Source organism: Palaemon carinicauda, chromosome 11, assembly GCF_036898095.1.
Source record: "Palaemon carinicauda isolate YSFRI2023 chromosome 11, ASM3689809v2, whole genome shotgun sequence".
NCBI classification, from domain to species: Eukaryota; Metazoa; Arthropoda; class Malacostraca; order Decapoda; family Palaemonidae; genus Palaemon; species Palaemon carinicauda.
In genome coordinates this window covers 33734942-33804941 of record NC_090735.1, presented here as the reverse complement: position 1 = coordinate 33804941, position 70000 = coordinate 33734942, and the positions used below count along the sequence as shown (strand labels likewise).

The 70000-nt window shown below is 41.4% G+C and overlaps 3 protein-coding genes across 4 annotated transcripts; 2 read left to right on the top strand and 1 right to left on the bottom strand.

Moving 5' to 3' along the window:
* Positions 1-34982: 34982 nt before the first annotated feature.
* LOC137650000 (uncharacterized) lies at positions 34983-50205 on the top strand. 2 transcript variants are annotated; one of them, XM_068383012.1, is made up of 3 exons: positions 34983-35064; positions 45545-45801; positions 46495-50205. In XM_068383012.1, the coding sequence occupies exons 2-3, from the start codon at positions 45799-45801 to the stop codon at positions 47740-47742; spliced, it is 1251 nt and encodes a 416-aa protein (XP_068239113.1). In that variant the 5' UTR covers positions 34983-35064; positions 45545-45798; the 3' UTR covers positions 47743-50205. The 2 variants fall into 2 exon arrangements, with proteins under 2 accessions (XP_068239113.1, XP_068239112.1); XM_068383011.1 differs by lacking the exon at positions 34983-35064 and adding an exon at positions 35071-35231.
* Positions 50206-53791: 3586 nt separating this feature from the next.
* Positions 53792-57613, bottom strand: LOC137649242 (PE-PGRS family protein PE_PGRS30-like). Its single transcript, XM_068382228.1, has 5 exons — positions 57487-57613; positions 57106-57438; positions 55946-56245; positions 54712-54876; positions 53792-54399 (listed from the first exon to the last, which is right to left on the bottom strand). The coding sequence occupies exons 1-5, from the start codon at positions 57611-57613 to the stop codon at positions 53792-53794; spliced, it is 1533 nt and encodes a 510-aa protein (XP_068238329.1).
* A 3918-nt stretch (positions 57614-61531) lies between these two features.
* On the top strand, positions 61532-64336 carry LOC137649667 (uncharacterized). The gene is made up of 2 exons (XM_068382640.1): positions 61532-63581; positions 63718-64336. Exon 1 carries the CDS (start codon positions 61559-61561, stop codon positions 62516-62518), a length of 960 nt encoding a protein of 319 aa, XP_068238741.1. The 5' UTR covers positions 61532-61558; the 3' UTR covers positions 62519-63581; positions 63718-64336.
* The last annotated feature ends 5664 nt before the right edge of the window (positions 64337-70000 follow it).

Below are 70000 nucleotides of genomic sequence, written 5' to 3'. Positions count from 1 at the left end.
CTGTAGCCACTGAGAGTAGATTGTCCCATACCGGTCATTCTTTATGGGTACTGGCCGTAGCCACCAAGAGTAGACTGGCCAATATCGGTCCTTCTTTATGAGGACTGGCCGTGCCCACCGAAAGTAAACTGGCCCAACCGTCATTCTTGAATGTATAATGGTAGATGGGGACAGAGTAATGATGCCAATTCTTTGAGACTGGTGTGAATAGCATAAAATATGGGATTTTGGGTTGCCGTTATGCATTAGAATCAAAGAGGTCGTTCAGCGTTTCAGGTAATTTCAATTGATTTTGAAGAAGACTGGACTGAAATATTAGAAAAAAAAAATACTTTATGATTTAGTGAAAATTAATTGATTAAAATTTCTTAATATCCCGTTCTTCGTTTAGCATGTTTAAATAGCCTGCATGTCGCACCACAATTGTTCCGAATACAGTGCTAAGTTGATTTGTATTTGAGTAGGACTGGTTTGTTACTCACATATATATATATATATATATATATATATATATATATATATATATATATATATATATATATATATATATATATATATATATATATGATAACGCAAAACAACGATCAGACTGCGTATTTTCTTGGTTAATAGAGATAACGTTATGCCTATGGAAGAATGTAACAATTAGTCAAATATTTACATTACAATTTCACTCGCAAGCTTTGGAACACAGCAGTTTTCCTTTTTTCCTTTCTTCACTGGGCTATTTTCTCTATTGGAGCCCTTTGGCTTATAGTGTCCTACTTTTCCAAATAGGGTTATAGCTTAACAAGTAATAGTAATAATGAAAATAATAATGAGGGGAATACGAAGCTATGATTACTCCATCAAAGAAGAAAGTTGTACGGTTTGTGAACAGGTACTGGAAATATTTAAGTAAAAGTTTAGAAAATATTTAGAGATACACCAGAATCTGGTTAGGCTACCTCATAATGCTTATGTTCTTCTGTTTTACAGTATATTATTTCGATATGTTTCATGATTATGATTTCTTTTAAGGAAATATGACCACGTTTAAATAACGTCAAGGAATTAAAAGAAAAAAAAGGGAATAAAAGAAATGTGGGACAAAACACTAAAAATGTATAATCTTCCAGGTTATTTTCATTTACTTATCTTAATAAAGTATTGTGGGAAATCTTCCTCTCTCAACTATGGCTTTTACTCACACTTGACGCCCTTGCTCTCATAAACTTACATTATCCTCTTGCAAGAGTGATAACTGTATTGCACTTAACTTTCATTTTTTACCGGTCCATTAATAAAGCAATGGTATAACAGCTCAACGTGAAAGATGTGTGCATTGTAAAGGTTTGATGAGACGGTTAAAGCTTGTCGCACACTGAGCCGGAACGGAACCGCCCCCAAGGCCACCGAAGCCTCACAACAGAGCAGAAACGACGTCCAGCGCGCACACTGAGCCAGAAGCCACAGAACGGAACCAACGCAGAATTTTATATAAACGAAGGGAGTTTTCCTTAATCATAACTGAGTTTTTATTTAATTGATGTTACAATAATTAGATATTCTGTATATCAATTTTTTATCGAATCCATATGCCAGATGTTTATATGTTTTCAAAAAAGAAATAATAATAATGATAATAATAATAATAATAATAATAATAATAATAATGATAATAATAATAATAATAATGATAATGATAATAATAATAATTAATAATCACTCCAAAATTCTTTGTATTAAATCATAAGTTCACATCATTGTTATTAAAGTACATTCGTCAAATTTCTGACGTCAGCAAAATAATAATAATAATAATAATAATAATAATAATAATAATAATAATAATAATAATAATCACTCCTAAAATCTTTGTATTGAATCATATGTTTACATCATTGTTATTAAAATATTTTCGTCAAATTTCTGACATTAGAAAAATATTGGTTGCTATTACACTAACCTCCGAATTCCTCAGCAACCCTCTCCAAAACCACCGCTGTAGTCGCTCTGCGCATGCGTAGCCTGTCAGACGCCACCGACGCTTCAGAAAAAATATCTTTCGAAGAATACTGTCTCGGTTCCGTTATGTTCTGGTGCGTCAGTTCCGTTCTGTTCTGGCCCAATGTGCGCAGCCAGGTAAGAATGCATGCTTTCGATTTCTATCGGACGTTTCGGTTCTGATCGGGCGGTTCCGTTCGGGCTCAGTGTGCGACAAGCTTTACACTTACACATACTGTATATGCAACTTGTTATGTAGTCTTCATGGATGATTCTTAACAGACCTGAATCAAGCGTCTTTTTCACATGCCGGTTTCGTAAGTTAATTGCCAGCCCGATGTATGTGATACTACGGTACTACGGACTATTGATTCTATTTACCAATAAGAATATATATATGGACACACACACACACACACACACACACACACACATATATATATATATATATATATATATATATATATACATATATATATATATATATATATATATATATATATATATATATATATATATTTATATACATATATATACCTCTATGTATACATACATACATATATATATATATATATATATATATATATATATATATATATATATATATATATATATATATATATATAAATATATATGTATGTATATATATACATGTATGTATATACAGTATATATAATTACACACACACACACACACACACACATATATATATATATATATATATATATATATATATATATATATATATATATATTTATATATATACATATTTATATGTATGTATATATATAAATATATACACGTATATATATATATATATATATATATATATATATATATATATATATATATATATATGAAAATATATACACGTGTATATATATATATATATATATATATATATATATATATATATATATATATATATATATATATATATAATATTCACGTTTAAAATAACAGTTTCCTTTATCATCTTTTAATTAATTTTTTTTGAAATATTTATGCCATTCGCTCTTGTGTGATGTAAACAAAATAACTAATATGTTTTCCCAATACGTCTGTCTCTTTCAATTAACTTTATTATTGGCCGATCATTCATATCTAAATTAACCACCATATCTTCCTGAAGTAAACTAAGAAAACAGTGTTTTGACGCATACACAAACACACACAAACACACATATGTACACATACACACACACAAAACAAAGATGTACGTCACAGTAACTCGATGTTTTTGTATTCGGCTAACAAAGGCAAAATCAGTTCCGAAATATATCCCATCAAATTAGATTTCCCGAATTGAATTGTGTCCACCTTATCCTTCGGGTTTCCCTCAAATCCACTCCTTCTTCTGTGAAGGTTTTACCTAAGTCTTTTCTGTTCCTTGCCGAAAACTCACAAAAATCGCAGAATATCTCCTTATTTTTCATTTTGTTTCTATCCTCAATAAATATATTTGTATTATTATTATGATTTATATTTTCTGTAGGGAATATGAAGGAATTTCACCCTAGTTTTTTTTTTTCAGAATGTGCGTATGGTAGAGCAAATAATCTGGGGCTATGTTTGAGATTTTATTGTACAAAAGAGTTAACTGATTCTCCTGATAGCAATTATCAACTATAGGGGCACATAATAGAGTGCAGACCTCCACCGCAGCAGCTTATTTCTCACCCTGTAGCTTGACCTTGACCTTTGACCTTGACATGTATTATTTGACGTGGATTATCCTACACGCAAATGTGAACCAAGTTTGAAGTCTCAGTGACAACGATGTCCAAACTTAAATCTGATTACGTGACGTGAATTCCACATTTTGCTTGGCCATGACCATGACCTTTGACCAGGACATTAGAAAATTCAATAGTTTCCAGCTTTTATACAACAGTTAATCCCTGCAACTTTCATTGCACTACGTTTAAAATTGTGACCAGGAAGCTGTTCACAAACAAACAGACACACACAAACAGGGGATAAAACATAACCTCCTCCAACTTCATTTGCGGAGGTAATAAGCTAAGGTACAGTTGAGCAAATTAATTCCTGCCACCCCTTGCCCTGAGAGAGTGTATCCTGCCACACCCTCACTGCACGGTGAGTTACAGTGTGTAGCCCTGTAGTAAGGGTGTGACAGGGTGCATTCCCTTAGAGCGAGATGGGCAAGGAATTCTTGTGTCCAACTGTACATTCATAGAGCATTCTTTAATGTGAGAAAATATGTATTTAAAAGCTAAAGAGTCATAAGGAAGCCAAATAGTCTAAGTAAGAGGAGCTAGCTAGTATATGAGAGCATTTCCTCCGATATTAATACAATATTAAACTCAAATTTATTAGAATAGGATCTATATCGTATACATCATGATCAAAATTCTATTCCCAAATATGAAACCACTTCCATATAGGCTACATATTTGAATCCTTTTATAATTAGCAACTGTATGAAAATATTCGTTATTTCTAAAACCTATGAAAAATATTTTTTGCTTAAATATGAATATTTGGATTGATCAGCTTTGAAACAAAATCCCTATCACCGCATAAGTTTTGGATTATTAATTTTTTTAGAAAAAGAAATAAATTCAAATTATTACATTTTTTTTAGAAAAAGAAATTAGTTGAAATTGTTATAACAAACCCTTAGAACAGTGGTTCCCAACCTGGGGGAAATTTCCCCCAGGGGGGAAATTTGAAGCTTCCAGGGGGGAAATAATTTTACTACCTACTAACTAAAACAAGCGGAAAATGTCCACATAGTACGTGCGGTAATTTGTTGTTAGCCATTCAATTGTGATATGATCATATCATTTCTCACTGACATGATATTTAAGGTGTGAATTGGAATATCATGCCCATTTCTGAGGCAGGCAAGTGGGCATGATGGCTGGGCGGGGCATGAAGGGGAAATCTGGATGGGTGAACTGGGTGCAGGGGGGAAATGACAGAAAAAAGTTTGGGAACCACTGCCTTAGAAACATCATTATATTTCATATGTCAATAGTAGGCAATAAAATTGACAAATGTCCTTAGTGTTGACCTGTGTACGTCAACCGATTTGGACTTGAAATCTTAGCCCTAATTCCTTCATAACATCAATTTCTAATATATTCTTTCCTGTACACTGTCCTTTCATGAAAGGTTAGCCATTTGTTATTTAAATGTTATTTATTGCCTTTATGAGCATTTGTCATTACGAATTAGTGCTTATTTCAATAGCAACGTCTAACAAAAATGTAGAGCACTATAATCTCATTGTCAAAGAACTGTCAGAAAATAAGGTTCCCCTTTACTTGGGTGGAGAACAAGTCACTATCATTGCCTTGTATTCTGCTGTCCCTTTTCACGTGGGTACTTTACCTGTGGGAGTGGGAAGGTTCACATTAACCTATCAACTTACCTTATAATGCAATTTTGCAGAATATACTAAATGTTCTGCATTATTCAAAATAACATTGGCTACTTATATTTGCGATAATTAGCAGTTTTTCTAGTTTTTCCTTTTAATAAGTTTTTTTTTTTATGATAATGACTATTTATTTCAAATTATCTAAAGAGATGAAGGACTTAATGGAATTTATTCACGAGTATTTATTGCATTAATACTTCATCACATAGATATGTCAATGACGACTCTTTTGGTCTCCTCTCATGGTAATCGATGTCTGATAAGAAATTATCACGCTAGTTTTTGTTTTTTCTTCAATTCATACAAAAGCTTAAATATTACGCCTATTGTCCATCTGTCACTTTATATACCATATATTTCAAGTCCATTAGGAGGGAAAGTGTGTTATCATGCCATAATTCGAGGATAAAAAGCGGTCTATATATTCTACCTTATCACGATGTACCCAACGAACAGAAACAACAATAGACCAGATATCATGTGATTTTGTCTCAGTAAAATTGCCATAAATTTCCACTGAATGGGACCATCAATTTCCTCCGCAGGATATGACCGAGATATCAGCGTCCACATTTTTCACATCATAATGAAATCAAAACGCCCAAAGATTTTCTTCGTGTCTCAAAGTCCCTCATAAAGGTATACATTTTGTCTCATTTTCTTGAAAAGCGTGTCTTCGCGGTCGGTTTCCTCATCACCGGGAGATAGAATTAAAAACTAAGATTAATATCTGTTTTATTCACCAGACTGGTTGAATGGAAATACACAAACATGGTTCATTTTGAAAATACAATTAAAATGAATTTTAAAAATTCCAAATTCCATTTATCAGTCTATTATCAATTATGCCTTATATAATAATTTTTTAAATCATCTTCTGCAAAAGATAAGATAAGGTAAGGTGATTTTATTTTTCCAAATAATCAATGAATTTGAATAAAGAATATGCTATTATTTGGACTCGGCAATAATTACTGAGAGGCCAATGCTCTCCATATATTCGTACAAGAATGAATAGGGTGGTTAGGAAGGAATAATGAAACTAGGCTACATAATCAAGCGTTGGGGTCTGTGAGGCTATTCATCAGCCGCGGTACTTAGGAATACTGAGTACTGTGCAGTTGCACAATGAAGTAAGAGTTAAGAACTTAGATAGGAATATGGAAGAAAAGAAGCAAGAACTGAGGTAAAATAGAAGGATATATAGGGCATCTATGGGCTGAATGCCTACAGTGAGCTGCCTGAGGTGCACCGATGACACTCCCTCGATATGGAGGTGGTTATGGATAGTATGTTATCTGTGTAACTGTTGCAAATGGTACTGGGAATATAGTATGCATCAAATTATCTAGATTAGATTTGGCACATAAGCTATTATTGGCATAAAAGCCAGACGAATTTGATATCCGAGTAACAGTATATGAATAAAATTTTTGAGAGGCATAAAATATAGATTTCTTATTGCTTTTTTTCAGGTTTTATTCGTGTCTTATTGTCTTTAGAAAAAAAAAAATACTCTTTCGCCATTATTATCATGCTTATTATGAGTCCATACCAAATTAGGCCTTCGCTTTGAAATTTAACAGAATTATATAAAATGGATAAATAGAATGATAATTTATTCAGCCTTCATAATGGACTCATCCTTCATAATGAAAAAAGAAAAAAGAGAAAATTATGATAATCTTATAATCATAAATCATATGATAATGAGGAATACCACCATCAATAAAACAGCCCATTAAAGCTCGCTCATCATCACTTCCATTCATATTCACGAAAAATTACTCATTACATTTTCTCATGAATACGAAAATGACCGACCTTTTGGAGAGATAAATGGCATGCAAATATCAGAGGGTTGAGCAAAACAATGATCCTTGAGGACCTAGCGCCATTACCAAAAATGAGTTCTCAACGAAACGATGATTTATACGCGTCTCTTGGACATTAGCGTAGTTAGCAAATCGTTTAATTACCCCATAGATGTAACTAACGTTTAATTATTTTTCCACCTTTGGTTCCTTGATTTTACAATATTTTAGTATTATCCTAATATACTCTATTACATATTTCAAGTTTCTATTATAATTTCGTTACTCTAATTTCACATCCACAATGCTATGCAGAGATTTGTTGAACACAGACACACCCATACAGATATTAATATGCTAGTGATGATCGCTTATTTCAGGTTAATTAACTCGATATAGTGATAGCTGTACAATATGCTGTAATACACATCCATGCTCCTTACCATAGTTTTTATTAGTAACATCATTAAGTTACAATAACAATCTAAATATGAGAAAGTATGAGCTATTGCAGTTTGATATCAGGCATGGCTTCGCCACACGAAAGCGTTGTCAAAAAGGAAAATGAAAAGTATTTTCAGTATTGACACATCCAAATGAGAAATTAGTTCATTTCCATATGTATTTAAGAATGGTGGTCCTAATGATTGGCATGGTAATAATGGTTCCTCCAAAATAAAACTTTTCTTTTTCTATATTTGGTCATATTTGTCCAAATCTGTTTCATTTTGGACCCCTAAAATCGCTGGTTAGAATATCCACTGTTTGTATTAATTAAGCATGAAATGTGAATAAAATGTGTTATAACTGTTAATGAAAATGAAGTGAAAAATCTAAATTAATTTCTACAATAATATTACATAGCACTTGTACAGATTTGCATTAATATATCAGACATTGTTGGTATTTTTACCACAACAAACAATATTGGTAGCTGGGATATTGCGTTATAAGTAGAGAATATATATCTGGACCTGTTATCTCAATGATAATAGATATATCTTTAGAGTTTTCAAAAAAATATTGACTTCCCTTAAATGGAAACAATAAAAAATTGTCGATAAATTTAATATCCTCCCAAAGTCTTTAGTTTCGCTCCTATTTTCGCCCAAGGAGAAAGGAGCCGAGAGTCGTCTTGTGTCTTTAGATTACCAATAGATGTCGTCAGAGTTCAGGCAGATTCCATTCCAGAGAAAATGGTAGGAAGGGGTAACTTTGGTCAATCAGTTGCTTTTCTGTTGTGAGTAAATATTCTTCGGCACATTACTTTTGCTAACGATTGTTGTTACTGAAAATTAATACTCGTATGCTTAAGTTACTTCAAGTCAGACAGTATTAAGGTTTGCAAGAAGAAACCTAAGACCTTTTCAAGTGCTTCAATAATGTGGATTTGACAATAAACACGCAATATGCTGTTATACGTCAAATACCTAAGAATATATATGATAAATTGATGTTGTAGGCCATGCAGGGGAGAGGTTTGCCCTGTTTGACAGAACTAGGAAAAAAAGTCCTCAAAATAAAATAAATAAAATTGAGTAATAGATATTCCCAATATAATACATAATTCATCAGCATTCCCTCTTACGCCTATTGACGCAAAGGGCATCGATTAGATTTCACCAGTCGTCTCTATCTTGAGCTTTTAAATCAATACTTCTCAATTTATCATCTCCTACTTCACGTTTCATAGTTCTCAGCAATGTAGTCCTGGGACTTCCAACTCTTCTAGTGCCTTGTGGAGCCCAGTTACACATTAGGTGAACTAATCTCTCGGGAAGTGCGAAAGGTATGCCCAAACCATTTCAATCTATCCTCACCATGATCTCATGCACAGATGGCACTCGAGTAATCACTCTTATAGTTTCCTTTCTAATCATATCTTGCCATTTAATTCCTGATTCTTCATACAACAGTCTTGTGACTATATATATATATATATATATATATATATATATATATATATATATATATATATATATATATATATATATATATATATATCCATATCCATATACCAAAGGCACTTCCCTCAATTTTGGGGGGTAGCCGACACCAACAAGAACAAAAAAAAAAAAAAAAAGGGGACCTCTACTCTCTATGTTCCTCCAGCCTAACCAGGGACTCAGCCGAGTTCAGCAGGTACTGCTAGGGTGCCACAGCCCAACCTCCCACATTTCCACCACAGATGAAGCTTCATACTGCTGAGTCCCCTACTGCTGCTACCTCCGCGGTCATCTAAGGCACCGGAGGAAGCAGCAGGGCCTACCGGAACTGCGTCACAATCGCTCGCCATTCATTCCTATTTCTAGCACGCTCTCTTGCCTCTCTCACATCTATCCTCCTATCACCCAGAGCTTTCTTCACACCATCCATCCACCCAAACCTTGGCCTTCCTCTTGTACTTCTCCCATCAACTCTTGCATTCATCACTTTCTTTAGCAGACAGCCAATCTCCATTCTCTCAACATGGCCAAACCACCTCAACACATTCATATCCACTCTAGCCGCTAACTCATTTCTTACACCCGTTCTCACCCTCACCACCTCGTTCCTGACCCTATCTACTCGAGATACACCAGCCATACTCCTCAGACACTTCATCTCAAACACATTCAATTTCTGTCTCTCCATCACTTTCATTCCCCACAACTCTGATCCATACATCACAGTTGGTACAATCACTTTCTCATATAGAACTCTCTTTACATTCATGCCCAACCCTCTATTTTTTACTACTCCCTTAACTGCCCCCAACACTTTGCAACCTTCATTCACTCTCTGACGTACATCTGCTTCCACTCCACCATTTGCTGCAATAACAGACCCCAAGTACTTAAACTGATCCACCTCCTCAAGTAACTCTCCATTCAACATGACATTCAACCTTGCACCACCTTCCCTTCTCGTACATCTCATAACCTTACTCTTACCCACATTAACTCTCAACTTCCTTCTCTCACACACCCTTCCAAATTCTGTTACTAGTCGGTCAAGCTTCTCTTCTGTGTCTGCTACCAGTACAGTATCATCCGCAAACAACAACTGATTTACCTCCCATTCATGATCATTCTCGTCTACCAGAATGATATATATATATATATATATATATATATATATATATGTGTGTGTGTGTGTGTGTATATATGTATATATATAAATATTTTTATATATATATATATATATATATATATATATATATATATATATATATATATATATATATATATATATATATATATATACATACTTAAAAATGATAAATATCATTTAATTGATTTTAATTTTCATCCGAGTTATAATTTCTGTCGGACAAGGATAGTGGAGTCAAAGTGTCTGAAGCGCCTTTTGATGGCTAATAGAACAAGTCCATTCCAGTTCATAGAAAATGGCAGAAAAAGAAAACATCGACCAGTCTTTTTTGCTTCAGTAACCGGTTATGACTTTTGAATAGACAGATACCATCCCGATAGGAATGTCTTTGGTATCCCTCCCATTTGTAAGCTCTTCCTCGCTAAAGCTAATTTGCCACTAAAATAAAAACTAGTGATAATAGGCCAAGTGTTAGAGATTCGTTATGACCTAATGACGAAAACCCTTCATTTAATTGAACTAAATGGCAATCCCCTTGATGACAAGTACACTAGTAAAAATGGTTTTTATGTCATCCAAATGTTTAAGTTAAACATTAAAAGTTGAAGTTGTCTATGATCAAATGTCTGTACGTAAGTGTGTAAATGTAAACAAAGATAGAGTTGTGTATGATTATTCGTGCGAAAAAAGAATGTTACTCCCATTCCTATCATTTGCAAGACTAATTTCTTCCTCGTCAAAGGTATGTACTTGTCTTATATTGTACATATTGTCATAACACTTAATATCGTTCATTTGCGTTTATATCGTGATGTAACTGAGAATTACCAAGAACTGTTACAGTAATGCTACATAAGTTGCACCATGTTGAGCTTCCATATGGTCGCAATTGTCCCACCAACCTTTGGCTAACATTTGCGATATTCATAATGTGGCTATGTGCGATATTCATAATTTTATGAAAATTTTTCTTGAGTTGAAGGGCATCGATGTTATGATGTGAAACCAGGCTAACTGTACAGTGTAACCGTTAGGTTAGGTATGAGGGTAATTCTATACAATAGCTCCGCCAGCAAGTTATCAAATTTAAGTACTTTTACCAAAAAGAGGGAAGCCCAAGGTCTCGTTTGATATATAAATCTAAGTGGCGATAGGTCTAGAAATTGTTTAAAATCAAAATTAAAAATGACCCATTCGAAAAAACTAAGTCCCTCGACTTCATAACTCTCTCAAATTCCTCTCCAGACTGAGCTCTCGTTTGTCCGTTTGTACGTTAAAAACATAGATTGTCATTATTACATTACCGATTGTATTCTACGTAACAAGACGTCACTCAAACGTCACAGTGATTATTATTCCCATTTTACTTTGGACTAGCATTTCAACAAAACTAGATTCACGTGACTTGAATACCCAATCAGATGACAGTGTTACTAGGAAACGGACCACTTCAAAACTGTTCACACAATTTCCACCGCTAATTTTTCAGTCTTTTCAGAGCCATGGAAGCGACTAAACCTTCAACTTCTGTTGATTTTCTCCCAACTTCTTGTCTCAATTGTTATCTAAATTATTAAGATTTTGTTTTGTATTATTGTGGTAACATCGGAAGAATAATAAAGCACTGCTAATATCACAGTGTTACTAAAAGTGGAAGTGACACTATTTGGCCCACCTGTGGGTTTAAGTGCTAACTTGATACTATATTATGAAAAAAAAAAAGCATTTCGGTGTAACAGAAGGCATGTTGTATTGAAAAACAATAAGTGAAACAAAAATGTTTCTAGGTATCCATTTTTAAGGGAACTTGGTTTGAGAATCTCACTTAGAAATAAAATTTAATCTGTTACTTTTATATAATTATATTGGTGTTAAATTTAGTTATAAATTTGTTGAAAATAAAGTCAAGAATTTCTCACAAAACTATGATTGGTGCTCAAACTCGTGAGGTTATTTTGCACTGGCATTGAATCGGAAAGTTGCAGCTCACCTTTACCCTCCACCTAAGTAGGTACACAAAGGGTTTTAGGCTGTCTTATATATAATAGGGCTGTGTAAAGGGGGGCTGCAGTGTGCTTGCTAGGTAAGGATACGGTTACTAGGTTAGGTTAGGTTAGATTGCTTTAGGTGGTTTGTTTAGGTTAGCTGGTGGCCTTGTTTATTGCTAATTCTACATGTGCCATTATTCGTATGTTAAAACAGATTCTTTAACTCATTCCCCACCCAAAAACCCCAGTTTCCCACTGGTGGTCCCCCAAGATTGAAAATGTTAACAAATAATGTGAAAATACTGTTCCTCCTTCAAAAAAAAGGTCAGCTTTAGATAAAGCACTAAGTAAATCATCAGAAAAAAAAAATATTATCAAAATTATTTGTGGTGGAGCTATTGTATAGAATTACCGGTATGAGTACAGTATAGCTTAGGCTAGGGATGGGGATCATGCCACCTTCTGGACCATCAAGTGCGGCCTTTTACGATCTTTGATATACGCCTGTGCAGTCTATTTCTGCTTTGACATTGAATATCATATGTTTAAAATCAATATATGTACACACAGACAAAAGGAAAGTTATGTGTTCAGTGATGCCCCCTCAGAGGATGGAAGCAGTTTTTCTTTGAATTCGGTGAATCCTAACTTATTAAAACTAGTAGTTTTTCCTTGTCAGCTGCAACAAACTACTAATTGCAATACATGAGTGAGTGATTTAATGTATGATAGATGAAACGTTCCTGTTTTGTCCATCTCCTCACTGTGATCTGAGTCAATTTTTGATGAATCCACAAATTCCAGAGATTTGGCATAAAATTATTATTTTATTCGTGCCTTAACTGATGATTTTTAATTGTATGAAAAATAGCTTGCTTTAAGCAACCTTAATGGATGTACACAGGGAACAGACATTTTAACAACTTCAAAGGGTAATGTCACAAAGAAGGCCTAAAGTTTGTTACAAACTTATATGATAAGTGTATGCACTGATGGTGCTCCAGCTATGATTTATTAAACATCTTAAGGAAGCAAATAATTGATTCTTTCAATGACAACTACTAACATTGTGTTGTTAATAGATGCAAGTTTTTTTACAGAGATGTTTCATTTTTTTATGAAATGTGAGTGCATAAAAAATACCTACTTGCCTCCATCAATTATTTGAAAATGTTATATTCTTGATGTTTATACGCTCTCTTTACTGTAAGATTAGTATTAATTTATTTATCACTCGAATACATATAACCTACTTACTTAACTAAAGTCATTTGAAAATGGCATGCTTTCCCTATTATTAATTTTCTTAGTTTGAAAACTACTTACAAACCTAAATAGAATATTGGAAAATTTGGTTTTCATTATCATTCATCTACTGATACTTGTATTAAAAGTACTTAATTGGAATATTTGAAAATGTAAAATTTTATAAACATGTCACTTTTTCATTAGATTACTAATAAATTACTTTCAGGATAAAATAACCAAAAAAAAATATAGGCAGCCTTAATGAGCAATGAAGAATTGTGAATGTCCTTCATCCGAAAAAAAAAGGTTCCCCATCCCGGGTCTAGGCTTAGAACTGCCTGTCGTTTGTCACAAGATAACCATATTAAATGAAATTTTTGTATTACAGGGTACCAGTCTTGGAGTATACCTACCAGGTTAGGAGTGCACTTACCAGTCTAGGAGTATAGTACCAGTTTAGCAATGTATGCATACCAGGTTGTGAAGTATACATATGAATTATGGAAGAATCCACCACAACCAAGTTACCCTCCAAGTGTTTGTACGTACTGTTTTATACACAAGACTTACCCGGTAGTTATATATATAGCTTACGTCCCCGACGTCAACGGCAGAAAATTCGAAACTCGCGCCAATCACCGATTGGATAGCCAGGTGTACCACCCCTGCGCCCTAGCGAGGTACCTAGGAACCATTCCAGGAACCCTCATATATTCCCTGCCGTGCTAGCGGCAAGATGTTGGATTTTTCACTCGCTGTAACCTATATATAGAGTCCTTTCAATACACGTCATCAAACTTCCGGTCCGCCATCTTGGAGGGCAAACAAAGACGCTTTCAGTGAATAGCTATGGTTGAACTGTTGAATATTTAGCCATTTCATCACATTCACATTCACACAATGCCCAGTTTTTGTGCTATTGCTGGCTGTGGGAATTGAGGACGAAGAGATGACAAGAGTTTCTACCGCATACTGGCAGTTATTCAGAATCAGGACAATAATACAGAGGAATTATCCAAGCGCAGACGTGACTTGTGGTTGACCAGAATATCACAGGCTGATCTACGTGAATCCTCACTACCCTACGCATGTATTTGTTCTGATCATTTCATATCAGGTCAGTCTCGGCTAGGCCCTAAAAGTATCATTATTCCTGTGTAAACATGCTATATCCGATCGCATAGGTGACTTCACAAGTATCATCGTCAGTTCAGTGTGTAGTGTGTGTGGGGAAGGGGGCATCTCAATTTTTAAACATCAAAGGGTCATCTCAGATTTTCAAAACAAAAATTAAAAGCGCCCATATTGGCCATATTAACAAAGGCTACTTACCTAGGTCTCTATTTCGTCAAGGTGCTCATGCCTATATATAATTAATGTATATTTATATTTATTTTAATTTGTGTATTAAATTGTGCAGACATACAGGCCTATGTGATGAATAAACATTGATTATAAATAATAATATCTGAAAACTGGTTTAACCCGAAGGGGTCTTCAGCTTATTTATGAAACATTGAAAAAATAATTAAACTTGCGCATTTAATTGCAAGGAGGCAAAACGATCATCCAAGAGCATTACAATAGAGTTTGTCCATCATGTGTTTATATGTATATAAGAAATTATAGAATTTATAACCAAACACAAACACAATGGTTAGGCATGAACTGATAAAGATTTGACATTATAATGCAAAACTTTTACATACATTTTGACAATCAAAAATTATAATACACAAGGTTAGGCTAAATGATCAATATTAGCTTTGTAATTATAAACACTCTCTTCATTGGCCCAGTGTTTATCTAATTTTGGACTTAAAAGCATTAAAGGGAAAAACAACGAATTCTGGAAGCAGATTATTCAATGGAAATGTATGCCCACTCATGTTCTGGGTTGGCCGACAGTACCAAGTAGTTCACCATATCAATGTATGAAATACTGGGAAAATCCTCAATATTTTGACTGAATGAATTCTGCATCTGGTATGGATCTAGGCCATCAATTAGATCGAGTTTCTGCTTGTAAAAACGCTTATCATCACCCGACAATTGTTTGACAAAGTCGCTCTCATTGTCCATATTCGCTGTAGCAGCTGCCATGTTTTCGCTTTGTATGTCCTCCAGCATGGCCGCCGGCGATTCCCAGTGACGTCATTGAAAGCACTCTATTACAGTTATTTTGGTGATGTACAATTTATTTTTAACCTTCGCTGGTTGGATTTTATTTTTACTGAGTGTTAGTGCTTTAACTAAGTTTGTATCTTAACAGAGGTAGGAATGGGAGTTTTTCCCCCTACTGTAAAACTAACGAACCTACTCTTTAAATATGATGGCAGAGATCGTTCCACCATCTCTATGACGTCACAATCGTGTGACGTAAGCAACATAGTACTACGTAATATGTTGCATAATTATTTTCTTTGCTTTTTCTTGTAAAGAATGAAAAGGAAGTCTAACTTATAATAAGTATTTAACTTTTAATATAAAAAGATTATTTTAATTTTTAAGAAAATATTTGTCTTTTTAGTATTCGTCATTTAAATCATCGATACTATTTTCAAGATTAAATAGAACTCGCGTATAGTTAATTTTCGCTGCGTAGTTCTCATGAAAATACGATGCAGTTCCAACAATTCTTGATATCGTTGTTTATTTCCTTTCGATGTTGGGATTCTAGTATTTTTTGTTTATTCACATATATGTTCCAATTGTAAAGTGTAGCAATCCACTATTTTGGAAACCCTTAAGATTTAAGGGTTGTTTACCTATATATATATATATATATATATATATATATATATATATATATATATATATATATATATATATATATATACACGTTATTGCGATATCTGTTCATTTTGATAATAACAAATCACTATTTTTAGGAACCTTTATGAATTAAGGGTTGTTTACATTTATATATATGTTATTCATATATCTGTTCATTTGAATCATATAACATGTAACTTTCCCGGTATTTGTGTTTAACTACCGGGTGAGTATGTATAACATTTATCTTAACCGGTAGTTATATGTAACTACCGGGTAAGTGTGTTCAAACATTTATTTACAATGAAAATATCAGGGTAATATTTTATAAAAAATATTTTGTTACAATTTTATATAGCAAGAACTAGAAATGATTTTGCATTCTCATTCAAGCCCTTGGCAGTAGAGAAAGATCTATCACAACGGGCAGGACTAGTTTTGGTCTTTTGTGTAAGAGTTTAAAAGTGCAAGTTTCAGTGCTAAATAAGTGCAGTGAATTTATTCAGCACAGTGGACGTTTTTTTCCTAGCCTTAGACCTCTTCCAAGCTCCCCAACCCCTGGGAGAAGGAATGTCGATCGGCCAAAGGAAACGAGAGGCGTTAGCTCACGAGCAGACGTCCTCTCGAGAGTTCCCGTTGACATTCCCAAGAATGCTTGCCCTTGCCATGGGAAAGCAAAGAGCGTTGGATGTTAAGCTACTAACATTGCTGTTAGAGTCTTGCATTGCATCGCATTTGCTGATAATAGCAATACTCTAATGCTTACGAACCAACATAGACACGGTTTTTATTCCAGAGCGCCAGTCGGCCATGAGAACCTTCTGATGAACCGAACGCGCCGAGTGACGTAATGAAGATCATTTTACGCTCGGCGCTAAGTCTTTCAGGACGCTCGGCGCCACGTCTTTCAGGACAATCGGCGCCTCGTCTTTCACAACGCTCGGCGCCACGTCTTTCAGGACGTTCGGCGCCACGTCTTTCAGGACGCTCGGCGCCACGTCTTTCAGGACGCTCGGTGCCACGTCTTTCAGGACAATCGGCGCCTCATCTTTCAGAAAGCTTGGCGCCACGTCTTTCAGGACGTTCGGCGCCACGTCTTTCAGGTCGCTCGGTGCCACGTCTTTCAGGACGATCGGCGCCTAGTCTATCAGGATGCTCGGCACCTCGTCTTTCAGGACGTTCGGCGCCACGTCTTACAAGATCTTTGTCAGTAGAAGACATTGGTGATCACTTTTCTCCTGTTGAATTTGAGATTCTCAGAAGGAGAAGATCCTTATTCCTTTAGTCCTTCAGTTGATTTAGAAACTCATGAAAGTTTTTATGATTAGTTTCCAAATTATTTTATGCCTATTGAATCACGTTCGCCACCCTCTGAATTTACACGTGGTCATAAATGAAGCTTTAAGGATGATAGGAGACTGTATATAGAGTCTCGGAAGGACCAAGGAGAGACAGCTTTCTTTTTTCCTCTGAATAACCTGGCCTCTAGATCTTGTATCTGGGGTACGAGATTATTTTTATTATTATCTCTAGCCAAGCTACAACCCTAGTTGGAAGAGTAAGATGCTTTAAGCAAAAGGGCTCCAATAGGTAAAAATAGCCCAGTGAGGAAAGGAAAGAAGGAGTTAAATAAATTATGAGGATAATTTAACAATAAATCATTCTTAAAACAGTAACAACGTCATAACAACGTCTAAACCAGATATGTCATATAGGGTGGAGGTCTAGCCACGCTAAGGTCGAGGACCTTGTGGCAGCCCCACAGAGACTGTTACAACCCTCCGGGTGGATTGCTGAGTCTCTCAAGGAATTCAGGTAAATGAGGCATATAAACCCATGAAGCCAGCTTCCTTATCAGGTATTCCGGGATAGCAAGGGTGGAGGTCTAACCACGTTAAGGTCAAGGACCTTGTGGCAGCCCCACAGAGATTTTTACAGCCCTCTTGGTGGTTCACTGAGTCTCTTAAGGATTCCAGACAATGGGGCAGGATAACTTTGAGGTCCGTGCTATTCCTAAAGGATGGATGCAAAATCTTTTTCCTAGTGAAACCTCCTTTGTTAGTATCTCTGATAAGACCTCTCTGCAAAACAATCTTAGCAACATCAAATGTCTCTCTTTTGGGAGAGGGAGGCTTTTATCCGGTCCTGGATGTAACTGCTCTCAATGCCTTCGTTCAGAAGTCAAAGTTCTCCATGGAGACATTGAAATCATGAACTATTTAAAGTCTCATGTCAGCCTGGTCACAAGGCGAAGCAGAGTATGACTGTTTTCGCCTTCAGGCAGTAGAGCCAGACTACAAAACTTCTGGCAATCTTGGGAGAAGAGGGGAGCAGACCTTTGGTCAGTACATCTTCTGAAGGAGGACTACAATTTCTTTTCATAGGGATACCTCCTTTAGTTTTAGCTCCAATAGATCTCTCTCCCAGATCTAGAGAGGAGTTTAAGAGGCAGGCTTTGCAATTAAACTTTTGCTAATGTAGCAGAATACTACACTCAAGAGACATCAGATCCTCCCTGTATCTGGATGATTGACTTACCAGAGCTCTTTCTTACGATCTTCATGAAGGATTTTCAGATAACTTTGAACCTTTCAGAAAAATTGCGTATTCCTGTCATCAAGACGAGTCTCTTCTGACACCAGGACGCTTAGCACCACGTCTTATAGGACGTTCGGCGTCTTGCTCTGTTAACCTCTCGGCGCCACGTCTTACAGGAATCTTGGCGCCACACCTTCCAGGATGTTCGGCGCCACGTCTCACAGGACGCTCGGCTCCACGTCTTACAGGAAGCTCGGCTCCACATCTTACAGGATGCTCGGAGCCTCGTCATACAGGAAGCTCGGCGCCACGTCTTACAGGACGCTCGGCACCTCGTCTTTCAGGACGCTTGGCACCACGTCTTTCAGGACGCTCGGCACCACGTCTCTCAGGATGCTCGGCGCCACGTTTTACAGGAAGCTCGGCGCCACGTCTTACAGGACGCTCGGCGCCCTGTCTTTCAGGACACTCGACGTCGGAAATCTAGAAGGAGGCATGACATTAAACATGAGAACCTCGGACTTCGTGGTGACACTAGTCGAATCGAATGTCGAGATCAAGGACGTCTTAGTTCCGATCTCTTTGATCACAAAAGTTTTTTGTCGAGCGTCTAGCCTTAGTACAACGCGGTGACATAGGCGGTGATCTTGGTTTCCTTGACGCCAGGAGTTAGGACCTTAATAGATATATCCTGATAAACACAACGTCACTAGTTCCGTTAGATCTTCTGACACCATCACAGAAAATACTTTATTTAAGGATGGGGATTCAGAGTCAAGTTTATTCTCTCCATTTCAACCTCAATCATTTTGGGACAAGGAGAAGGTCTTGAGTCGATATACATCTTTTTTAGGATGCCATAAGAAGTTGCCTTCAGTGGTGGTTCGATCCAGTCAAACTTACAGAAGGTCACTCCTTTTGAACAGAGGATCTTAGACCTTGTGTTGTGTCTCGTCACCTCGGATTCGGGGTGGGACCAACACTAGACAGTTGGAAGCTTCGGGACTTTGGACAGAGGATCAGAGGAGCTTCCTCATCACCCAAAAGAACTGTTGGTAGTCCAGTTGGCTCTCAAAAAGCTTTGAAGGATCAGTTTGGAACAAAGTGGTGCAGGTCTATGCCGATCACAACACAGATTTGGCTTTCATTGCCAAGCAAGACGGAACCCACTCGAGGTTCCTTTACGGGACTGAGAGAAGTCTTCTCATCTGGGCTTAGGAGAATGTTTTCCTTCTAACAAGGTTCTTGAAAAAGAGAAGAACTTATGGCAGAACAGTCTCAGCTGGAGAATGGACACTCCATCGAGAAATCTGCAAGAATCTGTGGCGGCTTTGGTGTCGTTCTTCTATAGTCCTATTCGTGATTTAACAGACAAAGAGACTAGAAACTTACTGCTCTCCAGTGCCAGATCTCGAAGCAGTCCACATAGACGCTTTCCTGTTAGTCTGGTCCAATCTGGATGTGTACATTTTCCTTGTTCTATTTCCTTTACAAGGTGACACAAAACTTTGTGTCGCACGAAGGGACCAGGTGACCTTAGTGGCCGCCTTTTGGCCCTCAAGATGATGGTTCACAGAGATACTGGAATGGATGGTGGACTCTCCTAGAAGTCTTCCATTAAGAGTAGTTTTACTCAACCTCTCGTGGAAAGTTACCTTTCTAGTCTCCAAGCTCTTCTTCTAGCTACCTTCAACCTTTTGAAACCTCACAGGAATAGAGGTTTTCGAAAGAGGCCGCAAAGTGTTTTACAAGAGCAATAAGAACGTCTACCATCAGGATTTATCAATCCAAATGGGAGGCTTTAGAGAATGGTGCAGAGTCAACTCTGTTTTCTCTTCCAGTATCTCTACAACTCAGATTGCTGACTTCCTGTTTTACCTTAGAAGGAAGCTCATTTGTTCATCCTCTTCCATTAAGGGATACAGATGTGTGTTAGCGACTGTTGTCAAACACAGTATCTTGGACCTTTCGATTGATGAAGTCCTACAGGAATTTCTCAACTTGTTTGTAACATCAAACAACCAGGATTCACCAGCTTGGATCCTGGACTCAATCCTGAAGTTCCTTATGAGTGACAAACTTGAGCACTTGCTTTCATCTTCATTTTAAGGACCTCTCGATGAAAACTATTTTTCTTGTTAGTCTTGTGACATCTAAAAGAATCAGTTAATAAATACGTTTTAGTAAAACGTTGGCTTTCGAGATAACGAAGCTATCTGCTCATTGCAGTTAGGATTTCTCGCCAGGAGAGACCGCCTTTCTCAACCTTGACCTAAGGCTTTCGAGTTTCCAAATTTTTTGGATATGGTTTGCGAGGAGTTGGAGAGAGTCCTGTGTCCAGTAAGAACCCTGAAGTTCTACCCAGGCAGTATGAAAGGGTTGCGAGGCAAGTCGAAAGCTCTTTCGTGCTCGATTAAGAAGCCCTCGTTTTTCAGATTTCAAGAATGTCCTTTCATTCTTCATCAGACTCTTAAGAGAGGCTCATACACATTACAGTGAGACTGGCCTCAAGTTTCTAAGGTCAAGACGCATGAGGTTAGTACTATAACAACTTGAATGACCTTCAAGCAGAATAGATTGTTGTGGAGCATTATGGATACAACCTTTTGGGGGAATAAATCTGTGTTCACTTCACACTATTTTAATCGTGTCCAGACTCTTTATGAGGACTGCTACATTATGGGACAATTCGTGATAGCGAGTGAAGTAGTGGGTGAAGGATCCACCACTACATTCCCATAATCCCAATAACCTTTTCTTCTCTTGGAACTTTTATTTGTTTTATGGTTGTTTGTGGAGACTGTGTCAGTCTTCCAAAATCATTGATTTTAGTCAGGTGGTCAATTTTGTTCCTTGAAGAGCGCCCAGAACTGGTTATTGGAGGAGGTTCTGTCATAATGAGGTGTATACACCGGTTTGACAGTCCCTAGGGATCTTCAGCCCCCTGGGGGGATCGCTGGATCTCATAAAGGCTAGCAGACATAATGAGACAGAGAATCATTGAAGTCAGCTTCCTTATCAGGTACGAAACCTTAAGTTTGTTTTAATAACTCTTGAGAAAAATTCCAGATATACTAGCTGTCTCTAACCCTCCACCAAAGGTGTTAATCAGCTATATATATAACTACCGGGTAAGTCTTGTGTTTAAAAATGGTATTTTCATTATAAAATAAATTTTTGAACATACTTGCCCGGTAGTTATATATAATTTAAGTCCCATCCTCCTCCCCTCTAAGAGACTAGAGGCATGGAATATATGAGGGTTCCTGGAATGGTTCCTAGGTACCTCGCTAGGGCGCAGGGGTGGTACACCTGGCTATCCAATTGGTGATTGGCGCGAGTTTCGAATTTTCTGCCGTTGACGTCGGGGACGTAAGCTATATATATAACTACCGGGTAAGTATGTTAAAAAATTTATTTTATAATGAAAATACCATTTTACGAACTAAAGAAATAAAAGAAACTGTGGTAAGTGGCTTTTCCCTCAACATCAATTGTTAAATGGAGATTCGTCCGTTTCCGATTTAAAGTACCAGTTTTCAGGCAAGACTAGGCCTAGAATATTAACCTAGGCCTGTGGGGCTCACATGTATTAGCCTAGGCCAAGGTTTAATTTGTTATGTATAGGCTAGTCTTGAGTTAGGTAATTGCCCTAAAGTGAATGGTAGCCTCCAAATGAAAATCAGGACAAGTGACATATCAGTAAAAAAAAAAAAATATCATTAAATGTGAGGGCAGTGTAGAATGTATTTATCTGTTAAAGACTGATATATCCCCCCGTCTACTTCCGAAAGAAGCTACAAAGCCATTAGGTCTGTTTTATTTTCAGCTATGGTAGACTAACCTATGTCACCGTAGCTTTTGTTGATTTTTTTTACCTGTGTTCCTTATAGAACATGGACTGCAAAATGGAGGTTGAAGTACAGACTGGAGACTCCTATTATAATTTGTTGGCTGCTATGAATAGACAGAACTGTCAAATGCAACAATTGGGTGATCAGTTTATTGATATGAAAAGAGAAATCTCTATTTTATCAAATTCTGCACATGTCACTTCCATGCCATTTAATTCTAACCAAGCTAACATGTCTGACATTAACCCATCAATTACAGTAGACAGAGAATACATAACAATAACACCACATAATACCTCAGGTTCACTACTAAGACACAATTTATCAAATAATACAAATATGGTAATGCCTAATAATCCATTTCAGGACAGTAACACAGTTAATAGCCCGTTACCCATTAATGAACTTTCTAATACATTGCTGGAATAGTAACGAAAATCAAGGAGTGTCAAACTTATTTACCACTGGGCCTTAATGTTAATGATGCATAGGAAATTTTTCGTGTAACTGGTCAATAATGCTAGAATCAGGATGACAGTGAAAGTGTGGACTTTATTATGGTGTTATAGGATACTGGTCATCCAGTTCAAAGTGTAGGAAAACTAGGATTCAGGATAATTCATTTCTTTCAAGTGATGTTGAAATCAAGTTGAGCAATACCAATACCAGAGATGAAAGGCCTAAATATTTGTTATTTGTTTTCTAAGAAGGATGTTTTCTACTTTACTGCTAATCGCCACGAAGAATTAAGCAAGATGTTGGTTGCAAATCACTCAATGTTCATTCATGAAGAACGAGAATTGTGGAAGTTTAATATTGCCAAAAGTGATCAACAGCTAGCTAGGTCTCGCATGTAACAATACCCTTATTTCCCCTATGTTTAATGATATGGAAGAAAGGAATTATAGACCCCTCAATTCCTGCAGTGCTGAGCCCTATTGTTCTTGTTTTAAAACCTGATTGCACTCAAAGAATGTGCCTCAACTCCCACCACTAGGTTGATATTCACACTTTACCTATGTTAGAGGAAATGGTTGAAACAGCAGCAGGAAACCAACAATTATTACGCTTCGTTAGATATGAAAGATTGTACCAACCGTGTGTCACACAATTGTACATAATTATTTTGTATATATTACGCTTGTATCTGCGCTCTTCCCTCGCACTAAAAAGAACCTGAATGATCATGTCTCCGGTTTTGCTCTGTAACATTGTCTGTCTCTCGAACATGTTATGTCCTGTTGCCTTGAGGTTTTGTATATAAAGGAGAGTGTTCCTTAATAAACAACTCAGTTGATTGCATCCTGCCTTTGAGTTCACAACCCTCTCTCGGCCCGTCACAATGGTGACCCCGGAAGTCGACTCGCTCCCACCGCCTTACACCCCCACCCCCTCGCCCCTTCATCGTTGGTACTATGGTGGACTCTACGGCAGTTGGTGCTGCGGCCGCTCCATTCAAACTTAAATCGTTTGCCAGCGGAGAGGCGTTTGCTTGGTTTCAGCGCGCAGAAGTCCAGTTTCGTATCAGGGGCGTGACTCGCTCAACCACCAAAGCGGATTATGTTCTCGCGGCGATACCCGAGGACACCTTCCCAGAAATATCCGACTGGCTTTGTGAACAAGGAGACACCCCAATAGCGTATGACGCCCTCAAAACATTCCTTCTGCAGCAGTACTCGCCGTCGCCAACCGCCCGTATAGCAAAGCTTTTTCAGCTCTCGCAACAACCGTTGGGGGACCAAAGGGCTTTGCTTGCCCTCAGGGAAATGACCAGTATCGCTCACCTTCAACCTGCCGCAGACGGCTCTCCTCGTGAGGTGAACCTACTTCGTGCCCTTTGGATACGCAGTTTACCCGAACCTGTACGCGCTGCCATACCCGATATCGATAGTTTACCCATAAAGGACTTGATGACCAAAGCCGAAGCCCTTATGGACAGCCACTTCAAGACCTCCACCAACGCCTCCACCCCTGACGACGAGGATGCCTATTCAACGTTAACCGAAGCTGACATGAATGCCCTAGGACATACACGCCTACCCCGTGATGTGCTGAAGCGGCGACAAAGCCGCCCACCAATCGCTCGCGCCCCAACGAACGACTTATGCAGCCACTTACTACCTCCCATCCGCCGCAGTTTTGCTACTACCACTTCAGATTCGGGGAAACCGCGAAGAAATGTGCCAAGAATTGTCAGTGGCCAAAAAACGTGTAAGTAGGCCATCGCTTGTGGCGGTGGCCTCCCGTGTTTCTAATCTTTTCTTTTTACAGGATGCAGGAACGGGCGTGCGATTTTTGGTAGACATGGGTGCTTGTCGTTCTCTTTTGCCAAGGAAACTCTTCAAGGCATGACGTAGTCTGTCTACATCTGCCGACGTCCGCTTGGGAGCTGCCAACGGATCTGCGATACCCACCTACGGTTACGAGAACCTCACATTATCGTTCGGAAACGGTAAATTCAATTGGAAGTTTCTCGTTGCTGACGTCACAATGCCAGTCCTCGGTGCGGATTTCCTCTCTCATTTCCACCTTCTGGTCGATGTCGCCCACCGACGATTGGTCAACGCAGACTCGTACTTGTCGACACCTCTTCAACCCGCCCCCTCTAACCTCGCTCTCCACATCAGCGCACCCACGGATGCCTACGCCCACCTCCTCACGTCGTACCCGGAAGTTTTCCGTCCAGAACTTTGCCAAACGCCCACGGTTCCTGCCAAGCACGGTATTTATCACCATATCAAGACGACGGGACCCCCAGTCTTCGCAAAATTCAGACGTCTGGCACCGGAACGATTGGCAGCCGCCAAACAGACGTTCGCCGAAATGGAAGAAATGGGCCTTTGCCAAAAGGCCTCCAGCCCATGGTCGTCACCCTTACACATCGTTCTGAAGAAAGACGGCTCCCTCCGTCCGTTCGGGGATTACAGCCGCCTGAACATGCAAACAGAACCGGATCACTACCCCCTCCCAAACATTGCCGACGTGACCTCCTACCTGCACAAAGCGAAGGTTTTCTCTACGCTCGACCTCCTGAAAGGGTATTATCAGGTGCCTATGAACCCAGAAGACATCCCCAAGACTGCCATCACCACTCCGTTTGGTACATACACCTTCAATTACTCCTGTTTTGGCCTTCGTAATGCTGGGGCAACGTTTCAACGTCTCATGGATGGCATCTTAGGGGACCTCCCTTTCTGTGTATGTTATGTGGACAACATACTTGTGTTCTCCTCCTCAAAAGAGGAATACCTCCATCACCTGCGCATCGTGCTCGACCGCCTGCAACAAAACGGCCTTGTAGTCCGGTACGATAAGTGTACCTTTGGCGCCACCGAAGTGTCGTTCTTAGGGCACCGTATCACTCCTGAAGGAGTCCATCCCCTCCCTGAGAAGGTAGCAGACGTTCAGAACTTCCCCGCGCCCTCGACCGTCAAAGCTCTGCAGGAATTCTTGGGCATGATCAACTATTATCACCGTTTTCTGCCAGCCATTGCCATCACTCTTTCTCCCCTCTACGCCTCCCTCAAGGGCAAGCCAAAGGACCTGAAGTGTGGTCCCCTTCAAGAAGCAACCTTCTGCAATGCAAAGAAGGCCCTATCAACTGCTGCGGCTCTCACTTTTCCTATCCCACACGCCCCTCTCCTTCTCTCCACCGATGCCAGCGACGTCGCTATTGGTGCAGTACTCGAGCAGGTAGTCAAAGGCTCGCCCAGCCCATTGGCCTTCTTCAGCAGGAAACTGTCCAAGGCAGAATCGGGTTATTCTACCTTCGATCGAGAATTGCTGGCGGTGCACTTGGCTGTCCGGCACTTTCGCCATTTCTTAGAAGGTACGCCCTTCCTCATTCGCACAGACCACATGCCTCTGTTGCACGCTTTCACTCGACAGTCTGACGCCTGGTCCGCCCGTCAACGCCGACATCTCTCCGCCGTGGCTGAATACAATTGCACCCTCCAATACGTCCCTGGGAAAATGAATCCCGTTGCCGATGCCCTGTCAAGAAACACGTTGGCTGCCGTTCAACTGGGATGGGATTACAACGCCCTGGCTGAAGCCCAATTTCAGGATCCAGAGTATCAAGCTTGTAGGACATCCTGCACGTCCCTCAGTTGGGAAGACTTTCCCCTCGAAGACTCCAACACCACCCTCCTCTGTGACGTCAGTACTGGTAGACCGCGACCTTGGATTCCTGCTCCCATGCGCCGACTTGTGTTTGATTTCATTCACGGCCTTTCACATCCCTCGTGCCATTCTACTGCACATCTGCTGAAGGCAAAGTTCATTTGGCACGGCATTTCTAAGGATACTAAGGATTGGGTCTGCGCCTTTAATTCTTGCCAAACTTCCAAAGTACATCGACACACGGATTCAGGAGTGAGCACCTTTCCTCAACCTCAGCGTCGTTTCGCACATTCACGTCGACGTTGTAGGCCCCCTACCCACATCACAAGGACATCGTTACCTGTTTACCGTCATCAACCGCTCCACTCGTTGGCCTGAAGCCATTCCCATGGAAACTGCAACGTCCGCCTCATGTACATCTGCCTTACTCTCTGGATGGATTTCAAGATTCGGTATCCCTGAGCATGTTACTTCTGACAGGGGAACCACTTTCACCTCTCAATTGTGGACGTCATTGGCGAATCTCCTGGGCATCACCCTACATCACACAACGGCCTACAACCCCGCTGCCAATGGAATGGTTGAACGTTTTCATCGCACCCTCAAAGCAGCTTTGATGTCCCGCTGCAAGGATTGCAACTGATTTACTCAGCTTCCCTGGGTCCTCCTGGGACTAAGGACCACTCCTAAAGACGCCCTCGACGACTCGGCAGCTGAAATGGTGTATGGCGACCCGTTGGTCGTCCCTGCCGAATTTTTTCCTTCTACAACCTCTTCCGACGATCTCCAGCGCATACGTCACGTCGTGGGAAAATTTACTCCGTGCCGCCAGACTTACAAGCCCCCAGCGAAGCATCACATACCAACGGACTTGCACTCTGCAACGCACGTCTTCCTGCGCAACGACACTAGCAAGCCACCACTAACGCCCCCTTACACGGGCCCTTTCCTTGTGATCCGACGCAGTCCGAAAGCATTCCTACTAAACTTTCGGGGCAAAGAAGACTGGGTCTCCATTGATCGTCTAAAACCTGCTTATCTTCTGCCAGATGACCCGCCTACAGTTCGCCTCTCTAGATCAGGGCGCCCTATTTAACATGTACAGGATGTCATTTTTAGGGGGGGAGCCATGTACCAACCGTGTGTCACACAATTGTACATAATTATTTTGTATATATTATGCTTGTATCTGCGCTCTTCCCTCGCACTAAAAAGAACCTGAATGATCAAGTCTCCGGTTTTGCTCTGTAACATTGTCTGTCTCTCGAACATGTTATGTCCTGTTGCCTTGAGGTTTTGTATATAAAGGAGAGTGTTCCTTAATAAACATCTCAGTTGATTTCATCCTGCCTTTGAGTTCACAACCCTCTCTCGGCCCGTCACAAGATGCACATTATTGAGTGGAATTGGGTAGAGAGAGAGTACAGATTTAACCACATTTAGTGATGGAGATCCTCTGTATAGATTTAAGCACCTTCTAAATATCTTGGCTGCTCTTATTAAGAAGGCATGGGTTAAAAAATACTTAGATGATTATATTTCTGCTCCCAGTTCCCTAATCTTGTTGAAAAGTTTAAATCAACTATTCAAACTTTTCCGTGAAAGAGGAGTGAAGTTAGATCTAAATAATGCTTGATTGTTCATTGGCAAATAATGTTTTTAGGTCATATAATTTCCAAGGATGGTTGTAAACCATGTCTATAAAATATCAGTGCAATCAAAGGAATGAAACAACCTACTAATGTCAAGGAAACTAGGAGATTTCTAGGAATAAGTATGCTTTACAGAAAACACAAATAATACTAAAATTGATTTTCCCTTGACTAATCTCTATAAAGAGAGCAATCTTTGTTGGCTAAAGATTGTCAGCCCAGCTTTGAACAGACGAAAGAAGCATTAATCACTGTTCCAGTACTATTAAGGATTTAGATGACAAAACCCGTTGAATTTATCACTGATGTTAGTTTAAATTATGTAAGTGATATTTTGATGCAGAGACAAGATGATCAATTAAAACCTATTGAATATTTGTCTAAGAAACTGAAGCTAGATGAGTAGCACTACAGTACCACTGACAGTGAAGCACTTGCTACTTACTCAGCATGTAGGTTCTTCATTTTCTTTAGGGGTTTTCCATTTACAATTCATGCAGATCATCAGCTTTGGTATCTGTGTTCAAGAAAAAGACCAAGTCACCTAGAATAAGGCTATGGGTAACTGAGATACAGAATTGCTGTTTCAAGGTAAAATATAAGCCGGATAAAAATAATCATGTGGTAGATCAAATAAGTAGACCAGTCAGGGCAGTCTTTCATCAGTGTAGGGATGATTATCTTACTCTGGGTAAGGATGAGTTCAAAATGAAGCAGTTGGAAGAATCAAGGTTGACTGAACTATTAATATTTCGAGAGGGTGACACGTTACCATATAAGAGGTCTTCTATAGCTTTGATTTATCAATTACTGATGTATGAAGGATTGTTGTATCTCGATGAAGATATAATTGATAACCCATTTCAGTTGAGATTAGTACATTCTAAGCATTTAACAAAATAAATGTAGCTTTGAGCTTTGGTCATGAACAAGTTTCAGGTCACATAGTTATGCATAAAACAATAGATGTTATTGAAAACCTATTCTATGTGCCTTCATTGCGATCTGTTACCAAATATGCAAGTGAATGTGTCATGTGTATAAAACATTAAATTAGTAGTTCTTTACAATAATCCCAAGAATCGCCTCATGTAACTCGGCATTTATAGCGATCCAATTGGTTCAACTGATGTGCTATCTGGTGTAAATACTGTAGTTATAGATATTTATTGAATGTCATCGATCAGTTTAGTCGACATGTTAAGTTTTATCCATTGCGAAGTAAGTCTACAGAAGAAGTAAGCAAAAACATCCCTGTCTATTTGAAAAACTTTTTGTGAACCTATGACAGTTAATCTTGATAATGGTGTTGAATTCATTTCCAACTAATTCAGAAAATTAGGCCAGGAAAATACGATAGATACTAGTTATATTACCCTGTATCATCCACAAGGAAACAGAAGTAGTGAAAAAAAAATCAAAGAATCATGAAAACATTACTAAATGTAATGTGTAAAGGACATCCTTATCAATGGTCAAAGTAGGTAAAAGAAACAGCATGTGCTCAAACATCGTTATGTATTTTTCTCTCTTAGAGCACCTAGACAAGGGACTAGTATAATACCAATAATTAATGATGATGTAGAAGAGACTGCTATTACAAAGGTTCATAGAATAATTCAGAAAACTCAAAAGTTTCGCGCAATGGCTAATCAAAGGAGGAAAACGAGAAAGTGGATGAAAAGGCTTGCGTACAGTTTAAAAGTGATAATGTGACTCCTTGTACTAGTAAGAAACTAAACCCCAGATGGTGTGGTCCCTATGTAGTAAGCAAAATTTCTAGAGATGGTACTAAATATGTTTTGAAAAACAAGTTTGATCAAACCATATTGAACATGCTACAAACAAGGTAAAACCCTTTGTAGGACAAGCATAGTGGCTTGTAAAATGTAGGAAATAGATATAATTACTCCTGATGTAGTGAATGAAAAGTAGCAATACTGTTCCTCTCTTTAGGTTCATTGAAGAAACTTTAGATCATTATATCTGTTTATACTTTGTATACCTTATTGTAAATTTTCGTATTTTTCTGTGATTAATATTTTTCCATTATGTTAATTTCCAGGTAAATTTTCTTGTATGTTGTATTCATAGAGTATGGGTCTAATAATGACAAAGCTTGTTTTGTGTACAATGAACTTATACTCAGTTCAGTTTTATATGAGGAGTAACCCTGTCTAAAAGCTTTACAAACTCTGGTTGAGTTATTCAAGTTAAATTACTGACATGTTCGACATTCAAAGGTTTATTTTTCCTGCTTGTGGATATTGAGTGCATGAGCCTGAATGATGATGAAATAGATTGTTTGTAAGAAAAATAATCAAAAGTGATTATACCCCTAATGAACAGTGACTAGATCCTACCTGATTTTAGATAACTTACATAAGTGTTTAGTGTGATAAGATTTTTAGGATGGTTAAAAAGAAATGTGCATTAAGGATTGGGTCTCACAACTTTCTCCATAGTATACATGATATTAGATCTTGCTGAATAAATGATATATATATATATATATATATATATATATATATATATATATATATATATATATATATATATATGGTTGAAATGTATTTTGCTTTCACTGTTTGTAAAACCTATATTGTTTTTGGTAAATATATAGTCTACCCTAAATATTAAGGTTAATGTCCTTTTTAAATGAAAACCAATTTCCGCAAGGGGAAAGTGGTGTAATGGAGGAAATCCTTTATTAAACTAAATGGCAATGTCCTTGATGGTAAGTGGACTGGTAAAACGAATTAGATTTTACGTTATCACGACGTTAATCCACTTGAAGATGAAATTGTCTTTAATCGAGTAAGCGTATGTAAGCGCGTAAAATGGATGGAAACAAGGGCGTAGTTGTCTAAAATCGAGATTTAGTACGTACTTACATAAATGTAAACAAAGTGCATAGTTTTGTAAGCTCAATTTGCACTGTTCGAGAAGTGTTGGATCTGTCGAGAGGGGAATAGAATGCCGCTACCCATGTTATTTGAAAGGCTAATTTCTCCCGTGAAAAAGAAATGCACTTGGCTTAGTTTACATTGCTCATGTTTTTATGACTTCGTTTAAATTTCTTTATGTTGTCATGACTTAGTTTATATTGCTCACGTTTTCATGACTTCGTTTACATTGCTCATGTTGCCATAATTTACCATTTACTGTTATAGTAACGCTACATAAATTCCACCATGATGAGCCTGCATGTGGTTGCAATTGGGCCACCAACTGTTGACTAAGTCGTGCAATGTTCTTCCATAATTTCACAATAAATTTTATTCTCGAGTTAAAGACCAGAAATGTTATGCATGTGAAGCTAAACTACCTGTGCAGTGTAACCGATAGGTTACCTACAGACTAGGTTAAGAATTGCATGTTGTTTTCCTCAAGATCTCTGTCTGGAATTAAATTTGTGCATTACAGTTTACCAGTCTGGGAGTAAATATACACGTCTGTGAGTATGCATACCAGTTTAAGACTATACTTACTAGTCTAGAAGTATAGTACCAGCTTATTTTAGATGAATACATTCCAGGTTGTGAAGTTTATGTACCATTATAGAAGGAATCCAATAGGACGGAGTTGCTCTCACAATGTACCCACCTATTGTTTAAGAATTAAAAAAGAAAAAAAAATGTGGGAATCGACTTTTCCCACGACCTAAACAACAAAATGAAGATTGGTCAGTCTCCGATGTCAAATGTCAATTTGCCTAAAATAATAACCAAGGCCTATGAGTTTACTTGTATTAACCTATTCTAAGAATTGAGTTGTTATGTATAGGCTAGTCTTGAGTTAGTTAATAGTCCTAAGGTAAATGGTGCCCTCCGAATGTAAGTAAGGATAATTGACATAGTAAAAAGAAGTAATACCATTTTAATATATATACATGTGCATGCATACATACACACACACACACACCTGCTCTAAACACATATGAAAAACACATTTCTCAGTTTATATTTACGCCATTTCTATCTGGTTTTGTGGTAAAACGCAGAATTTGAAATTCTTCATTCTTAAGGCTTGTTTTCAGACTGTTTGTGAGTGACATTTTTCAGTACAGATTTGGTGATTTTTTTTATCAAATACTCCTTATAAAAAACGGAATATCGTAGAATAGATTGTTGTATTTAAATAAAACATAATTTGGTATATTGTTTCAATATCCAAATGTCAGGCCTTGAAGAGTGACTTTTTATCACGCCAAACATTTTCCCAACTAAATGATGGCCTTTTGAAACCAGAATTTTTTTTATCATATCTTGATTCTTTATTCAAGTGCATACCCTCAAACATGCGGCTGAAAAAAAAAATAATGGTGTCAGCTATTCTAGGTAATTTACTAATTTCATATTAAAATCAACAAAGAAAATAACATGTTGGTACAGATATTATGATGTATTCATATTGTTAGGATAAAGCCCTCAGAAGGATATTGGGAGTTAAATGGCATGACAGGATTAGAAATTAAACTATAAGAGATTATTCGAGTGATATATGTTGATGAGATCATGATGGGGAATAGATGGAGATGGTTTGGGCATACTCTCCGCACTCCCCAAGAGCGATTAGGTCACCAAACGTTGGAACAGTTGGAAGACCCAGGCCTATATGGCTGAGGACTATGAAGAGTGAAGTAGATGATGATGAATGTTGAAGCATTGAATTAAAAGCTCAAGATAGAGACGACTGGTTAAATCTAATCGAGGCCCTTTGCGTCAACAGGCGTATGAGTAGATGATGATGATGATTGTAAGGAGCCAGGTGAAGGGGTACTGTTTTACCAATGTCTTTTCCTTTTAGTTATGTTCTACAAACACTTACAGCTATTCTGTTGAACGAGGCTCGAAGAGATGGGAATTGAAATCTCATCAAATCTCTTCAAACAAACAGCTTAAGATGATTTGCTTACAGATTTGGATACAAGGGTAGATCTTGTTGAAATCCCTGGTGTAACAGGGATCTATTAGACGAGAAACAATTGAATGGACAAATAATTGTTTCGCAACTGTTCAAGGGACGTTTATCAGGAAGGTTTCAACAAATATTTCTTATATATATTGATATTACAAGTCAATATCTGATTTTGAGTGGAATGGTTACGAGTAATATTTAATAAATGTGATTAAGAGGTTTAGATGGTGAATCGTTTTATGATAGCAGGATGAACTGGCTAGGATTCAACAAAATTCTCTCTCTCTCTCTCTCTCTCTCTCTCTCTCTCTCTCTCTCTCTCTCTCTCTCTCTCTCTCTCTCTCTCTCTTAGTTCTTATAATTCATTGATTATTTAAATATCTCTCTCGCTCTCGTTTTACATTGTTCACAATTCATTGTTTATGGAGTGAGAGATGCATATACGTGCGTACACTACGATAATGAAACTACGAATACACCACGGTTGTATAAACAATTCCAGGAATCATGTTTTCTCCAGAGACAGTTTTTTTTTTCGAAACTGAAGCATTTCCAACAGCGTCTTACCTTAAAGAATTTCAAAATACCATCTAATGAGCAAAGTAGTGCTCTAGTAACAGAGGATACGCAACAGAATTGCTTGTTTTGGAGATAATAGGCAAACGAAATTAAGTTACTACTTAGTACAGTAAATTACTTGAAATGAATAATCCACGGAAATTCCCATTTTAAAGAATGACTGGTATTAATGACTATTGCAGCTATGCTGCCAGATAATCTAAAAATATTATTTATATCATGAACTGTAAAAGAAAGAAAGAAAAAAAATCTCATTATGGTGGTAATTCGGGCTGATAATTTTGTTTTAAACATCATTTTAAGTTTGGCGGGTATGTGTAATCAAATGACTATGATGAACGTCTTTTAAGTCTTCAAAACTGATTTAGTCACAAACAATTATTTGTATTTTCTAACGTTTCATAGTAGCAATGATTTTGATTTGAATAATTTATAAACATTTGATAAGGCTGCTATTCAAATTTCGTTTTGAAATGTAAATACCTAAAAATATTCATTAAAGAGTATGGTCTCTTCAACATAAATTGTAAATAATATGTTCGATTCATTTTAATCGCAAAATGAAGAAGAAATATCTATAACACTATTTGGTAAATGGGTTTTGAAACCTAACGTCAAAAATAATTACAGCAAAATTGATGGTCTGAACGTATTTTTATAAAGGAAATTTGCATGTATTAATCAACAAGTAGCCATCTAGAAAGAGAGAGAGAGAGAGAGAGAGAGAGAGAGAGAGAGAGAGAGAGAGAGAGAGAGAGAGAGAGAGAGAGAGAAAAAAAAAATTTAAGGAAATTTCATTTCTACTATGATTGCTTTTTTCAAACCCGATATTCACATGTTGTTCCAAAATTTTAAATACTAAATTTTTGTACATCTTCCGGATTTGATGGAATTGTATCTCTTTTATAAGGTTTCATAAACTCTAACTGAATGTTTTTCTAGGTTTTCACTTCTAGCAGATGTTGTTTACTACTGAGACTGTATTTTGCGATCCTTGTTTGTTTCAGCCAGTCAACTTTCGTTTTAATTTCTTTAGGGTCTAAGGTATAGTTTCGCATACTACTGTGGGAGGAAGAACTAGATGAGGTGAGGTTCTCTTTCTGGTTCAATTATTTTTACTTATAGTTTGTGATATGTGGCTCGTCTCCAATATTAGTAGGATATAGTTATCGTGGTTAGATTATCCACCTTGCTTTTAAATGCCCAGTGTTGGAAACCGACTTTTACTGCTACAGAACTTTGTACATTTTAAGGTATGTGTAAGGATACCTAGACTGGATTGGGCTTTGGAAGTTTGCGCATTATATCGCAATCAAACCCATTTTGATTTAAGTTTAAGTACTGTGCCTTTTCATTGGAATGTATTAGAATACTTTGTCTACCAGTACACTATGGGTACTGTTTACACACCCGTAATACATTGTTCCATTATTTCTTTCTATCTAGAGGGAAAACCTGATCAAATTATCGTTAATGACTTGAGTTGGTTTATATAATTTATGTTCAGGGCAATGGAAGTTATTGATGAATATATCGGATATATTAATAAAGACATAAGTTTTATTTGCATTTACAACAATACATGTTACGTCACAGTTCCTTATTCATTTGGGTTCTGGTAGCAGATTTCTTGATATTTTTTAGTGACTGTGCCTTTATGATTTAATATTTCATTTGTACTAAGATTTGTAGAAATAAATAATTCGACCAAGCTCGTCTAGCGTTAAGACCTAGTGCATTTTGATTTGACGGCAAATGAAATTTGCATGAAAATTTAAATCTTTGCCAGGATAAAGTTTTAGATTGAATATTTGAGCCTATGGCTTTGTTTCTATCGTTGTTTTCTGCTTGGCATTATTTTGTATATGATCATTATTTGAGGTGTTGCTTGGTTTTGCACTAGATTCTTCCAGTTTCACCATTTTTGTTTTTCTAGACTGTTGAAGTTGCGGGTAGAAATTGGGCTAGGCTCTGTCTGTTTTATTTTCTATTTTTGATGGCTTAAGTTTCTGGCGAGGCTGTTTTGTAACTGTTGAGGTTTGAACACAGATATGTCTACTGCAGAGTCTAGAGCTTTCAAATATGTGACCCCAAGGCTATATATAATCTCCCACTGGATATCCAAAAGACGGGTACCTCGAATTACTGAAAACCCCCGGATTTAGAGGAATTCCCCGGTTGGAATTCTCGGGTAAATACTGGAATCCCCTTGAAAATTACCAAAATCCCTTACAATATCACTGCAAACACTTAGAAATCGATAAATGTTTTTATTAAGATACGTTACTTTTATGTTTTTAGCATTTGTATTTTTTATATATTTGCAAGTAGAACCTTGGCTAGGGGTTGTGACCTGGGAAGGGGGTCAGGGGCTTGCCCCCTGCTAGGGGTTGTGACCTGGGAAGGGGGTCCGGGGGCTTGCCCCCGGCTAGAGGTTGTGACCTGGGAACTACTAGGTTAGGTTAGGTGGAGTTGTTAGGTTCTGTACCATTTTGTACCCTTTATATATTGCGTAAGGGTTATAAAGAATAATGCTTTAAAATACACATTCTATTTAATTAATTTAATAAAAAATAATGTAAATTAATAAAAACGCATATTATATATCGATTTTTAAGGGTTTGCAGTGATACTGTAGGGGATTTCGGTAATTTTCAAGGGGATTCCAGTATTTACCTGGGGATTCCAGTAATTCGTGGTTTCCCCAAAAGACAAAGAAATTAGGCTTTTCAAGATTAAACTGAATACTTTCTTGTTTTCTAAGTGCTTTGATAATGTAAATTTGACAATAAACGAGCAATATGCAACGGGAAATGCTGCATGCCTTAGAATATATACGATAAAACTGATCACTAAAGGTTCTGTATAGAGTGAAATTCTCTTGCACTATAGGGTCAGAAAAACAGCTGCTAAAGAAAAGTAACCGTAAATGGGGTTTGAGTAAGCTTCCAGGGAAGCCAGAGTAGCTTCTCAAACTTAAGCTTTGTTTTTTTTTTTTTTTTTTTTTCTTTAGCTAGTGGTTACGGTTATGGCCAGGATCTGTAAGTTGCTTGTATGGTTTAAGGATTGGATCATAAGATAAATATTTATCTTTTTGCTAGGCTAATTACAGTAATTATTGTTTAGAAGTTAGTTTCTTAAGTGAGTTTCCTTAGCTTGCTATGCAACTGCGTATGTCCATGATATACAATAACTTAGGCTATTGGTGCTAGGGGTCAAAATGTTACATATAAGAACCTTGGTTATCCTTTTAAGGTTACTAGAGATGTTCTTGTCCATGAACACACTCTTTTCAGGACTTTGTTTAAGAACCATCAGCTTAATGAGTCAAATCGTAAAATTTATACTGAAATTAATTTCAAACAGAATAAAACAAAGTTAAATCTAGAAATTACTGAAGAACAGTACTATTGTTTTAAGGCAAGCTACTAGAAGTGTTATTTTTATCTGAAAAATAACAAAGATCTATTTGAAGTGTAAAAAGATGTTTATCCTTAATTGATAATGAGAAAGTATTCGATATAGTGAGGCACATAGACCTAATAGAAATACTGCAAAGATTAAATCTAGACCTCAAGACTCCTTACTAACTTATACTGGAGCTAACTGGCAGTAGTCAGCATAGATAACAATCTGAGATGTATAGAAATAGAGAAAGGAGTGCACCAAGGATGTGTTTTGTCCCCAGATCTATTCACAATATATAAGGAAATTATCTTGAGAAACATAATAGGTATGGAAGGGGTTAGGACTGGAGGAATCAATATAAATAAAATTCGTTATGCAGATGGCACTGTAATCGGTGTTGAGACTTATGGATGCAGTGAACAGGGAGAGCGATTTAATGAGACTAAAAATAAATGTAAAAAGAAGAGACAAATTTAAGTGGTAGTGATATCAAAGACTCCAGAACGTCCAATATGCAAGAAAAACAATGAAAGAATAAAGCAATAGAACAGCTTTGTTTACCTAGATTGTATGGTGTCTCTGGAGGGTAGAACAAAACGGGATATAGAGAGGAGAATCCTGATAGCCAAAAATGCCATTAAAACCATGAAAATCTACTTTTCACATAATAGAAATGGTGCACAAAGAAGAATTAGTTTTAAGAACATCTGTATGATCTACTCTTATATATAGATCAGAGAGCTGGACAAAAAAAAAAGAGCTGGGAACGAACTAAAATACAGCAGATGTGTGGTTTTACATGATGGTGCTCAAAGAATATCTTGAAGGGACTGAGTAACAAATGAGAAGTTAATGGCAATATTTAGAATGCAAAGAGTGCAATGGTAAAGGATATAAGAGACTTACAGAGTTTTTTAGCCACTTCATAAGAAGAGAGAAAACAGAGCACCTATGTCTCGCTGGAAGAATAAAAGGGAGGAGATCGAGCAGGAGGCATGGTAGAGACTGGACGCCAATGTACACTACAGGACACGGCACTTCATGGATGGTGGATTATAACTAGTTTTATTATGGTTGCTGGTTCTTTCTTGATAGGCTTTTGGGGTTGTTGGTGTGGGTTGTTGCTAGGTGCCTAAGATCGCTGGAGTAGTTTTTGTGATGGATGATGCATTTTGATTGCTTCTAAGGTTTCTGGTATGATTTTTTTGTCAAGCTTCTGAAGATTTTGGTATGCATTGTTGCTAGGCCCTATTGTAGCCGGTCTTTTCACTTATTCTTTTCCACTAGGTTTTGATACTAAGTAAAGAAATAAAGGTTGGGGTGTTGTCAATCGCTATGGTTGTGAGTAACATTTTTTACTAAGATTTAAGGTTACATGACAAGATTTAGGCCATGTTCTTGATTTGCTGCTTTGGCTTTGCTAAGGTTCCAGAATGTACAGTTACGGTTATTTTAAGTTTTATAACCGCTATAAGAGTATTTCTGTCTTGGATTTTTATCCTGATAAATTTTTCTTAAAAGTGTATTCCATATGATATTGATTGAAGTAAATGCAATAGTCGGCTGTTGATTTTAAGTATTGCATAGAAAGTATTTATGCTTTGCGGAATCTTTAAAGATGTAGTATTTTGGATTAAATAGCAACATAATTGCTACAACATATAACTTTGAAATATTTTGGCTTAAGATAGTGTAAAAAGCTTAATTTTGTTTCATGAAATATTTGTTCATTGAGATAATCGAAGGTCTAGTAATGTTGCACTTCTAGTTAGAACTTAGTGCCCTACTTATAGATAATGTAAGACTTTTCAGTTCAAGACTGAACACCATTAATTTCCTTAAAAGGAAAATTTAGGATCTAGCTCGCTTCAGTAAACACAGAAGATAGTAGAAAATTTAGCTTGAAAGTTTACACATTTTTTTCTTTCTTTTTTTCTTTTATCTCCTAAAGCAAAAAAAGAAAAAAACTACAGTTTAAAAAAAAACCGGAAAAAAGAAGCAAATTTATAGTTGGAAAAAATATGTCGAGAATTACATTTTTCTCTTATCACTAGCCGCAGGGTAAAGTATAATTATTTTTGTTCTGGTTTCTTTAAGAGTTTTGATACTTCGAAACTATCATATCGATGCATAACACTACCTGCAAATGTAATTGAAACCAACTTCCAATTTGTATGCATAACTTAGGCAATACTATTTTACTATCAACCAAAGAGCTCATCTTTAGGTCATGCTTTGAGTGTTTAAAACAGATTCCATCTAAGTGAAATATATTCTCATTTTGTAAAACTCGTGTCGGTATTTTAAGTCGAGTGGATGACGAAATATTGAAAGTTGGTGGTTGAATATTTTATATATTTTAGGATTTTGATCTAAAATATGACTGCTTAGGTAGGAGCAACTCTAAACTTTTTAAAAGCTATTGGATGTGGTTGATTTTTTTTTTTTTTCTTTTTTTTTTTTAGAAAATCCGAATTGGACAATGTCTTGCAACACTCTGGAATTAGTGTATTCTCATATAAATGTGTTCCTTTTTGTTTAAAAAAATATTACTTTATTTTCAAAATCAAAATCATTCAAACTTAATCTTTTCAAGGCATGATGTGTCTACACTCAACAGGAGAACTTAGTTCTTTAACAGACTATATTGATGATCACCGAAAGGTAAAAGATACGTTTCATTGCCACTATCTATCCAAGTGCAAAAGTACCTAAGGAGACATTGCAACAAGTGTACCTCACGCTGTGTTTCGTATATCATTACATTGAGGATCTTGGCATCGTACCTTAGTCTCTTAACTGTACTTCCTTGTTAGCTTTCTTATTACCTTTTAATTTTTCTTGTCTTTTTCGTTGTTGCTAACCAATATTTCTGAACTTTCATCTTATAATGAAACTACCAAAGGATTTTCGCCTGTGCACTAGTCTTTGAATTTTTTTTTTCAGGACACAATGCCCGGTAATATAGCACACATTCAAAAATCCAATTCGAAGCGTGTAACTTTAGAGAATCGCTACATATTGCACAGCCAATAGTTCATGTTGACACGAGAATAGTTACAAATGGTTTCAAATTATTGGAACCTAGAGTTTTCTACTGTAGGCTCCAGAGCCTTTAAATATCCTCCCCCAAGACTACAATAAGCTCCCACGAGACATCCGATTGATTGAAGATATTAAGGCTTCCATTTCAAATCATTGATTCAGAAGAGGTCCGTTTGAGTTAGTACGGTTACTTACTTTACTTTAAAGGCTGCTTTTCCGGTTCTGTACAGCAGGAGAACCCTAGTCTCTACATGACCTCCACAGTCGTTTTATCATGTTCTTTCGAGAGCATACAAAATTTCGCATCGCGCATTGCTCATTTACTGTTAGATAGTCACAATCGAAGCACTCGCAGAATAAATAAGTTTTTTTCTATCTCAGTGCCTGCTCCAATTTGGATATATGTAACTTGGTTGTTCTGGCTTCAATTATATATGTAACTAGGTTATTCTGGCTTCAACTACGCAGTGTGGGCATATCCATTTTAAGTTCAATTCGTCTTTATCACTGATGTTTGTCACTATTAAGTCACGCTTCTTATGATAGTACCTTTTGCAATCCCATCCTATCCACTCCCCTCCCCCCGGAGTTCCCCATTGGGGACAGCACAGAGCGTCAGTCAGACATGATATACTTTTAGTGCTCACTTTAGTCTCTCCATGAGATTAACTAATATCTTTTCAAGGTGCTCTTTTGGTATGCGATCTCATTTATGGCTTGATATAGGAAATTATTCTTTTGCTTTGGTATGTGATCTCATTATTCTTAATAGGTAAAAAAAGAAAAAAAAAGAGGAAAGAAAATTTAATGGTTCTTGCTTCGCTGTGCACTCGTGCCCCTAGCGAAAATATGAACACACAAATCTCCGTATGTACTGGCAAGCGGTAATGTTGAGATGCGCAGGCTAACATCAATGATTGATTATTAGTTCTTAGATAATTATTCCCGGTATATATTTAATTTTATAGAAAATTTAATGGTTCTTGCTTCGCCGTGAAGTGAAGCGAGATCGCTACTATCAGGTGAGATAGCATACCAAAGCAAAAGCATGACTTTGAGATCGCATACCAAAACAGCATCCTCTTCAATGATTTCATAAACGAGAAACATCAAGCTAAAAACACGGGCCAGGGCGAGTGTTCTACAGAGCTCTGCGCAAACACTTCTTCACTCTGCAATGCTTAAGCTAGTGTGGTAGGATATGAATTAGTAGCCTGCTGCTGGTGCGCCTCTCACGGTTTTCTGTAAAAGTTTCTTTGGGGGATTGTAATGCTCATTCGATCCACAACTGCACTATTTTCCAGCCCTCCACGTTCCTTTGTTCCCCTTTAACTTTCTGCTGTCCAGCCTCTTTAATTAGGCTATTTATTTTTCTAATGAAGATGCAAAGTTTCACGTGAGTAAGACGGGAGTTCAGTCCCAAATGTCAGTCCGAGAGCCTGAATTGCAAGGTTTCACTTTAGTTACACCTGAGTAAAATGGGATTTCAGTCCCAAATGTCAGTCTTGAATTTAATTAGATACCAATAATGATTTTACTGTCATCGGTCATAAAGTAGGTGATAAGTTGAAAATTAAAATTTCTTAGCAATTAATCCTCAGTATTCTATGAAAAAAAAAAATAATAGAACCCTCACACTTGGATCTACATCATCGGGAAAAATATATGCCACGTTTACAATTTTAGTAATGAAACTTCTGTTTAAGCCAGTAAGAGATGAAGTAAACTATATTCAAAATATCTGTTGAAAACAAAACTCTGCATTTCATGAAATAAAACTAATCTCAATAGAGACTTCTGACGCTAATAAGATTACCATAACATAAAACTGGCACTGTAAGATATCAGTAACGGCCACACCGGTCTTGGAAAGTATAGTAAAACAAAACTTTGCTGTAATTTAGCATAGCTTACCCTTCTTCCGGCCCCTCCCACTTACAGATTCGAACCAAATATATCCTTTTAACGTTTCTAATGTTCATTTTAGTTTTTAAACTGCAACAAAAGTTCATGTAAACCTGGTCACCGCAACGGGTGTAAAACTTGTTAATCACCATGTATGACCATGTAAATTGTGTGATATATTAATCGAAAACTTTTATTTGTCGAATGTTTTGTCCTTGATTAGTATTTTATTACAATAAAGAAAATGTGGAAACTTCCTTCATTGAAGGTAGTTCACAAGAAGAATTTTGTTAAAGGGAATACCAGCTTTTCATCTTATTGAAAATCTTATTCTCGTCTATTAACGCCCATAGCTCCAGATTGGAAGCCCTAGTAAAGAATCTGGATGGTAGGGAGTTTTTGCATTGTTTGCCAAGCTATTGATTTTGATAAAATAGACACAAAAACTACCAAGGAGATTTTATAAGATAAGACTTTCTTTGTGTGGTGGGAGGAGAGGGTCAAGTTGTCCGTCTATCTCGAATCGTACTAATCACCACAAGATTTTTTAGTTTATTGAAATATACAACAGATTTTGTAGATTTGAGAACAAAGACCTTAGAGGAATATTGTGAGTTAAATGGCAGGAGAGGATTAGAAATAAAACTGTAAGAGAGATTACTCGAGTGTCATATGTAGACGAGATGATGGTGAATGGTAGATGGAGATGATTTGGACATATTCTTAGCACTTCCCAAGAGAGATTAGTTAGCCAAACTTTCATCTGGGCTCCACAAGGCACTAGAATAGTTGTAAGACCCAGGCGGACATGGCTGAGGACTGTGACACGTGACGTAGATGATGAATGGAGAAGTATTTATTCAAAAGCTCAAGATGGAGACAACTGGCAAAATTTAACAGAGGCCCTTTGCGTCAATAGGCGTAAGAGGAGATGATTTCTAAATATTATAAACTCTTCATTAGATTCTATGAAATTGAAAGTAACGAGGATATCGCCAAATCCTTAATGTTAGAATGATGGGCTATTCAATTCGTCACTTTTATCATTGCCGAAATATGGCAAAACAAACTAACAAGACACATTTATGTCTTGACAGTTCCAGTAATTTAAGCGAGCTCTTTGGTTTGGAATTAAGAGCACTTCGGTACTTGAAAACATTGGTAACAATCGATCGAGAGAATCTAGGTTTATTAACATAATTTACAATAACTTGATGCCGAACACTAGTAAGATACAAAATCATCAATGTTTAGAACGGCTTGTTTTTTGCCGTCCTGTTTAAGCTCGGATATTGAGGTAAAATTTGTTACATGGGTATTCAGTATAGAAGTTGGGAATTTATTAGTCTGTACTCACAAATCAGAAGTTTTGTCTATCTTGTTGTAGGCTTGTTACAGAGACCTCCATGACCACCGGTAATTTGTAGACATACTCATAATGACAAAACTATATATAAGAACATACACAAGTCAATAGTGAAACAAATTACATGATATGCCATAACAATTGACGTCAAGAGTGTTTATTACCATGAAACTTTAGGTGTCGTGACCAATATTGCCTAGAAAGTTATGGTACTTGGTAGTTTTTCACCAAACCCGAAGAAAGAATTGTAACAATTAATTTACCAGCTCATCTTTTTTATCTTTTTCTTTTTTTTTGTGTGTGTGGGTAGTTTCCTGTAGCTGGTTTGCCATTAAACTTGGAATCTGCCAGTGAGTTTAACCTGGCATCTTTGCACATTGCTTAGATATTACTAAAATTCTTAACCTTGAACCTCGAAACTTACTCCAATGGCAGTTACATAGCTTTCCTTTCCTTAAGCTATGTTGTAGATCCTCTTTACGAAATTTTTCTTGGGCGTAATTAAGTTCCTCAAATGGATGAATGAAACATACCATGAAGATGAAGCTAGCATAATCAGGTCTTTAAATTGATTTAATGAAATAATCTATTATTTTTTCTGTAATACATTCTTTATATTTTGTAACTTATACGAATCTGAGTCATCCTTTTCCAGATTAGTGTAGTTTTGTAGTAATTCATAAAACTTAAATGCAAAGAACATTTTAATCTTTTATTCTTTTATCTAGTTAATGCTTTGGCTTTAGAGTATATTATTTTAGAAATATTGATTGTGGTCTTTTGTTACACGAATACAAAAGGGCTATTTAAAACTGGGGTGTTTTCTGCAATGCTGTGATCATCATATTTTTCAAGAACAAATAGAAATTGCTTTGAAAAATTGGTATATCTACCTACAAAATCTAGTTTACCTTCCTCCAGACCCATATCAGCATTGTGACTTAACATTTTTCCTTTTGTCGGTTCCTATTTTTCCTTTTGTCGGTTCCTAGCTTCCCTTTTTACCATATGTAATGTTTTAAAACCAGCATTGACAAGTTTGTTTTGCCAACATAATAATGACCTGTTTCAATTGTATGATATAATTCTTTCAGACTTTACATATTTTTCTCTTGTCTGGTTTTGATAAATTTCATATTTTGTTTGAAATTTTCAATTTTTTTTTTCAGTTAAAGTTCAGAGTGTCCTGTTAGTAGCATGTTCTTTTCTTATTTTGTTCCAATATAATTGTTCTCTATAGTTTATCACACTGCGTAAGTTTTCTGCACTCTAGCGCACTTTTCTTGCCATTTTGTATTCCAGAGTTTGAAACTGGCTTTAAACTTACACCTCAAAAAGTTTAGTGGATTTTCCTATTGACACTGGGGAAAAGAAATGCCAAAAATTTAGTTTTACTATAAATAGATATAACTTTGTTTCTTAAGGTTAGTTATACAACTTGTTAATTACATTAGTGTAAATTAAGTAGATTTTTAAATGTGCTATAGTTATAAATTCCATAATGAACCCATTTTACAATGAATTAATCCTATCTATCAATTTTGCCATGCTAAACTTTGCACACATACACTGGCAAAATAGATAAAATTGTTTAGTGGCAGTATATGACTGGGCTCTTTTCTTATAACAAATCACTAGTTAGTTTTTGTGTTTATTATACACATATTTTTTTCTTATATGCCATTGGAAACTGTGACTGGAAAGAAACTTCTTATAAATTCTCATCAGTGTTGTCTGACTAATGAATATTAGTATACCAACATTTTTATCACTAATCAAACTTATACACCGACAAGAGTCATCGTTACTTACCGTAAAATATTTTTTTTTTTATTTTCGCAGGAAACTGTGCATTGAGCACCAGCAGTGTGAAAGTCGACAGGAAAGTAATTTTACTCCCCGACCACGTTGCCTAACTAATGCATGTAAAGATATAAGACAGTCTAGTATAATTGGTACTTTGCATTTTTTTTCCTCGCTGGTAACTTGTGCTTCGGCAGTACGTGCATCGAAGGTAAACTGTTAAGTGCGTACATTAGAGCCAGGAGATTGTGTTACGCAGCGTGGGGCCTCAGCACAGCCACGCTAAGCACACTATGGTAAGCTAACTGATCTACATTAAAAAGTTAATGTATTAGAAATATCACAAGTTTTCTAATAATATAACCATATCTTATCTATAATTTTACTAATCATACACTTTCATGTAACATTTCTAATACTTTTTAAATGTAACAAAAAAATTTTGCTCTTATATCATGAAAATTTAATAAAAGAAATAATCATAAGAAAATAGCACTTTATTTTTTGAGCTGAAAATAAGTTTAAAATTTATATGTAATAGTCTTCAAAATATACAGGTATATCAACCGAATGAAAATGTCTATTACATTACACTACCTTAACTTTTGTAATTATTCCAGTTGTAAGTTTCACATTACTGAAAGAAATGCAAAAATAAACTATTTTGTATACTGATAATAACTCGAACATTATGATCTTTAATGAAATCTAGGATTCATCACCACTTTTAATCAGTGGACAAAGGCCACAGGCTCATTATTTTATATACTAATATATAGTTGTCTAATTGATACACTTAGTATCCTAGAAGTAGAGACGGTAAAGATTATGCATCTATATCTGTCTAATTGATACACTTAGTATCCTGGAAGTAGAGACAGTAAAGATTATGCATCTATATCTAAACGTAAAATTATGTTTTTCTGCAAATATGTTTAATGCATATTCTCAGTATAAACTTCGTATTTTTTTAATCCTTAATAACAAAGAACGCAGATCAACAACTGGTGGAGGGGGATGAACGACTGGTGGAGGGGGATCAACAACTGGTAGAGAGGGACCAACAGCTGGTGGAGAGGGATCAGCGTATATCGGAGCGGGAGAAGCGGCTGATGGAGAGGGATCGACTTATATCGGAGAGGGAGCAACGGCTGGTGGTGAGGGAGCAACGGCTGAAGGAGAGGGATCAACGTATATCGGAGAAAGATCAACGGTTGGTGGAGAGAGGAGGAGAAATTATGGTGAGAGAAAAACAGCTGATGGAGAAACGTCAACAAATAATGGAAAGAATTAAAAGCAAAATGTTGATGAAGCCTATTGGACAAGGTGCAGATCAAGGACAAGGTGTTGATCAGCATGAAGGCACAGGTAAAGGTGCAGATCAAGGACAAAGTGCAGATCAGGGACAAGGTGTAGATCAGCATGGAAGCCCAGGTAAAGGTGCAGATCAGGGACAAGGTGTGGATCAGCATGAAAGCCCAGGTAAAGGTGTAGATCAGGGCCAAGTTGCAGATCAGCGCCAAGGTGCAGATCAGCATGAAGGCCCAGGCCAAGGTGCAGATCAGGGCCAAGGTGCAGATCAGGGCCAAGGTGCAGATCAGGGCCAAGGTGCAGATCAGGGCCAATGTGTAGATCAGGGCCAATGTGTAGATCAGGGCCAAGGTGCAGATCAGCATGAAGGCCCAAGCCATGGTGCGGATCAAAGCCAAGGTACGGTTCAGAGCCAAGGTGCGGATCAGGGACAAGGTGTGGATCAGCATGAATGCCCAAACCATGAAGGTGCAGATCAGGGACATGGTGTGGATCAACATGAAGGCCCAAACCATGAAGGTGCGGTTCAGGGCCAAGATGCGTTTCAGGGCCAAGGTGTGGTTCAGGGCCAAGGTGTGGTTCAGGACCAATGTGCAGGTCAGCATGAAGGCTCGAGCCAAGGTGCGGATCAGGGCCAAGGTGCAGATCAGCATGAAGGCCCAAGCCAAGGTGCGGATCAGGGCCAAGGTGCAGAGCAGAATGAAGGGCCAAGCCATGGTGTGTATCAGTGCCAAGGTGCAGATCAGTACCAAGGTGCAGATCAGTGCCAAGGTGCAGATCAGGGCCAAGGTGCAGATCAGCATGAAGGTCCAAGCCATGGTGTGGATCAAGGCCAGGGTGCGGTTCAGAGACAAGGTGCAGATCAGGGACAAGGTGCAGATCAGCATGAAGGCCCAAACCAAGGTGCGGATCAGGGGCAAGGTTAAGATCAGCGATAAGGTGTGGATCAGCATGAAGACCCAGGCAAAGGTGCAGATCAGGGGCAAGGTGCAGATCAGGGGCAAGGTGCTAATCAGGGCCCTGGTGCGGATCATCAAGAAGGCCCAGGCAAAGGTGCAGATCAAGGGAAGGTGTGAATCGGGGCCAAGGTGCGGATCAGCATGAAGGCCCAGGGCAAGGAGTCGATCAGGGCCAAGGTGCAGATCAGTGAAAAGGTGCGGATGTGGTAGACATATTGGATGTCAAAGCAAAGATTATCAGTAGAAGTGGACGTGCCAGAGATAAATATGTATTTTTTGGCAGTGTAAACAAGGTGAAATGAGTTATAAGGCTGTTGTTGAATTGAAAAGATCGATTGAGAAAACTGTGAAATCTTAAGTATATTGAGCAACTTAGAATTCTAATGGAAGTAGTGGTATCAAAACATATATCGAAGTATGAGCATTAGTTGAAAGCTGAAGAAATTAAGTAAGAAATGGACTAGGTAGTGATAATAGCCCTGATAAGTAAAGAGAAATATTCCGAATTTCGGAACAAAATATATCAATTTAGATGGCTGCTACTTTGTTACTTTGCATGACTTCTACTTTGCAGGCTGTAGAATTATTTTTCACCTTGGATGAGATTCAGCAACTTGAAAACTATATCAATTGTAATCAGAACACCCCACCAATATTCCATTAACATAAAATGAAAGCCATCAAACATTTAGTGTTACAGGCCGCATTATTCCTGAAGATTAATTATACATAAATCACGAGATTTGATAAAAGATCTATGTTATATACTGGTATCAATTATATTACACTTTGTAGGAGATAGTTGATGCACCTCGCATGGTTTACTATACGCAAAATTTGCAACGTTCCTTCGGCCATATCTGTACTTGCTTTATAACTTCTTATTCTAGATATTGCTTGGTTGTTTTTTTTCCTATCTTGCTATCCAGCATTTTCTAAAATTTTCCTCGGTAACAGTATTGTTGTATAACATAGAATTACTTTTTCATTGGATGTCCCCACAGGCCCCTGGCATTTAGCCAACACCCATAAATCTAATCAATTATATTTATGAATTTTGATAAGTTGTATTAAATGATCTTATCGAAGTACTTCCTCAAATTATTACACACACTACAAATTCTTGAACAATTTCTTGTACGTATAAAACCTCTGTAAGATATGAGATATGCTTATCAATATTAAGAGGCTCTGGAAATAAGATCGTCAACAGAGATATCCTCTGCATAAATCACCAGAAAAAAAAATCCTCTAGGAAGAGGAATCAAAACCTATACAAAAACTTTCTCGATTTAGATAACCTCTTCAGATGTTGATTAAGGTATACTCTGCAAAAGATAATATAGATCAAGGTGCCCTCTGCAAAAGATGATGATTAAGGTATCCTCTGCAAAAGATATTGTTGATTAAGGTATCCTCTGCAAAAGACATTGTTGATAAAGGTATCCTCTGCCAAAGATATTGTTGATAAAGGTATTCCCTGCCAAAGATATTGTTGATAAAGTTATCCTCTGCCAAAGATATTGTTGATTAAGGTATCCTCTGCAAAAGATGTTGTTGATTAAGGTATCCTCTGCAAAAGATATTGTTGATAAATGTATCCTCTGCAAAAGATGTTGTTGATAAAGGTATCCTCTGCCAAAGATATTGTTGATTAAGGTATCCTCTGCAAAAGATATTGTTGATTAAGGTGGCCTCTGCAGAAGATGTTGTCGATTACGGTAGCCCCTGCAGAAGATTTTGTCAATTAGGGTAACCTTTGTTTATGATGTCATCGATTAAGGTATCCTCTGCAAAATATGTCTTAGATTAAAGTAACAGTAACCTCTGCAAATGGTGTCGTCGATTAAGGTAACCTCTGCAGAATGTCTTAGATTGAAGAAACCTCTGCAGAAGATGTCGTCAATTAAGACAGTCTACTAATGATGTCATTAAGATCTCTCTGTAGAAGAGGTTGAGTTGGAGATAATCTCATCAGAACAATCTGCAAAATTTGAAGACAGCGATAAAACCACTAATGTCAATGATGTACACATTGCAAGATGCTATGACAGCAATGTACCCACTGTAATGTGCAACGATGATAATATACCCAATGTAATGTTAAATTACTATGTTGCAACCTATCAAATATGCAATAATGACTATCAATTGCAATGTGGGTAATATACCAATTTCAATGAGTGCAATGTACCTATTGCAATGAGGAAAAAATACCATCCCTTCACTAAGCTATGTGTACCCACTGTATTATGCGATGATAATAAAATGCCCAATGCAACAGCAGCAGTGTACCCACTCAGCCGTGGCGGCAGTGTACCCACTCAGCCGTGGCGGCAGTGTACCCACTCAGCCGTGGCGGCAGTGTACCCACTCAGCCGTGGCGGCAGTGTACCCAATCAGCCGTGGCGGCAGTGTACCCACTCAGCCGTGGCGGCAGTGTACCCACTCAGCCGTGGCGGCAGTGTACCCACTCAGCCGTGGCGGCAGTGTACCCACTCAGCCATGGCGGCAGTGTACCCACTCAGCCATGGCGGCAGTGTACCCACTCAGCCATGGCGGCAGTGTACCCACTCAGTAATGATGGCGATCAAACCAATTTGTAATGACGATGGTCTAACCACTGTGCTATGTCTATGATTTACAATCAACCCCTGTTGTTAATGGATTCTGTCTTCGTAGATTCTGTCAATTTACAGCTTCCACCTTTGCAGATTCGTTCATTCGTTGCTCAGACATCCATATAGCAAGTTAGATACAAATGAACGTATTGGCAGTGCTTCTCATGTCCTGACATATTCGAACAGGCCATGCACCTTTGCACCCAGTGTTTTTATTGTAGTTTCCTTCACACATCACAACACGCCATCTTTTACTGCCTCGGTCTTTCTCTCGGGTAGTCTCTCAGCACATACATATCTCCTGCTATTCTTTGTGAAAGCATCGTGTGGTTTTCCTTCTCAAAATCATGGCCTTAAGAGAGATGCTTCATCTTCTGAAGGCTCTACAATGCGATAGAAAAAGATCATGACTCTCTAGGACAAGGTTAAATTCCTTTAAGTGCAGTGAAGCGATGCCGTAAGCTGCAGTAGGACAACTACTTTTGGCTTTTAACAAAAGTGCTGTGAGATGAATCAAGAACAATGCAAAGAAAATTGCCGCTGTCATGGCTGCCAGTGCCCCACGTAATGCGAAGGTTGCATTGAAGATAAAAGAAAATGGCATGATCCAAATGGAAAATGTACTGTTTCTGTGGATCGAGGATCAGTATTGCAGGGAAATAACTATCGACTCTTATTTCATCATGCTCCGGAGAAGCAAAGACTCTTCTCAGCCCTTTTGCACAAGATGAACCTTGGCAGTCCACCAATCAAGATTCCCCATCCCTCCATATGTCTTTCTAAGCCAGTAAAGACTGGTTTGACAAGTTTAAACTTTAAAATTACAAGGGAGTCAGTCTCTGCAGACTATGAGCTTCAGAACACCTTTGTGGAGGAAAGGTTCAAGCCGAAACAAGTTTACAATATGGATGAAACTGGTAAGCTTATGAACTTCATATAAAATTCTTAAATATTTCCTTCCTTGATTTAAATTGTTAAAGTGGTACGAACGCTTGACGTTAAACTTTGATGTAATTAGTGTAAGAATTTAAGTTTTAATTTTGAATAAGTTTATGAACATTTATCAGTAAATAATTGCTTTCTTGATTTAAATTGCTGCAGCTTACCGTATGTAAGCTTAACTTAAATGTTAATAAGCGTATGTACCATACACATGGAGATTTAATTAAATTATGTAAATAGTTTTATTTCACTTTGCTTTTTTTATTTAAATTGCTGCGGCTTACCTCATGTAAGCTTAACTTAAATGTTAATAAGAGTATGTACCATATACATGGATATTTAACCATGTAAATAGTTTTATTTCACTTATGTAATTATACTAGTCATAGTATTGTTAACACTATATGCATAGTATTTATATATAAGATTTTTATTGATTCACAGGTTTTTTGGAAGATGATCATTCCTAAGACATATAGCCCAGGAGGAATACCATGCTCCCGATTTCAAGGCAGCAAAGGGCAGGTAGGCTGATGATGTAAATTTTTTGGGAGTTATCTGATTTTAATGCACGTAATTCTTTAGAATTTTTGGTTGCTTATTGAAGAAAAAATATAAGTTGCATTATCTATCATAACTGCACTTTACGAAATATTACAAAACCACATTCTAATAATTGGGCCTTTTCTGTGTTCCCCAGGATTGTGCACTTTGATTTTGGTTGAAACAACGCAGGGCATCTTATTTGCTATGACTTTTTAATAAGTCAGTAAAGCCCTGTACACTTCGTTGGAACATAAATTCACTACTGGTGTACTGGATGCACAGTAAGGAGTGGACAATGAGCAAGCTCTTCCTAAACTGGTTTCATTACTGCTTCATACCGGAGGTTTAGCAATATTAGCCAAACATAGGGTTGGAGTTAGAGGACCTGCATACCCTTGAAAAATTTCCCGCACACTCTTCCTCCATCCAGGTATTGAATCCTAATGTGGAAGTGGTGATCATTCCTCTGAACACCATTGTGCTCATCCAGGTGATGGGCCAGAGCATAATAAAAAGACTCCAAGGCTCGTGACAGCAACTGAGTGATGGTGCAACTCTAGGAAGCCATGGATAATTACCCTGACCTGGATGTTATAGAAAACCTATTGGAAGCAATTCATGATCATAAACTGTCTGTGTACTGTTGAGGAATCATTCCAGGATATCAGGCCAGAGTCTGTGATGTTTACTGGAAACGTCTGTGGCCAGGATACGTGAAATTCCTTGCCAGCTTTAGTCACAATGAAGCTTTCCAACAGAATGTCAAGAAAGATTTGACCTTCCGAAGGAATGTGAAGTTGAAGCCTTTGAGGAAGTGGCTAAAGATGATGTCAAGGAATTACAGTACTTGATAGTCATGACAAAGAGTTGACTTGGGAGGACCTGGCTGAATAAGTCCATTTAACACAATAGGAAGAGGAGGCCAATGAACTTATCAAGGAGGACAAAGGCTTCTCGCTGAAGAAGTTGACCGAAATGTCACGGATGAACGAATATTTAAAGAAATAGCCCTACAGCATTCACCTTCAGGGGTGCATGCCATGAAGTTCATGAGTTCTATGGATGAAGGTTTTGCAGCCCACAAGATGAAATGAAAAAGGCAGCAAAGCAGCTTCCCATCACAATGATTTTCATATCTCATAAAAAGATTCTATCACTGCTTCCTCCTCCAACCACTGAGCCCCATCACATCCACCTCCAACCAGTGAGCCAACATCACATCCATCTTCCCGCCAGATATTAAATCCTAATGTGCAAGTGGTGTTCTTTCTTCTGAACACTGTCCTCATCTAGGCAATGGGCCATAGCATAATCAATAGCTTCAAGGCTCGTTACAGCGTAATGGTGTAACTCTAAGAATCCATGGATAATGACTCTGACCTTGATGTTATCCAGGGCCTATTGGAAGCAATTCACGATCACAAACTGTCTACTGTTGAGGAATCGTTCCAGGATGTCAGAACAGATACTGTATGTTTATTAGTAACTTATGTTGCCAGGATGTGTGAAGAACTTTGCCAGCTTTAGTTATGATGAAGCCTTCCAGCAGAATGTCTAAAGATTTGACCTTCCCAAATAATGTGAAGTCAAAGACTTTGAGGAAGTGGCTGAGGATTATGTCTTGGAATTGCTTGATAGCCATGAAAAAAGAGCTGACTGAGGAAGACCTTGCTAAATTAGTGTATTTAACAAATGAAGAAGAGCAGGAGGTCGATGAACCAGACAAGGAGGACGAAGGCATCTCGCTCGAGAAGTTGACAGAGATGTTACAGCTGTTCGAAGATTTAGAGCAATAGGCCTACAGCCTTCACCTTTCAAGGGTGCATGCCATGAAGTTCATGAGTTCTATGGATGAGGGTTTTACAGCCCACAAGATGAAAAGAAGAAGGCAGCAAAGGAGCTCCCCTTCATGATGTTTTTATACCTCGTGTAAAACTTCCACTAACACCTCCTCCACCGACAATTGAGCTACCATCACCACCTCCTCCGACCATTGAGCCACTATCACCTCCTCCTCCGACCATTGAGCCGCCATCACCTCCTCCTCCGACCATTGAGCTGCCATCACCTCCTCCTCCGACCATTGAGCCGCCATCACCTCCTCCTCCGACCATTGAGCCGCCATCACCTCCTCCTCCGACCATTGAGCCGCCATCACCTCCTCCTCCGACCATTGAGCCGCCATCACCTCCTCCTCCGACCATTGAGCTGCCATCACCTCCTCCTCCGACCATTGAGCCGCCATCACCTCCTCCTCCGACCATTGAGCCGCCATCACCTCCTCCTCCGACCATTGAGCTGCCATCACCTCCTCCTCCGACCACTGAGCTGCCATCACCTCCTCCTCCGACCACTGAGCTGCCATCACCTCCTCCTCCGACCCCTGAGCCGCCATCACCACCTCTTCCTCCGACCCCTGAGCCACCATCACCACCTCTTCCTCCGACACCTGAACCGCCATCACCACCTCTTCCTCCGACCCCTGAACCGCCATCACCACCTCTTCCTCCGACCCCTGAGCTAACATCACCACCTCTTCCTCCGACCCCTGAGCCACCTCACTACCTCTTCCTCCGACCCCTGAGCCGCCATCGCCACCTCCTCCTCCTCCTCCTCCTCCTCCAACATAACCACTGAGCCGCCATCACCACCTTCCCTCCAACCAAACCTCTGAGCCACCATCACCCCTACCTCCTCCAAAAAAACCACTGAGCCGCCATCACTACCTCCTCCAAAAAAAAAACCACTGAGCCGCCGCCATCAGCAACTCCGCCTCCAACAAAACCCTCCAAGTCACCGCCATCACCTCCTCCTCCTCCAACCAAACCTTCTGAGCCGCTGCCATCTTCACCACCACCACCACCACTACCACCTCCTCCTCCTCCTCCAACCAAACCCTCTGAGCTGCTGTCATCACCACCACCACCACCACCACCACCAACACCAACCAAACCTTCTGAGCCGCCACCATCACCACCACCACAACCACCACCTCCTCCAACCAAATCCTCTGAGCTGCCGCCATCACCACCACCACCACCACCACCACCACCTCCTCCTCCTCCAACCAAACCCTCAAGCCGCCGCCATCACCACCACCACTACCACCACTATCTCCTTCTCCTCCTCCTCCTAAAACCAAACACTCTGAGCCATCACCACCACCACACCACCACCTCCTCCTCCTCCTCGTCCTCCCCCTCCTCAAATCAAACCTTCTGAGCCGCCACCATCACCACCACCACAACCACCTCCTCCTCCAACCAAACCCTCTGAGCTGCCACCATCACCACCACCACCACCACCACCACCACCACCTCCTCCTCCTCCAACCAAACCCACAAGCCTCCGCCATCACCACCACCACTACCTCCTTCTCCTCCTCCTCATCCTACAACCAAACACTCTGAGCTGTCACCATCACCACCACCACACCACCACCTCCTCCTCCTCGTCCTCCCCCTCCTCCAACCAAACCCTCTGAGCCACCGCCATCACCATCCCCACCACCACCACCACCACCACATCCTACTCCTCCTCCTCCTCAAAAAAAAAAAAACCCTCTGAGCCACAGCCATCACCACCCCGACCACCACCACCACCACCTCCTCCAAACAAACCCTCTAAGACGCAGCCATCACCACCACCTCCTCCTCCAACCAAACCCTCTGAGCTGCCGCCATCACCACCACCACCACCACCACCACCTCCTCCTCATCCAACCAAACCCTCGAGCCGCCGCCATCACCACCACCACTACCACCACCACCTCCTTCTCCTCCTCCTCCTCCTCCAACCAAACACTCTGAGCCGTCGCCATAACCACCACCACACCACCACCTCCTCCCCCTCCTCATCCTCCTCCTCCTCAAACCAAACTCTCTGAGCCGCCGCCATCACCATCACCACCTCCTCCTACCAAACCCTCTGAGCCGCCGCCATCACCACCCCCACCACCACCAACACCACCACATCCTCCTCGTCCTCCTAAAAAAAAAAACCCTCTGAGCTGCAGCCATCACCACCCCGACCACCACCACCACCACCTCCTCCAAACAAACCCTCTGAGACGCAGCCATCACCACCACCACCTCCTCCAAACAAACCCTCTGAGCTGCCACGATCACTACTACCACCACCGCCTCCTCCAACCAAATCCTCTGAACCGCCGCCATTACCACCACCACCACCACCACCTCCTCCTCCAACCAAACCCTCTGAGCCACCACCATCACCACCACCTTCACCACCTCCTCCTCCTCCTCCAACCAAATCCTCCGAGCCGCCGCTATCACCACCACCACCACCTCCTCCAACCAAACCCTCTGAGCCGCCGTCATCACCACCACCACCATCTCGTCCTCCAACCAAACCCTCTGTGCCGCCGCCATCACCACCACCACCATCACCACCACCACCTCCTCCTTCAACCAAACCCTCTGAGCGGCCGCCATCACCCACCACCACCTCCTCCTCCAACCAAACCCTCTGAGCCGCTGCCATCACCACCACCACCACCACAACCTCCTATTCCAACCAAACCCTCTGAGCTGCCACTATTGCCATCACCACCTCCTCCTCCAACCAAACCCTCTGAGCCGCCGCCATCACCACCACCACCACCACCTCCTCCTCCAACCAAACCCTCTGAGCCACCGCCATCACCACCACCACCACCTCCTCCAACCAAACCCTCTGAGCTGCCTCCATCACCACCACCACCACCTCCTCCTCCAACCAAACCCTCTGAGCTTCCGCCATCACCACCACCACCACCTCCTCCTCCAACCAAACCCGCTGAGCTGCCGCCATCACCACCACCACCTCCTCTTCCAACCAAACCCTCTGAGCTGCCACTATCGCCACCACCACCTCCTCCTCCAACCAAACCCTCTGAGCCGCCGCCATCACCACCACCACCACCACCACCTCCTCCTCCAACCAAACCCTCTGAGCCACCGCCATCACCAACACCACCACCACCACCACCACCTCCTCCTCCTCCAACCAAACCCTCTGAGCCACCACCACCACCACCAACCAAACCCTCTGAGCCACCACCACCACCACCACCACCTCCTCCTCCTCAAACCAAACCCTCTGAGCCGCCGCCATCACCATCACCACCTCCTCCTACCAAACCCTCTGAGCCGCCGCCATCACCACCCCCACCACCACCAACACCACCACATCCTCCTCGTCCTCCTAAAAAAAAAAAAACCCTCTGAGCTGCCTCCATCACCACCCCGACCACCACCACCACCACCTCCTCCAAACAAACCCTCTGAGACGCAGCCATCACCACCACCACCTCCTCCAAACAAACCCTCTGAGCTGCCACGATCACTACTACCACCACCGCCTCCTCCAACCAAATCCTCTGAACCGCCGCCATTACCACCACCACCACCACCACCTCCTCCTCCAACCAAACCCTCTGAGCCACCACCATCACCACCACCTTCACCACCTCCTCCTCCTCCTCCAACCAAACCCTCCGAGCCGCCGCTATCACCACCATCACCACCACCACCACCTCCTCCAACCAAACCCTCTGAGCCGCCGTCATCACCACCACCACAATCTCGTCCTCCAACCAAACCCTCTGTGCCGCCGCCATCACCACCACCACCATCACCACCACCTCCTCCTTCAACCAAACCCTCTGAGCGGCCGCCATCACCCACCACCACCTCCTCCTCCAACCAAACCCTCTGAGCCGCTGCCATCACCACCACCACCACCACAACCTCCTCTTCCAACCAAACCCTCTGAGCTGCCACTATTGCCATCACCACCTCCTCCTCCAACCAAACCCTCTGAGCCGCCGCCATCACCACCACCACCACCACCTCCTCCTCCAACCAAATCCTCTGAGCCACCGCCATCAACACCACCACCACCTCCTCCAACCAAACCCTCTGAGCTGCCTCCATCACCACCACCACCACCTCCTCCTCCAACCAAACCCTCTGAGCTTCCGCCATCACCACCACCACCACCTCCTCCTCCAACCAAACCCGCTGAGCCGCCGCCATCACCACTACCACCTCCTCTTCCAACCAAACCCTCTGAGCTGCCACTATCGCCACCACCACCTCCTCCTCCAACCAAACCCTCTGAGCCGCCGCCATCACCACCACCACCACCTCCTCCTCCAACCAAACCCTCTGAGCCACCACCATCACCACCACCACCACCACCACCACCACCACCAACCAAACCCTCTGAGCCACCACCACCACCACCACCTCCTCCTCCAACCAAACCCTCTGAGCCACCGCCATCACCACCACCTTCACCACCTCCTCCTCCTCCTCCAACCAAACCCTCTGAGCCACCGCTATCACCACCACCACCAACTCCTCCTCCAACCAAACCCTCTGAGCCGCCGTCATCACCACCACCACCACCTCCTCCTCAAACCTAACCCTCTTTGCCGCCGCCATCACCACCCTCGCCACCACCACCTCTTCCTCCTTCAACCAAACCCTCTGAGCGGCCGCTATCACCCACCACCACCTCCTCCTCCAACCAAACCCTCTGAGCTTCCGCCAACACCACCACCACCACCACCACCTCCTCCTCCAACCAAACCCTCTGAGCCACCGCCATCACCAACACCACCACCACCACCACCACCTCCTCCTCCAACCAAACCCTCTGAGCCACCACCACCACCACCAACCAAACCCTCTGAGCCACCACCACCACCACCACCACCAACACCTACTCCTCCAACCAAACCCTCTGAGCCACCGCTACCACCACCACCACCACCACCACCTCCTCCTCCAACCAAACCCTCTGAGCCGCCGTCATCACCACCACCACCACCTCCTCCTCAAACCTAACCCTCTTTGCCGCCGCCATCACCACCCTCGCCACCACCACCTCCTCCTCCTTCAACCAAACCCTCTGAGCGGCTGCCATCACCCACCACCACCTCCTCCTCCAACCAAACCCTCTGAGCTTCCGCCACCACCACCACCACCACCTCCTCCTCCTCCAACCAAACCCTCTGAGCTTCCGCCAACACCACCACCACCACCACCACCTCCTCCTCCAACCAAACCCTCTGAGCCACCACCACCACCACCACCACCACCACCTCCTCCTCCAATCAAACCCTCTGAGCCACCGCCATCACCACCACCTTCACCACCTCCTCCTACCAAACCCTCTGAGCCGCCGCCATCACCACCCCCACAACCACCACCACCACATCGTCCTCGTCCTCCTAAAAAAAAAAAACCCTCTGAGCTGACGCCATCACCACCCCGACCACCACCACCACCTCCAACCAAACCCTCTGAGCTGCCACGATCACTACTACCACCACCGCCTCCTCCAACCAAACCCTCTGAACCGCCGCCATTACCACCACCACCACCACCACCACCACCTCTTCCTCCAACCAAACCCTCTGAGCCACCACCATCACCACCACCTTCACCACCTCCTCCTCCTCCTCCAACCAAACCCTCTGAGCTGCCGCTATCACCACCATCACCACCACCACCACCTCCTCCAACCAAACCCTCTGAGCCACCGTCATCACCACCACCACCATCTCGTCCTCCAACCAAACCCTCTGTGCCGCCGCCATCACCACCACTGTGGAGGATTTATTTTTGCTTTATTTTTATTTTTGTTTTGCCAAATCCTGTGTGTGTGTGAGAGAGAGAGAGAGAGAGAGAGAGAGAGAGAGAGAGAGAGAGAGAGAGAGAGAGAGAGATATTGTGTTAGCGAGCGAAAGTAGTTAGTGTAACGATCGTTTGTGGTGAGGAAGACTGTTGGTATAAATGAGATTGTTTGTTTACATTTTTAGTAAGGTTACGACAGTGGTGAATGTTCCGGAGCGAATGCTTTTTTTATTTGACTGCAGCATAAGGCAGTTGTGTGAGAGCTGGATTACATTTATATTTTTTCTGACCAGCGTGGAAGTGGTTTTTGATTTTCAAAGTAAGTACAGTTTTGTTTATCTTTGCTTGTCGTGATTGTGAATGATAGGAACAATTTATTATTTATCTTTGATTATAGTGCGATAGTTCAGTTAGCTAGAAGTGTTCGTAAGTGTTTTTCTTTTTTATTTTGGCAGGCTGCGATTCCTCCTTTGGAGTGACCGAATTTTGAAAGTGGATTTATTGTTGATGACCTGGCCTGTATTAAGATTTTGTTTGTACCGCTCATTTGACTGCTCAACTGTTGACGACCTGGCCTGTGTATTTGGATTGATGATGATGATGATGACGATGATGATGATGATGATGATGATGATACTGGCACCTGTGACTCAAGGAGTTGAGGCCGATATGGCATAGAGAGAGAGACTCCTGTTTACCATATAGTGGTAGTTGCCTTGAAAAGACAGTTCGGCTTGTGTGTGTATAGACAGTGTTGGTGTCTATAAAATATATATAAACATATTTATTTGGGTGTTGGTGTGCGGGTGATTTAAGTTTTGTTAGGGGTTTCGTTGATTATTTGAATGGTGGTTATTATATATTTAGTGTGAAGTTTATGATTAGTTGTAAGTGTGATTATTATTTTGATTGTGAATGGTTCCATGTTAAGTATTGTGGTATTAGGAAATATAGTTTTAAGGGTATGTTTTGTTTTGTTTGTCCTTTTGTCCAAGAGTCCAGTTGATAAAGTAAGGGGAAAGTTTGTGTTGTGGGACCATTGTCAGTAGGTGTGATTCAGGGTGTGGGGCTTGTTTTTTTTAACATCCCGCCACATTATTTTGGCGCCCGAACAGGGACTGCTGAGGCGGGACTGATAGCTGGACTCTTGGACGAAGGACTGATAGGATAAGATATTAGATATAAGGTTGATGAAAAATGGAAGAGCAGAACAAGTTACTGAAGGAGGAATTGCGGCTGAGTAAGGAGCGTGAGGAGAGGTTGCTAATAGAGAATGAGAGGTTGAACTGGGAGAATGCGGCGATGCAGAAGGAGCTTAGGGAGTTAAAGGGGACAGTAGAGAGAGTGGAAGAATGTGTTGAGATGAGGATGCGAGAGAATGAAGAACGAATGGAGAAACGAATGGAAGATATGATGGGGCAAGTCATGGGGATGATGAAAACTATAATGGGTGAAGGTGCAGTCGGAGGAGTGTCCTCAGCTTCGGGTAATGGGTTGGTAGTGAAAGAGAAGGTTAAGGTAGGTGATAATGGGAAAGGAAGTGATAGTGATAGTAGTAATAGTGATGGTGATATTGAAGATAAGGGAATTAGGCATAGTAAGGATGAACAGAAAGGGGAGAGGAAAGATGAAAGGAAAGGTAAAAGTGATGTGAAGAAAGAGAAGAAAAAGTATCAGGCTGATAGCAAGGACGATCGTGAATGGGTGAAAGTGGTAAGTAAGAAAAAGGGTAAGAAGGGAATGGTTAAGGATAGGAATTTAAGTGTGGAAGTGGATTCATTATATTCGAATGAGGAAGAAGGTAACAAGGGAGTAGACAGTGATGATAGCAGTGAGAATGAACGTGATGTGTGTAAGACTGTGTTTATGAGAGAGGTACCTCGGTGTGAAAGGTTCAATGAGCATAGCAGTAGGGATGTAAATGATTTTTTCAAGGAGTATGAGAGGTATTGTCAGGATAAGTATGGTGATAGTAAAAGAGTTTGGGCTAGGGAGTTAGGAGAATATTTGACTGGGTATTTGTTGACGATGTATGGAGTGATAATGAGTGTAGGGGACGTTGATTATGAAAGTGTGAAAACGAGAATAATTGAGCAGGTAAAACGTATGAAAGGGAGTGTTAAGTATAAGCGTAAAAATGATTTTGATGAGGCAAGGATGAATGCAGGAGAAGCTATATCAATGTACGTATGTAGGTTGGAAACTTTAGCTAGGAAGAAGTATGGGGATGAAGGTATAAATGAGAATAAGGAGTTAATGAGGAAGTTTTTGGCAACAGTACCCGAGAATGTGTGTGAATTTATTAATTTGAAACGCAAAGAGAAAATGAGGTGGACGCAAGAGAGATTGACATGGGATGATATACTAGAGATAGTTGAGGATTATGAGTTAGATAGGTGCATGAAAGAAAGTAAATCTGTGAGTGTAAGAACTGGAATGGAAGAAAGTGTAATAGAATTTGGTAGTTATAAGGATGCAATTTTGAGAGGACCAATGAGGGTAGCTGATTATGTAGTAGATAGGAGTGTTAGGGCGAGTAATGTGGGAATACCTGTAAGGACAAATGAAGGATTTAGGCAGGGTAATTGGCGCAATAGGGATAGGAGTGTGAGTGCACATCGAGGTATGTCAGATAGCCGTGTCCGTGATGAAAAGTGTTATAGGTGTGGAAAGGAAGGTCATAAGAAGAATGAATGTAGATGGGCTCTAGGTGCTTGTTTTGGATGTGGTGAGGTAGGGCATAGAATTAGTGAGTGCAAGAATGAGAAAGGGGTAAAATGTTATCGGTGTGGTATGACAGGGCACATAGCGAGTGGATGTCGGAGTAATCGTACAAATGTGATTTGCGGTAATTGTGGTAAGGATGGTCATTATGCTAGAATGTGCAAGGAGCCGCGGGGTAAGTGTACTGAATGTGGTGTAGATGGGCATGTAGCTAGAGTATGTAGAAAGAAGGGATTAGGCCAGCCAGGATGTTCGGGAAACTAGAGTGTGAGAGGGTTCAGCTGGGTGAGTCCTCCTGTGTATGTGGAAGGAATAGGATCAATGTTTGTGAGAATGGGATGAATAATTGGTTGGAAATGAGAAAGTATGAATCTAGTATGCATGAGAAGTTAGGGCTGGAAAATAAACAATTAGTGTTAGTTGAATATAGGAAAAAGAGGCGTTTGAAAGTTTTAAGTAAGGATGAAAAAAGGGAAAATTTTATAAGTAAAAGTGAGAATAGAAAAAAGTATGACAAGGGTGTAAATGTACAAGTGAGTGTGGAGGATAAATGTATTAATACAGATGAAACGTGGCTGAGTATGAATGATACTTATAGTGTATGTGGCTTTTCGTTAGATGATGTAAAAGAAAAAATGAATAACGCAAGAATGAGAGACAGGAGAATGATAAGTAGTATGAATGAATCTTTTGCTAAGGTTGAGAATGTTTTTGATGAAATGGATGAACTGTTTACAGAAATGAGTGTAATTATAGGGCCAGATGAGAACGAGGTAGATATGATTGTACATGATATATTAGATGATAGGGATTTAGATAGGAATAGTGTTAATGTAGCTAATGATTGTGATAAGGAAGAAGTGAATGAGAGAGTATATGGAGGCCCAGTTACTCGGAGTAGAGGTCCCGTTCCCGACTGCGACTGGGTTATGAAAAAAATAATGTAAGTGTTGTGTGAGAAGGATTTGGCAAAGTAAGGGGGGAGGAATGTGGAGGATTTATTTTTGCTTTATTTTTATTTTTGTTTTGCCAAATCCTGTGTGTGTGTGAGAGAGAGAGAGAGAGAGAGAGAGAGAGAGAGAGAGAGAGAGAGAGAGAGATATTGTGTTAGCGAGCGAAAGTAGTTAGTGTAACGATCGTTTGTGGTGAGGAAGACTGTTGGTATAAATGAGATTGTTTGTTTACATTTTTAGTAAGGTTACGACAGTGGTGAATGTTTCGGAGCGAATGCTTTTTTTATTTGACTGCAGCATAAGGCAGTTGTGTGAGAGCTGGATTACATTTATATTTTTTCTGACCAGCGTGGAAGTGGTTTTTGATTTTCAAAGTAAGTACAGTTTTGTTTATCTTTGCTTGTCGTGATTGTGAATGATAGGAACAATTTATTATTTATCTTTGATTATAGTGCGATAGTTCAGTTAGCTAGAAGTGTTCGTAAGTGTTTTTCTTTTTTATTTTGGCAGGCTGCGATTCCTCCTTTGGAGTGACCGAATTTTGAAAGTGGATTTATTGTTGATGACCTGGCCTGTATTAAGATTTTGTTTGTACCGCTCATTTGACTGCTCAACTGTTGACGACCTGGCCTGTGTATTTGGATTGATGATGATGATGATGACGATGATGATGATGATGATGATGATGATACTGGCACCTGTGACTCAAGGAGTTGAGGCCGATATGGCATAGAGAGAGAGACTCCTGTTTACCATATAGTGGTAGTTGCCTTGAAAAGACAGTTCGGCTTGTGTGTGTATAGACAGTGTTGGTGTCTATAAAATATATATAAACATATTTATTTGGGTGTTGGTGTGCGGGTGATTTAAGTTTTGTTAGGGGTTTCGTTGATTATTTGAATGGTGGTTATTATATATTTAGTGTGAAGTTTATGATTAGTTGTAAGTGTGATTATTATTTTGATTGTGAATGGTTCCATGTTAAGTATTGTGGTATTAGGAAATATAGTTTTAAGGGTATGTTTTGTTTTGTTTGTCCTTTTGTCCAAGAGTCCAGTTGATAAAGTAAGGGGAAAGTTTGTGTTGTGGGACCATTGTCAGTAGGTGTGATTCAGGGTGTGGGGCTTGTTTTTTTTAACATCCCGCCACACCACCACCACCACCACCATCACCACCACCTCCTCTTTCAACCAAACCCTCTGAGCGGCCGCCATCACCCACCACCACCTCCTCCTCCAACCAATCCCTCTGAGCTTCCGCCATCACCACCACCACCACCTCCTCCTCCAACCAAACCCGCTGAGCCGCTGCCATCCCCACCACCACCACAACCTCCTCTTCCAACCAAACCCTCTGAGCTGCCACTATCGCCACCACCACCTCCTCCTCCAACCAAACCCTCTGAGCTGCCGCCATCACCACCACCACCACCACCTCCTCCTCCAACCAAACCCTCTGAGCCACCGCCATCACCACCACCACCACCACCACAACCTCCTCTTCCAACCAAACCCTCTGAGCTGCCACTATCGCCACCACCACCTCCTACTCCAACCAAACCCTCTGAGCTGCCGCCATCACCACCACCACCACCACCTCCTCCTCCAACCAAACCCTCTGAGCCACCGCCATCACCACCACCACCACCACCTCCTCCAACCAAACCCTCTGAGCTTCCGCCATTACCACCACCACCACCACCACCTCCTCCTCCAACCAAACCCTCTGAGCTTCCGCCATCACCACCACCACCACCTCCTTCTCCAACCAAACCCGCTGAGCCGCCGCCATCACCACCACCACTACCACCTCCTCTTCCAACCAAACCCTCTGAGCTGCCACTATCGCCACCACCACCTCCTCCTCCAACCAAACCCTCTGACCCGCCGCCATCACCACCACACCACCACCTCCTCCTATAACCAAACCCTCTGAGGCACCGCCATCACCAACACCACCACCACCACCTCCTCCTCCAACCAAACCCTCTGAGCTGCCGCCATCACCACCACCACCACCACCACCACCTCCTCCTCATCCAACCAAACCCTCGAGCCGCCGCCATCACCACCACCACTACCACCACCACCTCCTTCTCCTCCTCCTCCTCCTCCAACCAAACACTCTGAGCCGTCGCCATAACCACCACCACACCACCACCTCCTCCTCCTCCTCATCCTCCTCCTCCTCAAACCAAACCCTCTGAGCCGCCGCCATCACCATCACCTCCTCCTCCTCAAACCAAACCCTCTGAGCCGCCGCCATCACCATCACCACCTCCTCCTACCAAACCCTCTGAGCCGCCGCCATCACCACCCCCACCACCACCAACACCACCACATCCTCCTCGTCCTCCTAAAAAAAAAAAACCCTCTGAGCTGCCTCCATCACCACCCCGACCACCACCACCACCACCTCCTCCAAACAAACCCTCTGAGACGCAGCCATCACCACCACCACCTCCTCCAAACAAACCCTCTGAGCTGCCACGATCACTACTACCACCACCGCCTCCTCCAACCAAATCCTCTGAACCGCCGCCATTACCACCACCACCACCACCACCTCCTCCTCCAACCAAACCCTCTGAGCCACCACCATCACCACCACCTTCACCACCTCCTCCTCCTCCTCCAACCAAACCCTCCGAGCCGCCGCTATCACCACCATCACCACCACCACCACCTCCTCCAACCAAACCCTCTGAGCCGCCGTCATCACCACCACCACAATCTCGTCCTCCAACCAAACCCTCTGTGCCGCCGCCATCACCACCACCACCATCACCACCACCTCCTCCTTCAACCAAACCCTCTGAGCGGCCGCCATCACCCACCACCACCTCCTCCTCCAACCAAACCCTCTGAGCCGCTGCCATCACCACCACCACCACCACAACCTCCTCTTCCAACCAAACCCTCTGAGCTGCCACTATTGCCATCACCACCTCCTCCTCCAACCAAACCCTCTGAGCCGCCGCCATCACCACCACCACCACCACCTCCTCCTCCAACCAAATCCTCTGAGCCATCACCACCACCACCACCTCCTCCAACCAAACCCTCTGAGCTGCCTCCATCACCACCACCACCACCTCCTCCTCCAACCAAACCCTCTGAGCTTCCGCCATCATCACCACCACCTCCTCCTCCAACCAAACCCGCTGAGCCGCCGCCATCACCACTACCACCTCCTCTTCCAACCAAACCCTCTGAGCTGCCACTATCGCCACCACCACCTCCTCCTCCAACCAAACCCTCTGAGCCGCCGCCATCACCACCACCACCACCTCCTCCTCCAACCAAACCCTCTGAGCCACCACCATCACCAACACCACCACCACCACCACCACCAACCAAACCCTCTGAGCCACCACCACCACCACCACCACCACCACCTCCTCCTCCAACCAAACCCTCTGAGCCACCGCCATCACCACCACCACCACCTCCTCCTCCTCCTCCAACCAAACCCTCTGAGCCACCGCTATCACCACCACCACCACCTCCTCCTCAAACCTAACCCTCTTTGCCGCCGCCATCACCACCCTCGCCACCACCACCTCCTCCTCAACCAAACCCTCTGAGCGGCCGCTATCACCACCACCACCACCTCCTCCTCCAACCAAACCCTCTGAGCTTCCGCCAACACCACCACCACCACCACCACCTCCTCCTCCAACCAAACCCTCTGAGCTTCCGCCATCACCACCACCACCACCTCCTTCTCCAACCAAACCCGCTGAGCCGCCGCCATCACCACCACCACTCCTCCTCCCAACCAAACCCTCTGAGCTGCCATCACCACCACCCACCACCTCCTCCAACCAAACCCTCTGACCCGCCATCACCACACCACCACCACCACCTCCTCCTAACCAAACCCTCTGAGCTGCACGCCATCACCACCACCACCACCACCACCACCTCCTCCTCCAACCAAACCCTCTGAGCTGCCGCCATCACCACCACCACCACCACCACCACCTCCTCCTCATCCAACCAAACCCTCTGAGCCGCCGCCATCACCACCACCACTACCACCACCACCTCCTTCTCCTCACCTCCTCCTCCAACCAAACCCTCTGAGCCGCCGCCATCACCACCACCTCCTCCTCCTCAACCAAACCCTCTGAGCCGCCGCCATCACCACACCACCTCCTCCTCACCAAACCCTCTGAGCCGCCGCCATCACCACCACCACCACCAACACCACCACATCCTCCTCGTCCTCCTAAAAACCCTCTGAGCTGCCTCCATCACCACCCCGACCACCACCACCACCACCTCCTCCAAACAAACCCTCTGAGACGCAGCCATCACCACCACCACCTCCTCCAACCAAACCCTCTGAGCTGCCACGATCACTACTACCACCACCTCCTCCTCCAACCAAACCCTCTGAGCCACCACCATCACCACCACCTTCACCACCTCCTCCTCCTCCTCCAACCAAACCCTCCGAGCCGCCGCTATCACCACCATCACCACCACCACCACCTCCTCCAACCAAACCCTCTGAGCCGCCGTCATCACCACCACCACAATCTCGTCCTCCAACCAAACCCTCTGAGCCGCCGCCATCACCACCACCACCATCACCACCACCTCCTCCTTCAACCAAACCCTCTGAGCGGCCGCCATCACCCACCACCACCTCCTCCTCCAACCAAACCCTCTGAGCCGCTGCCATCACCACCACCACCACCACAACCTCCTCTTCCAACCAAACCCTCTGAGCTGCCACTATTGCCATCACCACCTCCTCCTCCAACCAAACCCTCTGAGCCGCCGCCATCACCACCACCACCACCACCTCCTCCTCCAACCAAACCTCTGAGCCATCACCACCACCACCACCTCCTCCAACCAAACCCTCTGAGCTGCCTCCATCACCACCACCACCACCTCCTCCTCCAACCAAACCCTCTGAGCTTCCGCCATCATCACCACCACCTCCTCCTCCAACCAAACCCGCTGAGCCGCCGCCATCACCACTACCACCTCCTCTTCCAACCAAACCCTCTGAGCTGCCACTATCGCCACCACCACCTCCTCCTCCAACCAAACCCTCTGAGCCGCCGCCATCACCACCACCACCACCTCCTCCTCCAACCAAACCCTCTGAGCCACCACCATCACCAACACCACCACCACCACCGTCCCAACCAAACCCTCTGAGCCACCACCACCACCACCACCACCACCACCTCCTCCTCCAACCAAACCCTCTGAGCCACCGCCATCACCACCACCACCACCTCCTCCTCCTCCTCCAACCAAACCCTCTGAGCCACCGCTATCACCACCACCACCAACTCCTCCTCCAACCAAACCCTCTGAGCCGCCGTCATCACCACCACCACCACCTCCTCCTCAAACCTAACCCTCTTTGCCGCCGCCATCACCACCCTCGCCACCACTACCTCTTCCTCCTTCAACCAAACCCTCTGAGCGGCCGCTATCACCCACCACCACCTCCTCCTCCAACCAAACCCTCTGAGCTTCCGCCAACACCACCACCACCACCACCACCTCCTCCTCCAACCAAACCCTCTGAGCTTCCGCCAACACCACCACCACCACCTCCTCCTCAACCAAACCCTCTGAGCCACCACCACCACCACCACCACCACCACCACCACCACCACCACCACCACCACCTCCTCCTCCAACCAAACCCTCTGAGCCACCGCCATCACCACCACCTTCACCACCTCCTCCTAACCAAACCCTCTGAGCCGCCGCCATCACCACCCCCACAACCACCACCACCACATCGTCTTCGTCCTCCAAAAACCCTCTGAGCTGACGCCATCACCACCCCACCACCACCACCACCACCACCTCCTCCAAACCAAACCCTCTGAGACGCAGCCATCACCACCACCACCTCCTCCAACCAAACCCTCTGAGCTGCCACGATCACTACTACCACCACCGCCTCCTCCAACCAAACCCTCTGAACCGCCGCCATTACCACCACCACCACCACCACCACCTCCTCCTCCAACCAAACCCTCTGAGCCACCACCATCACCACCACCTTCACCACCTCCTCCTCCTCCTCCAACCAAACCCTCTGAGCCGCCGCTATCACCACCATCACCACCACCACCACCTCCTCCAACCAAACCCTCTGAGCCACCTTCATCACCACCACCACCATCTCGTCCTCCAACCAAACCCTCTGTGCCGCCGCCATCACCACCACCACCACCACCACCACCATCACCACCACCTCCTCTTTCAACCAAACCCTCTGAGCTGCCGCCATCACCCACCACCACCTCCTCCTCCAACCAATCCCTCTGAGCTTCCGCCATCACCACCACCACCACCTCCTCTTCCAACCAAACCCTCTGAGCCGCTGCCATCACCACCACCACCACCACCACAACCTCCTCTTCCAACCAAACCCTCTGAGCTGCCACTATCGCCACCACCACCTCCTCCAACCAAACCCTCTGAGCTGCCGCCATCACCACCACCACCACACCTCCTCCTCCAACCAAACCCTCTGAGCCACCGCCATCACCACCACCACCACCACCACCACCTCCTCCAACCAAACCCTCTGAGCTTCCGCCATCACCACCACCACCACCACCACCTCCTCCTCCAACCAAACCCTCTGAGCTTCCGCCATCACCACCACCACCACCTCCTTCTCCAACCAAACCCGCTGTTCCGCCGCCATCACCACCACCACTCCCACCTCCTCTTCCAACCAAACCCTCTGAGCTGCCACTATCGCCACCACCACCTCCTCCTCCAACCAAACCCTCTGACCC

What these genes read in the sequence shown, in the direction of transcription:
- LOC137649667 (XM_068382640.1), top strand. Translation starts at nt 61,559, where the DNA reads ATGTATGGAGTGATAATGAGTGTAGGGGACGTTGATTATGAAAGTGTG.
- LOC137649242 (XM_068382228.1), bottom strand. Translation starts at nt 57,613, where the DNA reads ATGGCAGCGGCTCAGAGGGTTTGGTTGGAGGAGGAGGTGGTGGTGGGT. An exon ending in TGATGGAGGCAGCTCAGAGG is followed by an intron (nt 56,246 to 57,105) that starts GTTTTTTTTTTT and finishes GTTTGGTTGGAG; the next exon opens with GACGAGATGGTGGTGGTGGT. An exon ending in TGATGGCTGCGTCTCAGAGG is followed by an intron (nt 54,877 to 55,945) that starts GTTTGTTTGGAG and finishes TGGTTGGAGGAG; the next exon opens with GTGGTGGTTGTGGTGGTGGT.